Source organism: Terrapene carolina, unplaced genomic scaffold, assembly GCF_002925995.2.
Source record: "Terrapene carolina triunguis isolate 2854851 unplaced genomic scaffold, T_m_triunguis-2.0 Scaffold136, whole genome shotgun sequence".
NCBI classification, from domain to species: Eukaryota; Metazoa; Chordata; order Testudines; family Emydidae; genus Terrapene; species Terrapene triunguis.
This window is the reverse complement of record NW_020664487.1, coordinates 1,421,446-1,493,534: the sequence shown is the minus strand read 5'-3', so window position 1 is coordinate 1,493,534 and position 72,089 is coordinate 1,421,446. Positions and strand designations below refer to the sequence as shown.

The following is a 72,089-nucleotide window of genomic DNA, read 5'->3' as shown; positions in this document are numbered from 1 at the left end:
ATGGGGATGGGATGAACTTCCAGGTTGCAGAGGCGAATAATAAGAAGAAGGTGATGAGGACATACATAGACGTAAACATACGCATATACAATTCTACGGATGACTATTAAAGCGAGCTTCCACCTCTGACCATCCATCCCTCTGGCCTGGGAATCACAGAAACTTCACTGGATGCAACGGGTCCCCGATGGAAACTCTTCCTGGCCCTTCAGTGGTGCTCGCGGGGCCAAAGAGACATACAGGCATGGAAGCCTGTCTGTTTCCAGCCTGGACCTCCGGTCTTTCTGCTGTGTGTATTTGCAGAGGGGTCGGAAAGGGACGGCATCCCACATATAACATCATCTAGATGGACTGAAATAGCTGGGCAGAGGGAACATATACCACACTGGAATCTCAGTGTCTATTTTAAATACCTTTCTACCCGTGTGGGGGTTCGTCAAGACTTTAATATGGCATTTGTTTTTCGATAGGATCCTTGGTCACCAGAGGTGAGATCCTGCTCCTCCAAGAGTGGGGAGGGGAGTACATCAGAATTAATTCTGTTAAGGTCAGGGACGTTACTCCAGATTTACCCCAGTGTAACCGAGAGCAGGATCTGGCCCTAGATCTAGTGGTGACAGGCACTGGCCTCAATTTGCTTAAATTGGAATGACCTTTCCTGGTTAATTTCTTGCCAATATGTGGAACTCTAGTCTTCCCTCCCCTCGTCACCTAAAGCGAAAGAAGAGCTTGTTTGACTTGAAGCAGAAAACAGAGGAGATCGGGAAAGCCAAAAATAGCCAAACAGCGACACCCAGCACAGAGACCTGTGTAAATCACCCAGATGGGGAAATCCGCCTGGCTGTGGAGCTCTGCCTGGAGGGGAGGGGGGAAGACAAATGGAAAGGGCAGGGCTGGAGACCACGGCTGAGCTTTGAACACGGCCTCCAAACAGGGGCGACATAGACACCCTGCGTGTAACGAACTCACCTGCACGCTCAACCCGGATCTTTCCCTTCAATAAACGAACGGCTCAATGGGCTGCTTGGCTCAACGTGCCTGCCTCGAGAGGGCTTTTGCAGCGCCCCGAGCAATTCTGGGTGGTAGGAAAAGTGCCAGAGATTCCGCTTGGGCGATGAAGGAGAATCTGGGGGCACCACGCACGACTTTAGTTCCAAGTCAGATCAGCCACCCACCGCCTACCCCAAAAGATCAACCTGGAAATCACAGCCTCCCCTCCCCCATTCAAGTTGTAATATACTCCATGCCGGTGACTGGGAAGAGGGACACCTGGGGAAGCTCCCAGGTCATTCATATATATAAAATCAGGTCCTATTGTATATATACAATATGTGGAAATCTAATCTATATAGGTCCTAGCTATCTAGCTAGCTATGATACAATAAGTGGTTACCATCATACATCCCTATCTATAAGGATAGCAGCTTGGTCTGGTTAGGATTCTGACCTCTGTTCTCTGCTACTGATTTCTGCGTGGCTGTGGCCATATCACGTAGCTCTAGAGGCTTTAGGAAAAATACCAAATATTTCAAGAGGTAGGATATAATCGCAAGAGTTGGCAACACTAAATTCCTTGAAATCAAGGGGCTCTGCATAAGTCCCCCTGTATGGAGTCAACTGCGTGATTGGGGCCATACTGATCCACAGAGAGCTGTTCTGAGAATTAATTAGGGAATGCGTGTACTGCTCTTTGATTATGTTCAACTCTATAATAGTACTAAATGTTATCTAATACAAATAAACAGAATCATTATGTCATTGTATCATTGTAAAAATACACTTTTCATTCTTAAATGCCACACACTGAAAACAAACAAAAATACACCAGAAAAGAACCAGGAAATTTTCCAATTTCCCATAGCCTCCATTCTGTCTAAATAAGTTTCACAGGGAAAGCAGACCAATCAACAAACAACTCAATTTGTAAAGAAAACTATGTAGTGCCACCTAGTGGAAAACATCCAGCATTTCTTTCTAGTCCTCTGCAATAAATATGGCTGTAATTCACATTTATCAAAAACTTTAAAAAGACAAGTGAAGCATTTTATAAGGTTCAAAATAGCATTTTCTTTACTAAATAACACATGCTCTTTGTTGCCATAAACCTTGCCACCACAGGCTGTGATTATGTCAGACTTAAGATACTAAGTAGAATTAGGCCTGGTGAGTACTTTGAATGGGAGCCCTTCAAGGAAAACTCAGGGCACTGTAGCAAGTGATACTGGTGATTCCATAGATAGCACTTTGTCTAAGTTAGGCTCTGATTCTGCAAAGACTTATACAGGAGTTTAACTTTACACACAATAGAGTACTTAGATTGTAAGCTCTTTGGGGCAGGGATCAGTGCACTGGAACAATTTTTATAGTGGCGGTACTGAAAGTCATTGAACAAAACTGTAAACCCTGTATATGATGGAAACCACTTCAAGCCAGGGGGTGCTGCCACACCCCCAGCACCCCTAGTTCCAGCACCCATGGCAGGGATTCTCTTTTTGTTCTATGTTTTTACAGCACCTAGAACACGACTTGGACCTCCTAGAATACAACAATACTACAAATAATAATAATAGTTCCTAGTCCCTAAGAGAAGTACAGTAACACAACCAGCAGTGAGTTTTGGGGACTGTGCATGCTCTTCAAAATTTTCTAACCTGTGCAAAATTGTCAAAATAACTCAAGTTTCGCACTGACTCTTGTTTGGTCCAATAGTTCCATTTTCTTCTTCTGGACATGCCATGTACACAGCACAGTGGCCACTGCTGCTGACAAAATTGTAACTGACGGGTATGTAAGCTGGAAAGAGAGTGGAAATGCTTGGTCTTCCTTGCCTATTGCCTGGGTTGGATGTACGCTGATTTGATTTAAAATACAGCATGGTTATTGCAGGGTGCAGATTCTGATTGGGCGTATACCCATTGCCTAAGCATACATTTAATTAACGTTATTATATGCAAATATTTTTGAAGCCTTTACTCATAAGGAAAGGGTATGAGGAATCTTTATCTATCTCACCCACTGTCCTATACACAGAGAAATTGCTGCTGGTTGCAAAATTCTATTAAGCCTTATTGTTCAAAGGTTCTTTAAAATTACTCACTACCTATTGATTAAAGGTGTAGCCAATTGTTTGACTACACTGGAGGTTTGTTCTTAAAAATGTTCAAGAGACCAAATAACCAAACTTTGCCAAATGGATTATCTAAAGACAAATACGAAAAGGAGACATACACCCTCCTTCTGGGAAGCAATTCTTATCTTACAGCTTATTCCCTTTACACAGAATGTGTGCTTCAAAGTTCAGCATTTCAGCTAGTAGTCTTTATAGTATGATTTCACAAATTACAGAATCATTACGCATCATTAAAATCTGACTCACCAGTTTGTAACAGTTCCTTAATTTGTTGTTTTGTTTGGTCCTTTTCTTATCTCTGTTTTGGATACTACATTCCAAGCCAGCTGGGAGTAGAGATAGATCCCAACGGGTGCTGGGACACACGAGTCAGGTATCTTGGCTTTGACAGGCTTCCTATTTTCTAATGACAATGCTGACTTTGACTTTACAAAATGTTGTGGGATACTTGACATGGATGAACAGAATTGTTGGAAGAGCATAGTACATTCAGTTAACAAAACTTCCCCCCATACATACATATAAGGTATATTATATTAATAATATATGTGCTACTTAAACACGCCATTGAACATATACTATATGCCACTGGTTCTCAGCCAGGGGTATGTGTACACGTGGGGGTTCGCAGAGGTCTTCCAGGGGGTATATCAACTCATCTAGACACTTGCCTAGTTTTACTACAGACTACATAAAAACACTAGCAAGTCAGTGCAAACTAAAATTTCATACAAACGATTACTTGTTTATACTGCCCAAATGTAAGTACAGTATTTATATTCAAATTGATTTATTTTGTAATTATATGGGGAAAATGAAAAAGTCAGCAATTTTTCAGTCTTGGCGTGCTGTGACACTTTTGTATTTTTAAGTCTGATTTTGTAAGCAAGTAGGTTTTAAGTGAGGTGAAACTTGGGGGTACGCAAGACAAATCAGACTCCTGAAAGGGCTATGGTTGTCTGGAAAGGCTGAGAACCACTGCAATATGCAATATAGAGAAAAAAGACTTAGGGCCAGTTTCTTGTTTATGATCTGAATTCTGGCTGTAAATACACTGTGGAGAACACTCCTTGTGGAGGGGAACTTCATTGGTGTAAATCCAGCAATCCTATCCTGGCTGTATCTCTCTGGCTCACCCTGGAGAGCTACATTGATATTCTACTGGCATAAATTCTATGACTTTGTGCCAGTGGAGTAACATAGAGTTGCCCATAGACTGCTCTAAATGACACAGGGACCAGGTCAGCACAGGATAAAGGAGCCATGACTGGCTTCTGGATGGCACCAGCCACTTCTGCCGGTTTTGTCTTGTGTTTCTACAGTGCTGGCCCTACGGGCCATTCCTGGGGCTCCTAGATGCTATTGCAATACAAATAATTATAATAATTAATTCATAAATAACTGAATCAAGTGGACCTTAGATGCAGCAGAGAACTGAGCCCTTATTGGTTAGTATTTTAAGGCAAACCCAAATAAGTTCATTTTAAATGTGCGTTGATGGCGTGCATGGGCAAAACTCTATTTTTACAACATACAGCAAACAGTCAAACAGCTGGCAGATATTTGTGTTCAAGTGAGAACCAGATGCTTGTCTTTGGGCTCAGTCTTACCACCATTGAAATCAATAGGGGTTTTGCCTTTGGCTTCACAAGCTCAGACCTTCATTGGTTAACTTCCATTTGAATAAAAACCTCTAACTCCCTGACTGCGTAAAGAATCTAAAGTGAATATAGTAGAATTAAACAGATTTGCCAGACTTGGTTTTACGGAGTCTTTATTTCTAACCTACATTCATGTCAACCATTCACACTAACATATTCATGCCATCCTTGCTTTACGTCATCCCAGCTTATAGTAGATGCGAATATAACAGATGCATGAGGAAGCAAAGACTTATCCATTAAAAGCAATGTATATTTTTTCTAAAAATCTGATAACTTGACTTAGTTCTGTCTACAAGATGGTAAGTTGTTACAAATCAGGGGTAAAATGCAAGGTGCCAGTGCCCTCTACCCTCACTACAGTAAAAGATCTCTGAGCATTTCCATAATAAAAACTCATCTTTATAGGATTTTTTATTCTGACTGTAAAAATTTGCTTGGTGATTAAACATACGATTCATATCAATTGTCCATACTCTGGACTATGCTTTTCAAAAAATACATTACTAGTTACATTTTAAACAGTCATGTTATTAATATTTGAAAATCAGCCGTTGTGCATTCACAGTAACTTTGTTCATAATGCATATTTGTATTACCACTGCAATAGCTCACAGTTAAAGACTGATATGTTTTGAGATATCATGTCAAAGAACCATATAATACAGCCATTCTTCAGGCAAAAAATTCACTTTAAAAAGAGGCTAATAATTTATACAAGAAAATCTAAGTGATTTGAAGGAATTGATATGGAATATAAGAAAGAAAGAAAGAAAGAAAGAAAGAAAGAAAGAAAGAAAGAAACTTCTAAATATTCTAAGAGCTTGATGCTGGACCTTGATCCACCAGTGGCATACAGTTTATCAAAGTTTGATCCATCTATCCATTCATCCTGTGCTCATCACTGTGGTATATGAACACCTCAAAGTAGCACTGCTTGGCTGATTTCCATAGCCAGGAGGCTTCCCCATATGTTGTGTGGGAACCACTCCCCGAGGGATGACCTGTAAGTCACATGGAGTCTTTCAATCCTCTACCAGGAATGGAGTCTTCTCCTCCTCGATCACTCTGGGGAAAGTACTGACAATATGTAGTGCCTTCCAAATTCAACCCACTTGACCGATAGCTGGGGAGATTGAATGGGCAATGTGGCCTATGACAAAGGTTCCTAGCTGATAGCTCTGTAATATAACCAGGGCAGCAGTGCAGGACCAGAAACAAAGCCAGGGTGAACAGCATCATCCAAGGAGGGAAGACAAAAGCACATTATTGAAGAAACCACACCATAGAATCATAGAAATGTAGGTCTGGAAGGGACCTTGAGAGGTCATCAAGTCATCAAGGTAATCAAGAAGGGGGTACCAAAAAAAAAATTCTCCCCAAATCAAAACATTTCATTTTAACTGTTTATAGACGAAACATTATGATTTTTTTCAATTCAAACCAGCTTTTTGTTTTGAAATTTCCTTCCATTTCATTTTCAAAATGGTATAAAAAGCTTGAAATCCAAATGAAACATTTTGTTCATCCTGAAACATTTGCATGTGTGTGTGTGTGTGTGTTGTGTATGGTTGTGTGTATACTTTTTGGTTTGCTGAAATTTTTAAAAATGTTAATTTTAAGTTGACTTGAAATGATTTTTTTTATTATGATTTTTCAGAACAGTCAACAAAGTGAAAAAGCAGTTATTTGCACAGCTCTACCCACAACTTCCTCACCGTGTCCTACTGGGGACTAGCGCTGCTCAGAATACGTTTGATTAAATGTATTTTTGTTGAAAAATGCTGTCGTGTCAAAGCCAAAATGTTTCATGGAGATGTACCAATTTCAACAAAGTTATCAATGAGAAGGTTTCTGAGATCCAGGACCCTCAGTCTCTTCTGAGGGGCTATCGAGTAAGCTCTTAAATAGTTCAAGAGGGTTCTTTAAACTTTCCCCTTTTTATTCTTTTTATTGAGAGGAATTTACAGAAGAAAAAGTGATGTTGAGGACCTAACCTGAAACCAAACAGAGCAAAAAATACAAGCAAGAAAATTAAAGTTACAGCACAAATTCCATTCTTATACCGTCCCATTATTCCTAGGTATTGCAGGCAGTTGGCCTGATTCTGATCTTTCTTACATTGGTTTTACACCGGTCTACATCACTGGCATCAACGAAGTTACTTCTTATTTATGCCAATGTAAGATGATAATCAGATCCAATGTCTTCAACTATTAAGGGTGCCATGCAGCAGAAAATAGCTTCAACAGCTGCTGACCCATGGAAGCTCCACTAGGCTAATTGTTTTGTGTTTCTTCTAAGTAAATCCCCTCTTTTATGGCTGGTTGGCTGCAGAATGCCTGATTATGCATTCCACATTGCCTCCTTCTCTGGAGCACAATCTCTGGCTTCACCTGTTTGAGTGCAATTAATGTATGACACGTTGGGCTCTTGAGAATGACCTGGGACATGGTTAGGAGTCCTCTAGATGTCCTCTGATGTCCAGTCAGCTGAGAAAGACCTTAAAATTGGAAGTTTGGAGCGGGGCTTTTCCCTTACTGAAAAGAACATGATCCCTGGTTTAGTCAATAGACTGCTTTAGGTATCATTGAGATCAGTAGCAATACATGGGTTACATTTTTCATACAACTAAACAGTCCTTGACCAGATTTCCCATTGTATTAACCAGAATCTGTCTAGTGATAGGAATGATAGACTACAACATCTTGATCCCCATTTAGAACATTTTTTCGTGATTCTACTTCAGAGTCCTAGTGTCATAAAACAGCTGTGATATCACTCACTGATCGTCTCTAACAGAAGCTCCGTTTTCCTGTGCAAGACGGATTGGGATGATCCACCCTTGAACCTGTGACTATCCATTGCCCCTGTTCAATATGAAAAGGATATGCAATAAAAAAAGCAACAGAGGATGAAGAGGAGGTAACCGAAATCATCAACACAGAAAGACTTTGCTGACAGTTATTTCACTCGTTTCCAAACAATCTAGGCATTATCCATGCACTGCTCACTTCTGCACAGTCCACTCCATGCGGAAAATACTTCTTTGTGGCTGAACAGCTTGTAAAGTCTAGATTGCACATTAAAGTGCACATTGTTGTCCATTTTAAAGTGTAACTTCCTTTAATGGTAATGGTAATAATGCATATGCCTCTGAAGGAGAAATTATTATCATTTATTCATATCACAGTAGCCCACAGAGGGTCCAACTGAGATTGAAGTCCCATTGTGCTAGAAAGAGAGAGTCTCTGTCTTGAAGAACTTACAATCTAACTAGACAAGATGGGGACACAGTTTGCAGGAAGGGAAGGAAAATTGTCTCCATTTTACAGATGGGTAACTGAGGCACAGAGAGATCAAGTGACTTTCCCAAGGTCGCACCAGAAGTCTATGACAGAGGTGAGAAATGAATCTAGGGGCAGGTCTTCACTACAGGGGGGGGTCGATTTAAGATACGCAAATTCAGCTACGCGAATAGCGTAGCTGAATTCGACGTATCGCAGCCGACTTACCCCGCTGTAAGGACGGTGGCAAAATCGACCTCCGCGGCTTCCCGTCGACGGCGCTTACTCCCACCTCCGCTGGTGGAGTAAGAGCGTCGATTCGGGGATCGATTGTCACGTCCCGACGAGACGCGATAATTCGATCCCCGAGAGGTCGATTTCTACCCGACGATTCAGGCGGGTAGTGTAGACCTAGCCTAGATCTCCAATCTAGTGCCTTAACTACAACAATAGCCTTCCTCTCATCTGAAAAGCTTAAACCATCTCTATTTTTTGTAAAGCAAAGAGGTTTATAATGGCAACGTTCTTGTACCTTTCCTTAATAAAAAGTGTATATTAAAATCACTAAAAAGCTCTATTTAGCTATTGAAATAGTTCAACAATTCTTCCTTTCCTGTATCATCTTGTGTGCCAAATAACAAGGATGTTACAAAATATTGTGGCTTATTAATCTGTAGACATAGAGTAGATCCCAAAGACATATGCTGTTCCATTTCAAAGGGGACGGGCTCCTTCTGCTTGTATTTGCTTTCAGAAATATAAGAGTATAATGTACAGATATATGCTTTGGATCTTCCTTTAGCAGAACAGCAGCCAGCCAATACACATGTCCCACCAGGCACAATTGCTGTGGGTAACAGAAAGAGGAAAATGTGCATATAAAAATCATAAAAACAGTAAACCAGAACACTCAGTTGGAACCATAATGAATCAAACCTAATGAATTCTTGTATAGATGTTTGTCAGTCCCCGTGCTAACATGGCATTTATACTCCTTACCAAATCATGGCATTTGGGAACTGGGTATTTAAAACGTATACATGTATTTTATATTAACTAGAGTTGACATTTGTAGTGTGAAATGGCCTCGAGTATTAAAATTGTGATCTTCAGAGGAACATAATGCCCCAAATCACAAAATGGAAGGACTCCCATTAACTTCAGTTGGCATTGGATCAGGCCCAAGTTGACTTCTGCCTCTGTGACTCCTGTCTCCCTGTATGACACTGTCCCCGTTACAATAAGTGGAAGAGCTCAAGCTAGAGCCACCTGGATTTAAAAGGGAGGCTGGCTGGGTATTCTCCAGGATGGCCTCTAAATGTTGGAACTCTTTGTATCTTGGTTCAAAATAGCCACAGTCATTTGACCTTTAAGGCATGCTGCAGGGCACATCTGTTTCTCTAGTTGCCAACTCCTGTAATATGTTGCAAGTTTCACAATATTTGCTGTTTGCCTTAAAGTCCCAGCTCCTGGAGTCATGTGATTACCTGAACACTTTGGTTATCATGTTTAAAAAAAAAGTAAGTTTCTATCCCTCATGTTTGCAATGAAAAGCTAAAAAATGTAAATTTCATAGGCTCAAAAACCAGAAGACCAATAAAAAGAACTCTTTTTTAAAAAAACACATGATTTTTAAGCCATCCTTATGATTTTGGGGGGGCTTAGCTCATGATTTTTTAATGTGGGGTTGACAATGTTGATATTCTTGTGCATTTGGGGAAGACTGAGTGGTAGAGTGAGTGAATGGGGTAGTTGGGCTTTGGAACAGGGCAAGTATTTTTGTTGGATTTCATTGGCTGCCTGGTTCTTTGTTGTGCTATAGAGATTGAGTTGTTTGGGCTTTTTATGTTTATGTTCTTTTTATGACCTGCTGTGTTTTCACTTTTATGAAAGATATGTATCTCTGATCAAGATATCAGGTGGTAAAGCAGGACATAGATTTTGTAACATTTCAGTATAGTGCTATCCTTGTAACAGGATTTTTAGTATGCTATTACTAATCTACAGAATTAGGTAATTTAACATTGATTTTATATTTATTAATATTAAGGGTGTTACAGTGTTTTACAAGTGTGCTGAGGCAGTTTTGCAACTGGAATGAATATTCCAGTATGTAATAATTCCTTTAAATGCCAATGGTTAGTGCTGTGTCAGTTCAAAATCCACGTTTAATCCAAAACTCTTTCTCCACTCTGTCCCAAATGCCAGTAATTCTAGACAGTTACCAACCCTGACACCTGTTGAGTGAAGCCTCAGGAATTCATTACTCATGGTTTGATTTCCCTGGTGAACTGTTAGTGCGAGGTTTTGAACATTGTCTTACAAAGCGATACCTTTTAAATACTAACCGCTGATGGATTTTGCATGTACTCAAACAGAAGGACATTTTGTCATTTTTCCTTCTCCCCTGTGGTTTTGACTGGTATAAATATGTTCACAAGCATGCTATTGCATTGTTTATATCGTAAGATAAATCTAGTTGTACATAAAAAAATAAAGGAATAAGTAACATTTAAAATGCAGCGTACCTTCTCTGCAAGACCATCTGTTATAAGATTACCGTATCCTGGCTTCCATTTGAACTGAGGCCCATTATAACATCATAAGCACATATACTAGGATCCAGTTGTTTTTGCTATAAGCAGAAATTGTACAATGAGTGCATGGTGGCTGATACAAATTAAAGTCTACAACATTTCACTAACACTGTTGGAATGGAGCTGTGTGGTTTTTTTATTTTGCTTATTAACTGGATCGTTTGTGTCTTGTGACATTTTGCATTTTCTAGTTTTAAAGGACAGTTAAGATAGAGTCGGGTGATGTTAATGAGAGTTGCTATTTGACAGGGCCGCCCAGAGGATTCAGGGGGCCTGGGGCAAAGCAATTTCGGGGGCCCCTTCCATAAAAAAAGTTGCAATACTATAGAATACTATATTCTCATGGGGGCTCCTGCGGGGCCCGGGGCCTGGGGCAAATTGCCCCACTTGCCCCCCCCTCTGGGCAGCCCTGCTATTTGATAATGTGTACAGTACGTAGTGTTGCCTGTATACATCTGTAATAAGACACCTATTAGAAAATGCCTACATTTGCTCTAGAGTTCAGAACATTCAGAAAAGGAAAGGGCTGAATAAATGTTGAAAAGCTCAGGTGCAACACAGGTAATGTTTACTTACAGAGCAGGGGAAAATAAATCCCTCCAGTGCAAGAATGAAGTTCTTTGCCCTGTGTTATGCAGGAGGTCAGACTAGATGATCATAATGGACCCGTCTGTTCTTAAGATCTATTAAATTTATGAATATTAGCCCTCTAAATTGAACTTCTCTCCCCAGTTTGGTAAAAGCTTCCACCATAGCCAAGTTTTTAACAGTTTTAAATAATATAAACCAACATTTGGGTTTCAGAAGCTGCCTGACATTAGCTGGAACTACTTCTAAAGACAATTTGTAAGTCCATTTAATCAAGCTGACTATTAAGTGTTATTTACTAATTGAGGCTCTGTTTTTTTCTACAGTGTGTTCCATCATATGTGCATCTGAAAGGATTTAAGTTAAGTTGAAATACTGGAGGAGCTGATGAATTCAAATGAAAACAAATATAGATTGTAGTTTTATTGTCCGAATGACACTTTAAAAATGTACTTCATTAACATTTCATTGTGAAGGTGAACACATGTAGTGCACCTTGGCTACAATTTGGTCATGTTGTCTAAGTTCAGCAGGTTTGGGACATGGCCCCACAGAGAGGGATGACCTTCAAGGAAAACCTTGAGTGCTATAGAAAGTGGTCTTCCTGAGTCAGTAGATGGCATTCATTCCTCTGAGACAGTACTGAGAAAATACCCCAGCAGGTTGTTGGGCTACTCTGTGGTGGTAAAGGGGCCATCTTCTAAATGACATGTAAAGCTAAGACCCTAACCACTTTTGACCCTGAAAGATTCCATGGCATTTTGATCAAGAACAAGGAAGTTAACTCATGTGTCCTATATAAAGTCTAATGGAGGTAACTAAAATCTGCCCATCTAAATTCCCTCTGCAGTTTCAGCTAGATATATTATTCTTGTCCACTTATTGCCCTAAACTATTGCATAGTATCTCCTTGTGATGCTAAACCGTTGTTGCCATCTGCTCCAGAAGTGGCTATATTTTAGAACTCAGTGGTTTCTCTCTCAATAGGATCCTATTCAGGAAATTATATTAGCACATGCTTCAAATTAAACATATGCTTAAGTGCCCTTCCAGAATAGGGATGCTTTCCTGAATTGGGTCCCCCTGCATTCTCTCCAAAGGTCAGAACAACCAGAAAAGAAAAGTTCTGAATAAATATTGTTGAAAAGCTCAGGTGCAAAGAAAACGAAGAGACTAAAAGATTTTATAATGGAAAATAATAGAAGATGTTGTATGGAAAAGCTCAGAGTTAAGTTATTTTTCTTAACAGGAGGATTTTCACCACAAATCCTAAATCAAATATACCCCAGTATTATTGTCTTGCCTTTACTATTATATGTATTTTAATGTAAGTTCTGTCTCCCTCAGAGCCTAACCTTCCCTTCTGCTGATCCTGTCATGAAGTCAGGAGCTTGTGCTCATGACATTACTGTCTGTTGCCTTGAAAATGATTATGATTTATTTATTCAGGGCCAGATTCTGTCCCAGGCATTCTGGAGGAGTGAAGAGGATCTCACTGAGGTTGAAACCCTCAGGAGGAATTCTGGCTTAGTCAGCCAGCATTCCTGCTGGAGGCATGTGGGTTGCAAATTACTAGCTCTACCACCGTTGGAGAATGTGCGGCGAGCTCTCCACTCTGTGCTCAGACAGCTCTGTGACCCAGATGGACGAGTTCACATCTCCACCCTTATCTTGCCTCTTCTCACCTATCTTTAGATGGTTAGCTCCGATAGGGACACTGGATCAAGCCCTAGTGGAGGGACTGACAACAACCTTCATGCTTATTTATTGATCTGGTGGCATTCTTCCATTTTCTAAAGAAGTGACCTGGTGGCCCAGTCTTCCATCCCTGGCAGGTCTTAACTGATCTCATACCATCATCGGCAGAGAAAAGGAGAGGCCTTGTAGGATGGTGCATGCTCTGTTTTGAGATGTCCTCTTACCGTTTGGCTGTTCCCCTTCTTTCCTTTCCTTTGGGGCATGTAAGAAAAAAATATGGGCCAGCCCTTCAGCCGGTGTAAATTGGTGTAGTCCCATTGACAGCAATGGTATCAATGGCATCAATGGAGCTATGCTGATTTATCCCAGATGATGGGCTGAGCTTTTGTGTCTTCCCATTTTGAGAGTTAGTTGGAAGGCAGGAAATTTGGCCTAGAGTGCACCACTTGGACCACTATGTTTCTGGGCATCAATCTCTTTCTAGGTTTTGTCAAGTACTTGATATAAATGTGAGCAGGATGAATATAAAAAATGAGAGAAAACAATGGTGTTGTGTACATTTGTTTTAAAATATACTGTAGTACTAGTATAAAATCAATTTCTGATAAAAATAATAATTTACAGCATTTCTATAGCAACAATAATTAAACATATGAATCTTATTTACAGATGCACTAAGCTTAACATACATTCTTCTAATATGTAAAGAATACAATTTGATTCAAAAGTGTGCGGCTTGCCATGCAAATTCAAATGGATTCATACATTTTGTGATGTGACAGTGATTATTTTTATGACTAATAATAAAAAGCATTCAGTCTGCAGATAATACAGAATACACCCGCAGTACTTGTTCTTAATTACAGGCAAATTGCATTTTAGAAAAACTAGCCCCTCTGTATTATCCAGAAGAAGTCTGCAATAATGCTCTGTGACAACTATATCTTCAGCAGAACTGAACAGCCATTCTGCTGGAATGCTGCTTGGTAGAACTCCAAGTAACACCTTCCTGATCAATGCAAGATTTTCAGAGCCTGTTTGTATTCTGCTTCCTCCATTCCTCAATGTTCCTGGACCTGACAAAAAGTTACTTTGATAGATCTCAGTTCGCACATGCATAGAAGCTGAGGAACCATGGATCAAAGTTCCATTACAATTTCATCCAAGCAGCTCCAGAGATTTTCACGGACCAGGAAGGAATTCTTGATGGAGCACTTAACATCTCTTCCTTTGTTTTTCTGGGGGTGGAAGGGCTGTTTTTTTCCCCCAGGGTATGAACATTGAAGTCAGTGGGGCTAGCCTGATTTAAACCAACTGAGGATCAGGTTCAGTATTTCCATTTTTTGTTGGATTTATTCATAAAGATTTAGAATAAAATCTTGGATCAAAATTTTCAAATCTGGGTGCCTAAAATGAAGGTCCTAAATCCATATTTAGGTTCCCTAATAGAAGTGGCCTATTTTTCAGAGATGCTGAAAGCCTACAACTTCCATTGAAGTTGATGATCAGCAACTTTGAAAAGCAGGTCGCTTTTAAATATTGATTTAGGAGTCTCACTTTAAACACTTAGCTTTGAATATTGTTGGCCTTTGGCATCAAACCACTGGATATTGCAGCTCAATTTAGAGGGCACAATTTAAAGCATAGAGAAGGGATATACATCAATATATAATATTGTTCTAAAAATAATATTAGACCCCCTCACATCAATAAGGCATCCTTTGTTCTGATTTACTTTGGCTGAAGCATGAAGAACTAGCATTTGATATTTTTGCTGTCATAATTCTGATCTCATAGGCCCCAATCCTACAAAGATCTGAAGTTAGAGGGATTATTCACAGTAAGGTTAAGCACATATTTAAATCTTTGCAGAATCAGGTCCTAAATCTGGGACATTCATGATTTCTCCTCTTACAACCCTAACTCATACAAGAAGTCTCCATGAAATTGTACTGTGCTCATTGGAGTCAATGGAATTACTGGTAAGAGTCAGAGCTTCGTGCATGAATAAGGGTTGCAAGATTGATCTCCTTAGCCCAGAGTCCTTAAAAATGTGCATTGCGGACAGAACAATAGAATGCAGGTTGTATTATGGTTTACTGCTTTTGTTAACTATTCAAATTCTTTTCATAACTCCCACTTGGTTTCTGAAATATCCCATTCTGATGGCGATCACAAGGTAGCCTTTAACTGCTGGGGGGGGGGGGGGGGGGGGGGGAGAGTCACTCATTTTTGATGGCTCATTTTAATAACTTGAGTTGTGTCTTGTGACATGTTAAAGTAGCTCAGTTACAGGCATGCCTGAATCTCTTTGTAACTGTGGAATTTGGAGAGGGTGGAGGATGAGTCCTTAAAATAGATGGCTGGCTTCCAGTACGTCCTATATAATAATTTCATCAGTGGATTGTTGTCTTTTAATAAATCATTATTAGTCCACCACTGCAGGTATGTGTGCAATGCAACCTGTGAACACAGCAACCTCAGAAAGTTTTATAAATGTATATGGTGTTATCTCAATGAATATGCAAAGATCTATGCCAATCTGCCAGTTCTTGATTATTTTAAAAAAACTCTCAGAGATGGTTGCTCCTCTGGGCTTGCTGTCAAAATCCTCACACGACAATAAAACTAGCTCTTCTAGGAAACTTGCTAATCAAGTGAGCAGTTAAGAATGAGTAGTTATTTTATCCTGAATTGGAATGGATCCACATATCAGCAATAAGTAAAATAGAGTCCTTGGCAAAACCATTCAGCCTTCACATCACACTGTTTTCACACGTCAGGAATCACTGTATGAAAAACTTCTGGAGTGTATCTGAGAGTGGTTCCAGAGCACTGAATAGCTGGATACACCATCTTCTCCTGCACAGGAGAATGGCTTCAGATCTGCTCCAACCATCTTCCTTTAAACATTAGTTACAAAAATCCTCAATGTGTGGGAATTCAGTTTTTCAGGGCCTCTTCTGGGAAACACATTCATCCACATTTCTTTGGACTTTGAGTGCAGAATTTGGCCCCAAGATACATCCACGCAAGTCCATTTGAAGTCAATGGGAATTATGGATTCATAGCTTAGGGCAGAATTTGGCTCTTTGTGTTGATATTCTGAAAACAGGATGCCAGCTTAGGTTGGTTGCTTGTGCACGGTTGACGGCTTGCCTTGCAAATGTTCCATCTTGACTGTTGTGTTGTAACTTGCAGTTGTGTTACTACAAGTGATTGTGGCTTTGCAAATTTTTAATTCAGCTCTTGTGGAAGTTGAGTTAAACAATTCCCCCTTGAACATGGAAAAAGAGTAAAGAATTCCCACTCAAAGACTCCTTTTAAGCTGATATCCTTCATAGGCTGGATCAATAGAAAAGATTCTCACCAAGTGTTCTGGGCCTGATTCTAATCTCTTTCCTACTTATTTTACACCATTGATGTCACATAACTATTTCAATTAGTGTTTGTTCACTGATCAATATTCAAACACCATTAAAAAGACATTCGACCACAGTTATGTGTATGTGTGTATATATATGTATATATTTACATATACGTGTGCATGCATACATATATCTGCTTATATACAAAAAGACTCATCTACATATATGTGCATGGAGAGCATTTTAATCACAACACACTCCAGAATGTAACCCCGTACTTGGATATTGTCACTTGTCAGGTGGCTGCCACTTCTCATGCGTTTGGCTTTCAACTTCCTGTTTAAACCATAGTTATAGTCCAAGGTGACACACTCTGTGGTCTTACTGTTGAAATAATTCATGGTCAATGTACAGTACCTCTGAGACATCTTACCTAGAAATTAGGCAGCATTCAGAAATCTCAGGGGGCAATTCATCAAAGGGCCTTGTTAAAGACAAAGAATCTTGGCTTTGGATCAGGCCACAAAAGATGAGTGTGAGAGAAACAATAAAGATACACATTCAATCAATCAAAGACATAAAGTCTCTTAAATCAAAGCTCGGCTCTTCATTATATCTGGCATGATTCTTCATCTTTAAATTCCACACCCGCCCTTAGGTACAGACCACAGCACCACCGTAGCAAGAGCAAGGCTGTGCACAGTCTGTATATAAGGGCTGGTGCCTGCTGGGGAAACAGGGAGAGTTTGAGATGAGTTATTATAAGGAACTGCTGCTTGTGACTGAGGTGTTCTAGTTTAGGATTTCCTACTGTGAGAGCAACTTTCCCATTAGGCTTTAGCAGCTGTGAAAGGACCAGCAAACAGCCCTAGAAGGGGAAGAATATGTTTTGTGCTCTACCAGGTTGATGAATGGGTTGTCACTCCGAGGTCTCCTTCTGCACCGTAGCATTACATGACAGTTGCCTTTGTTATCTGGGAGAAATATGGCTGCTATCACTGGTGAAGCACATGGTGTGAGTGTCTGAGGGTTATTACTCCAGTAATGGGAGGACAAGGGTGATCATTATGTCAGAGCCTGCAGAACTTCAGCGCCATTGTGTTCAGACAAGACCTGTCACTTCCCCACGTGTCAGCGGAGGCAATCACCTCTGTTAATTTATGGCTGGGCCTGTAGCTGTCCCTAGAGAGATTTGGGGGCCAGTCCAAAGCCCATTCAAGTTAATGGGAGTCTTTCCATTGACTGGGATTTGGATCAGGTCCTTGATTCTCAGGTAAAAGAGACATTTTATATTTAAAGGGATATCTTTTTTTCCTCCCATACTGGCACTGAAATAACCATTTTCCTCTTGCCCAGCCCAGTGTACCTTGGTGAATTATGACGGGAAAGGGAGCAAGCTCCTTTTGCAGCTGCTGGCTGTCATCTCTCCCAGAAGCTCACTTCCCCATAGCCTATAGATGTGCAATACAATATCTCCCGCCTCTGCTAAATGTTTTGTTTAGGATCTACAGAGTCCTGGTTGTAGTTAAGACCAAATAGTTCCTAATGCAACAGCAGCAGTAAGGCCAATAAAAAGGTAGTTTGCAATGGTAACCTGAAGCCAAGACACGGCTAATTTGTTTCAAAAGGATGGGACAAGTTAATTCTCCAGATTTATACACCCTGAAAGCCCCAGCACCTGTTGCAGGACTTTTCGAGTCAGAGAAGATGACACTCCTGATGTCTTTAAATACTCTCAGCAATGACAAGAATCACTTGGTTGGAGAAAACAGTTGATAATGCAAACCTGGGTCTGGCATTTCAAAGCATGTCTTCCCTTAGGGACCCGATCCTGCTCCTTTTAGGCAGGCTAAATTTCCACTTGACCCGTTCCAATCCACGGGACTTTTCCCTGCCTAAGGGCAGTAAGATCTGATCATTAAATGGGTTTGCTTGCTCTCTCTTTCTGTGTTCTCCTACCCCTTTGTGATAACAACTAACTCAAGGTAATAATGGTATCTGATTTCGGATTCCCCTTCCAGCCCCAGAGATCCCTGTAGGTATGCGATCGGACCAGAATCTTAACATGATTTGCAAATCGGGTTTCCTTAACTGCTGCCAGTTTGTTCTCTGCCTGGCAATTTTGGCAGGAGAAAGAAATCTGCATTCACTAGCAATCTCTGGCTCGGAAGCTCCTGGTTCTTGTTTTGTTTGAGGAACAAAAGTGTAACTCTACATAAATGTCCGTCTTGCCACGTCTGCTCTGTTTTTCTGTAATTGGGGGACATGCACACACGTACCGCTGTAAAACTGCCTCGAACATTGCAAATTGCTGCTTAGTTTGCCATAAACGTGCGGGTTGACTCTGTGTGGCACATTTCCCTCCTCCGGGGCTGATGGCAACGCCTGGCCATGCCCAGTCCTCACCCCGAGATGTGTTATGGCTCCCCGGTCCTACGCAGAGCAAGGCAGGGATTAGGGGTAGGGGGAAAGGCAGGCTGTCCGGAGATGGGATTTACAGAGGGATTTGCAGCTCCCCTTCCTTAAAGCAGCAGCAGCTGCAGCGGGGGGCGGGAAGGTGGGCTTCCCAGGCCGTGCAACTTGATCCACTTTCTTGCATCTTTAAAGACATAACTCTGCGCGTCCGACCTTCAGCGGAGTCAAAGGTCCAAAGGGGTGTTCTCCAGCGAGCAGAATGTCACCGTTCGCAGCCAGCTGGTTAATGGGCAGAGCCGTTCGGAGTCAGCTCTAAACTGCCCCCAAAGCCCTGTCAACAATTCGGTCTCCTCTGCAGTACTGTCCACGGGGTGTCGGTTATTGTTATATTTTTTTATCAGAAACAGAAGTGTGGGTGGATAGATAGATAGATAGATAGATAGATAGATAGATAGATAGATAGATGTGGTGTCTGGCGATAGATAGATAGATAGATAGATAGATGTGATGTATGGGTATAGATAGATAGATAGATAGATAGATAGATAGATAGATAGAGGTGGTGTATGGGGATAGATAGATAGATAGATAGATAGATAGATAGATAGATAAGCAGGCAGCTAGGCAGAGTATATAAAGAGGCAAGTAAATAGATTGGATGGGAGAGGTGGATGGACAGAAGGAAGGATAGACAGATAAATCAGATCAACAAACAGTAGGTAGCTAGGCAGGCAGACATTAGGTGGAGAGACAGGCAGGCTGATGCATAGTATTATTTGATATTTTCTTAATCACGTTTCTTACGATAGTGCCTAAGGACTGGCCAGGAGCTGGCCCCCAATGTGCTAGGCACTTACAAACTCAGTAATATGCAGCCCTGCTGAACAGCAATGAGATCATTCTTTTAATATCTAAGTGTTAGTGAACAGGGATCATTACAATGGCAAAAGCAATAATAACCATCTGTGATAACCAGGCTATTATCCTAGGGGGGGAGAGGGTTGCTATTAAACTAAATATTCATCTTTCTAACCCGGATCCCCGTTATCCCCTCTCCTGCGCACGGAACTAAAAACAAACGGTAATAATCCGCGAAACACATTAACAGCAATCGGTTCCGCTCTGTTCTTCCCGAAAGGAATGCCTCGAATCTGGTGACACTCCTGCGCTCATTACCAGATGTTGCAGCTCTGGGCTCCCAGTCTCAGAGGGGGTCATTTATTGACATCTTCTGGCAGAAGTCAATAAGCTGTCATTCAGCCTTCAATAGCCCCGAACAGGTGTCTGCTCCTTTCGGCTGTCAATAGGGAAGTCTCTCAAGATTTGCCAATTGACAGCCCCCATGTCGCTACTTAGTGCTTCCATTGACAGGTGTTTCTTTCTACAACCAGACAACAGGTGCTTCCCTGTGTATCCTGCCAAGTGAGAGGGAACCACAGTGGAAAACAAAGCGCATTTGCTAGCGCTGATGACTGTAATTAAGGGCTGTAGAAATCCATATTGCGGAGGGAAGGGGGAAAAAATAAGCAGGAGAAATTCTAGCCAACAAATCATCCTGTGGCACACTGGTTTGAAAGGTGGGGACCGTTCAGCAGATAATATTCCCTGATTGTTGGATAGCTGCCTTTGAAAAGGCCGATCTAACAAAGGGATTTGGGGAGCGAGGGACTTTTGTCTTTTGAAAATGGCCAGGACGCAGCGACAGCGTGTTCCCAGCTTTCTGTGCGTGGCGTCAGAAATCACACTGTCGACAAGACTTTCCCATGGTCCTAGCAGAGCTAATGTCAGGCCAACGGTTTATAAAACCAGTGACCAGCGTGTCCCTAACAACGAGCTGGAATGGGGGGGGGACGACGACTCGATCCTGCGCCCCTTGGCTTTAAATGGAGCCGGATCGTTGGGACCAAACCACCTCTGGCTTAAGTTACCCGAGGGACCGTGATGGCCCCGATCCGGTTCCCACTGACGTCTATAGGAACCTATCAGTTGATTTCAGTGGGAGTTGAAGGGCCCCAGGAGAGAAAAGCTGTGTCAAGTCAACCACCGCGGCCTTAATTAGATTCCTCAAAGGCGCGGTATAAATCCAGACGGTGCCTGAGTGTAGGAGGGGACTCACAGAATTTTTTCTCTTACTAAAATCTGCTCATTAGGAAAAGTTCAACACAGTTGTGTGGTAGGGCGGTATTGCCATCCTGGTCCCAGTCAAGTCGATGGCAAATTTCCCATTGACTTTGGAACTAGGATTTCACTAATGAGTTTACCTGGGATTAAGAGTGAAGGTTTTGAAGTTAGCTGGAGGGCAATGAAAATATTCTTGTTTCATTACATGCAGCGTCGAACTGTCTTTCTCCAGAGATAACAAACACGGGTTTGGGAAAAGGAAACAGTGAAAAAGTCCGGAGACGTTTTCTAACCAATGGGGACATGTCTCGGGTGTGGTGTGAATCCAGACATTATCAATATTTGTCAGCCACCAGTTATTTGAATGGACCCAAGAGCATCTTGTAAAATGTATATCATTCCAGGTCGCCCCCTATAGAAAATAACCCCCTTTTCCTCTCCCAAAGAATCTAGATAGTCATTTACTACTGGGCTACTGATGCTGATTACTGAGAGACATTGATCCAAATTCTCAGCCGGCGGAGATCGGCCATTGAAGCAAGTGGAACTAGCTAATTTACACCAGGGGAGAATCTGGCTCCGTGGCTACTTTAAAAAGGGCTTGAAGTGTATTCTGGTGAATGTACAGCAAGCTCCTTCATGGTATATGGGAGGGGGTGTTGTTACCCCTCTGCTTTAGTGACAGCTCTTTGGCTGGGTGTGCGTGGGTACCGAATGCATGACGCCTCCCACGGGCCCAGCACCAATTATTATCCCCTCCGCTCCCTGAAATAACCCCCCCGCCGCCCTCCACGCTGCAAGGCACCGGCCGGCGTGGCTGGCTGGCTGGTGGGGGGGCCACACGGGGAATCCCCCAGGAATCCCCCCCAATAGATTCATAGATTCTAGGACTGGAAGGGACCTCGAGAGGTCATCGAGTCCAGTCCCCTGCCCTCATGGCAGGACCAAATACTGTCTAGATTCATAGATAGAATAGAATAGATTCACTAGGGTGTCTCTAGCCTGGATTTAGCTCTCCCTCCAATGCATTCGGCTCCCCCACTCTTTGTGTCTGAATTCCCCCTCCCTCTGGGTGGGTGCCCTCATGCCCACGGCTGTGTGCTGCTGCTGCCGCCAGTGTGGTGGGTCCCAAGCATCGGGCTGGACCGGCCGCCCCCCGCCGCTTCTTTCGCCGATTCCCGTGAGAGGCGGACCGGATCCAGAAGACCTCCCAGCTCAGGCAGGGCCGAGACACACATGGCCGTGCGAATTCGGAAGCGCGTGGCGTGCTTGTGAGTCGGCTCTTTGGGGTCAGCGGTATTTCGGGGGGTTTGGATCGGGGCATCCTTCTCCAGCTGGAGCCGAGATGGGGGCGAAGGAGGTCTGGTTTATCCCAGTGAGAAGCAGAAGGTAACTGGTTGGTGTGGATCACCTCCCACGGCTGATTTGATTGTGACTTCTGTTCTCAGTGCTCGAGATGGGCAAACAGAATCGCGTTAAACATAGGCTGGGAAACATTCCGGAGGAGAATAATGGCAGTTCATTGACGCAATAGCGAGTAATAGTAAGGTGCTTGTTGTGCAGCTGCTAATATTCTTGTACATTTTTAATCTGTCAGGCTGCGGTCTTGAGAAAACTGCCCCTGCAGGTTAATTCTTTTATCTTTTCAGGAATGCAATTCCAATGCTACTTTTATATTCCAATGCAGTTGCAATTTGTAGACCCTTGTTTAACACCGTTCCAATTTGAGATCAACATTATTATCTTTAGGGGGATCTATAGAATCATTTCTGGAGGAATTGAATTGTATTCCTAGTTTTCATTTCAAAGCAATTAATATGTTTAAGTCATAGTAAAATTGGAAAGTGTGACCAGGAAAGGTACAAATGCTTTGTTCTTAAAGTTACATTGTAACTAACTCCGATTCTGAACGTCTCAAGCCGTGATTATGCCGAAATGGACACATTTTAACTCTGATCTCTCTACAGGAATTTGAGATATGATATGTGGGTTTCAAAAATGTCAGAGCTGCTATTTTAACAGGAAAATTGGTTATTACCTGTGTCATTGTATTGCTACAGGGAAAGTGTAGTATAAGGAGTATATATGCCCGTAATGACATTTTGTGGGTGGAGAATAGGCCATTTACAGACTTCTTCTGTATGTATTTCATTTATTTTAGGCTGCTTTTGTTTGGAGGTTTAACAGTTATTTTGCCACCACTTACAAGCACAACAGTCGTGTTATCAAAAAGTTAACACGGCGCTGAAAAATCACCTTCCAGCGCTCTATGCCTGATCTGACTTTTCAAAAGGAACTTCTATTCTTTGCACCAGATTTACTGTTGCAAAATGGGATTCAAAACTGTCCATTCAGAAATGGGTCTCATTTACTTACCACTGCATCCTGTGCACATCCAGCTTGTTTATTTTTTTTAAAGCAGACCACGCAGGGAATGAATTGAGTTTGCATTGACTTGTGCTGCATGTGAACGGTGGGAATGAAAGTGTTTGGGCTTCCCTTTGCCCTTCCCAAGGGGAAATAAGACTTTGCAAAACTTTGGCGTTTCATTGTGTCGCTGCTAAGTGGTATCCCTGGAGGGTGGCACTCTGGGCCCCATTAAAATCGAAGATAAAGATCCCATTGGCCCCACTGGGGGCTGGGAGGGGTTGTGGAACTAATCCAAGCTTCAGTCTCCTGGCTTGTGACACCTGGTGTCTCTGTAAGTAGGAACTTCCACGACAGACAACGTTAACCTTGGTCAATGGGCCCCATCTCGCAGTCCTCAGTCGGGTAGTTGGTCAGGGCTTGCAGAACGGGCTGCAAGATACTGAGGGCTTGATCTTGCAGTCCTTACTCAGGCAAAACTCCCGCTGCAGTCGATGGGAGACTGGCCTGGGTCAAGATTTCGGATCGGGGCCTCTAGGACTAATTGAGTTGTATCAACTACATTAGCTGACTTAAAATCAGGGAGGTGGGAATAGAAGAAACTAAACGACTCTGCCTTACAAAACGGCTGGTCCTGTCCCTTCCCCAGGCGATGGGCCTTGATTCCAATTAATAAACACACCTGAAGCAACCCTTGGCGGGGGGGTGCGGGGTGGTGGGGGTTACACTTTCCTGGATCGACTGTGCAAAAATCCCTTTCAAGCGCTGCATAAACAACAGGCACGAGAACACTCCTCCCGGGGGGCATGCTTGCATTGCAAGGAGCTTTGTGTTTATTTTATTTGCATGAGCGTTTCTGAGCTGCTTCAAGCCGTAATATTCAGACCATACCTGTTGTTCCGAAGGACACAAAATCTGAAACAGACTGCAATGGAAAAACGCAGACTTTTTTCTAGGGGGGTAATTTTGTAGAGGGGTGTGTGTGTGTTATGTATGTAGGCATATATATCATGTGTGTGTATATATACACACATATTATACATACATATATCTGTATACAGTATATTATATATACAGACACCATACATACATGCACATATACTATTTATATTGTATTTTAATCTATCTATACTTCATATGAAATAATTTATGGATGTCGGTATATATACATCTGTGTATATATATATATGCATGTATATATATACATATGCATGTATATATATACTTACATATGCATATATACTATTTATATTTTATTTATTTATATAAAAATTTTATATATATATATATATATGTATGTATATATATGCATGCATATGGAATATATATATATAACCTTTGTGAGAGTTCGGTGTGAGGAATGTGGCGTGGTATAGATGTTCAGGTATAAATTATTACATATGAATTATATTACATATGAATTATATATACCTATACCACGCCACGTTCCTCACACCAAACTCTCACGAAGGCTGGGATCCTGCATTATTTCACACTGAAATACCCACTGATATCCGTGAGTGCAGGACTGGGTTTCTCTTTTTCTCTAGCTACACACAAACAAACACACACACGTATTCTCCCCCTCCCCCCCCCCTCGCTTTCCGACAGCAGCTTTGGCGCTTTGCAAGTACAGGAATGTCTTTTTATAGCTTGGTTTACGTCAAGCACTCTGCCAACAGGAGAATTTCAGCTCTAGAACATCGGTATGTCTTTTATATGCTTTTCTTTATTGAAACGGGAAGCTTTAAATCCGTGCTTAATAATGCATCAGGCCGTATCTGAGTATCAGCCATGGCTTCTGTGCATTGGCGTATTCCGCCAGGAGCATGCCCTTTTCACTACCGTGCCAGAGGAATAATGGCTCAGAAGTACGGCTTCAAACTTTCAGCATGTTTCCAGGCAGAGCCATTCCCAGCGTGCCAGGAAGGTATATTTCTCCGGTAAATGACAGGCGGGCGTTGCATACAGAGAAACGCGCTATTCTCAGGTTTCTTAAGGTTGCATCCCGTGTGCGCATTGTCATCAATCATTCAGTGTGGTCCCCGGAACTGCAGAGCCGCAGGGAGCGACAGCTCCCACATGTCTGCTGCCAAGGGGCAGCGGGACCAGGCCACGCACCGGAGTGGTGCTGTATGCCACGCACGCCCACGGGGGATGCCTGGACGCCTGCCTCTCCGGATGGGCACGCGCTGAATAACACTTGCACGGATCTGTGACACGGAAGGTGAGCGAGGAGCACTTTCCCCCGGGAGACGCACCAGTGGCGTATCTAAGTGCCCCTTGCGTTTTGCAAGCCACCCCCAATTCCGAAGTTAGCCCCCCCTTTCCCATTCAGCCCCCACCCCCCAGGCAGCTTGGCAGAGCATCGCCAGCCGGAGTGGAAGCTCTCCCTTGGGTCCCTAATGCACAGCCCGCCCGAGCATCGGGAAAGCCCCACGGGACCCCCACTCCGCCGCGGGTCTCTAGGAATCATTTGGGGCCGGTGCTTAAAATCCGAGCCGGCATCTTTAAGGGGGAGGAGGGGAATGAATCCCCCCCCTCCACCCCCCAACCCTATGGCAGCGACCCAATCCGCCGCCGCCTCTCCGGGGAGCCCATTTTGCCGTCCCCGTTATGAATTATTTGCAGCCTTTGCCCTTGGATAGGAATTAGCCCGCTGGTGCGTGAAGAGCCGCTGGCGCAGCCGGGCCTCTGGTGCGATCCGCACCCCTCCCCCCCCAGGGCCCATGGGTGCTGCTTCCCCTCCGCCCTTCGCCTCTTCCTCGCGGGGCCACGCAGGGCTCCCCCAGCCCCGCAGCCGGGAAGCGGCGGATGGAGGAGAGAGCCTCCTTTCGGCTCCAGGCGTGCACCGACCAGTGAGATCACCCGGGTTATAAATATCTCCGTGTGCCAGCGCTGCGCTCCGGATCTCCCTCGCGCGCTGCAGCCAGGGGAGCTATGCCTGCCCAGCGCAGCTAGCCCGTGCCGCGGCGCAGACCGAGCAGGAGCCTGGCTCGCAAGATGCGCTGGGCACCCTCCCGGCTGGAAGAATGAGCTTGTCCTTCCGCTGCCTCCTCTCCCTCAGCCACCTGATCCTCACCAGCGCCCTGGCGCAACTGCCCCCCGGAGCGCAACGCGGGCAGGCGGCCAGTGCCAGCAGCTCCAGCAACACCTCCTCCGCTGCATCACCTTCCTCCCCCTCCTCCTCCTCCGCCTCCTTGGGAGCCCAAGGAAGCGATCCGGAGAGAAGCAGCTTCCAGTGGAGCCCATCCGGGCGCAGGACGGGCAGCCTCTATTGCAGGGTGGGCATTGGCTTCCATCTGCAGATCCACCCGGATGGCAAAGTCAACGGCTCCCATGAAGCCAATCTCTTAAGTAAGTTCCGTTCTCTGCCCTGGGACGGCCACTGGGCCACGGGGGGACCGACAGCACCAGGGGAGCAAGGAAATCCTTCCCGGCGCCTGGGTCTTGGGTAGGATTCCCAATCCCTCCCCATGCGTGTAGCTGGATCTATCCCTCCCCATGCGTGTAGCTGGATCTATCCCTCCCCATGAGTGTAGCTGGATCTATCCCTCCCCGTGCGTGTAGCTGGATCTGTAGCGTGGTTTGGGCTGGCTGGGGGCAGAGGCCATGTTCTGCCTTTATGGCCTCCTAAAGATCAGCTAAACCCGAGCCCAGCAACTGGAGCGAGCAAAGGTAAACATGCCAGATTGTCTTCCCCGAGCTGGGGGTTCTTTTCTGTCCTCATGTGAGCCTTTTTTTTTTCCTACTCCGGGCTAGAGATTAAGCAAAACAACACAAATCTGCGTCAAATAAATGGTAATTAGAAGAAGTTGTAAACATACAACTATTTGATGGGACAAATACCAGCAGTGATGGTAATTTAAACCAGGTTGAACAGTGATGCGAGTACGCTAGAGAGAAGCTAAGTGCAATTATCTTGTGATGGCAGCAGTGCGTGTGTGTGTGTGTGTGCGCTTTCCTGTGAGGGAAAGTGTGTGTGTGTGTGTGCGCGCGCGCTTTCCTGTGAGGAAAAGAGTTATAAGAAAAGTTCAGAGAAAGGCCAGGCAATAGAGAGAAGCAAAAACGTGTATTTGGACTACGGGGGCAGAGCGTTCATAACGCTATTTGCATGCAATAAGGCTGGTATGTCACGTTGCAAAGTTGGGCAGAACTATTACTACTATTTAAAAAAACCCAATAGAATGGATTTCACCCTAATTTCTCATCCTCACCGAGTACATTGCCCCAGGCGGATACGCTCATTGACATGTACTGTGAGTAAAGGCACAGGATCTGGCCCTGCAACTAGCCTTGAACAAGTAAACCTGGGTTTCATGTCTCTGCTTAACGTTTTGACTTTACCTTTGCCACCGCCGTGTGTCTCCTTTCATTCATTTTGACTCGTTAATAATGGATTTGCTGCGCCGAGGCCGGATCCCATTCCCCCGGAAATCACTGAGATACACCTATGACTGTGCGAAGCGATGGGTCGGGCCCCAGCCTCTTTGCCTCTGTGGGGAAGAACTTACTCATGTAGCCAACCAGGAAGGTTTATTCTACTGTTGCTAGCTGAACTGTACATGTGTGTGTGTTTTATAAGTGCAAACTTTAATTCCATAGCTTCATCTAATCTATCTTCACACACACACACACACACACACACACAAACACACACTTATATATATGTATATTACATGGGTATAAATGAGATTCAATATAGATTAGGTGGCTATAAATATACATAGATTAGGTGTGTTGATATAAAATATTCTCAGGCCTGTGGTATGCAGGAGATCAGGCTCGTTGATCACACCGGTCCCGTCTGGCCTCGGAATCTGGTTATAATTTAGATAGACACTGCGGGACTAGATTATATGGGTGTGAATTTGGCTAGTTGCAGACTATATGAGTATCAAGAGCTAAAGACGACTGAGATGCAGGCCGTGGGAGCTGATGTAGGTTCTGTGGCCCTACATCAGCTCGAGACTAGATGGCTCTAGATGATGGATGTCCATGTCACTCGGATCGAGACTCGGTGGCTGTAGTGAAGGTTTGCACTGGTCACTAGCGCGCAGTCTGTATGGCCTGGTCCTTCGGGCCTCCTGCTCCCCGAGCGGGTTGCTGCCCCGAGGGGCAGGGAGTCGCAGAGAGCTCGGGGCAGTAGCTAGTGCAGCTACTCTGTGAGCGGCCGGGGCAGCGGGATACAAGGCGGAGAGCCGAGGAAATGCAGCGGGAGGACAGGACTGGGGGAGCCCGCCCGCTGCCTCTGTGAATAACGCAGCGTTACCGCGCGGTAATTTCAGAGCTCAGCCCCCTGCGGTGGGCTCCACATCGGAGAGCGCCCGGTGACCGCGGGCCCCTGGCTTTCAGCCGCGGAAGGATCGGGCCCGGGGCCCCAGGGTGGAGCGAGCCTGCGATCGCTGGGCAGGGACAGGGAGCCGCGGCGAGGTTGGGGCGGTTGAAGCGGACGCGGCCCCGGACAGGTGCAGCCCCTGTAGGAAGCCAGGGGCGCAGAGTCCTTCCGTCCGCCAGCGGCCTAGTGCAGCTTTGTTTGGGTTCAAGGCTCTTCCGAATGGAGCGGCGCCTCTGGCTGCTGGGCTGGAGCAGGGGGACGCCTGATGATGGGTGGCTGGGGGGGAAGGGAGCCCCGTCCCCTCCCCAGGAAAGCACCCAGTCACCCAGCTGTCTGCCTTGCGCTAGCTCAGCCTGTGACATCCCTCCAGTCCTCCCTCCGCCGGTGCCTCGCCCTATTGCCACTGGGCCCTTGTCTCAGCCCCCTATTCCCCCGCCCCCAACACACGGAGAGAGGCTCCTGGGCTCCTCGGAGCCTAGAGATCCCTATGAGGAGAGACCCCAGCGTTTTAGATCTAAGCCAGGGCTCTCCGCGGTCGAGGAGGAGGAGGAGGGAGCAGACCATGGGGAGAAAGGGTATATAATTGGAGTGAGTCCCGCAGAACAGCTGGAGAGTCACCCGGCCCCTTTACCAGCCTATTGAAATAAGGGGGCGTGCAGGAAGGTGTCAGCTGGCCCAGAATTTGACCCACAAAGAAGAAAACGGTCTAGGACTACCGGGCAGGATTTTCAAAATAGCTCAGTGTTGGCTTAACTCCTCCCACTGAAATCACTGGTGAAACTTCCCTTGATTTTAATGGGAGTAGAGTTAAGGCATGGTGGACCGCGTTTGAAAAGGCCACCCACGGGAGTTAATTTATTTCCTGAAAATGCAGCGTTTTCACCTATTGTCCAAGTCTGAATAATACTCGACTAAGCCTTGTTTTAAAATCTGTCACGCAATGGGGCTCCCATCACTTTTCCTGAGACTTTCCTACAGTCTAATACGTTTTATGGTCAGCATTTCATTTATTTATTTGCTGTTACTCATCCTAAATTTTTCAGTTTCTTGATTTCATTTTATGTCTCTCTCCAACTGATTGCCTATTTTGGATTCTTTCCCCTCAGCTGTAACAGTTTACCTTTTCCCAAGATGAATCTCTTTATGTCTCTTGGGATTCTTATCTCCCCTGTCTTTACTGGTGTTCACAGTTTCACTCAATTCATCTGTTATTTTCATAAACCCACTGTTTATTCCTTCATCCATATCATTAAAGAAGAAACTAGATAATATAGGATTTGGTAATACCTAACACATGTAGATAGTGCTTTGAAAATGTAAAGGACTATAGGGTATTCAAAATGTCCTTTTTTTAAAAAAAATGTGACTAGGTAAAATATTACCTTACTCAACAGATCTGCTCTCCTCCAGTATTCAAAATCGTAACTAATTATTACTCCACAAAAATAAGTGTGTACTACTTGTTAGCCTTGGACAGCCAATACAGCTAAACCAGCGGGAATTGTGTTCTACTTCTACAAGTGCATCAGCAACAGAATTGTGCTCTAGGTTCCAATCAGTTACATCTATGCAACCCCAGTGAAAGCAATGGTGTTACACACTTGTCACCAGAGGCAGAACTGGCAGACGACCTGGCTGCACAGGTATCACTGAAGGAAGAATTTTGCTGCCAGAACCTCTATTACAGATGATTGTGCACAAGAGGGAAAGAAACCAGTTTGATTTTTGGTTCCTGGGTTCCATCTGCAAGGCTGGTAGTAAGAGAAAACATCATTTTAATAATGACAGGTTTCAGAGTAGCAGCTGTGTTAGTCTGTATCCGCAAAAAGACCAGGAGTACTTGTGGCACCTTAGAGACTAACACATTTATTAGAGCATAAGCTTTCGTGGGCTACAGAGCTTATGCTCTAATAAATTTGTTAGTCTCTAAGGTGCCACAAGTACTTCTATCATTTTAATAGTAAACAGTACACATTTGATATGGAAATAATGAAGAGACAACAAACCTGGAACCCTTCAATATCATCTTTATAGTCACTTTTCAGAACAGAACCCCATTTCATCTAATGAATCCTCCGAGCAGCCATGTGATGAAGCAAATATTATTAGCCGCATGTTAGATCTGAGAAAATTGAGGTAGAAAGTTTAATAGCTGAGCAACTCCAGTTGATGTCAGTGGCAATTGTGAGTGCTCAGGACCTCTGAAAATGAAGCTACAAGCAAGAGATTTTCAAAAGCACTCTGCACTGGCTTAGCTCGGCTCCCATTGAAGGAAATGAAAACTGAACACTTTTGAACATCACATTACCCCAGATGACTCACCCATACCTAAGTCACAAGCCAGTGGCAGTCACTATTAGACTTTAGGAGTTCCTGACGTCTATTTCCATGCTCGAACCACTAGACCATACTGCCACTTAAAGTCCGAACAGATGCGTCATGTTTTGTCCTGTCTTTCATAACTTCCTACTTATAACTTTGTCATTCTTTCCTTTTTTATGTTTTGTATTGTTTGAGTGAAGCAACAAGATACTTTTGTTTAAACCTAAAACTCAGGAGAAATGCGAATACCCATCTCCTCCCGGAGGAGCTCCTGTCTTGCTGTTATTGGCTTTGACTACTGTTCAGGTCTTACTATACTATTACTGCGCAAAAGTCCTATTATTGGAAATCAAAATGTCAGAAAGAGCTGGTGGTGCTTTAAAAAGAACATTAAAAACATAGGGTGTGGTTCTGTATCACCTCTGGATGTGGAATGCTGGTTGACTCAAGTGGGAGTTCTGCTCAAAGAGCACTTACAGAATCTGGCCCATAGTAAATAATTTAGGCCCTGATCATGCAATCAGTTCTATTCAGGCACAGGGCTGCACCTGGGCATAGCTGATTGCCTCACATTCTATCCACATTCAGTGTAATTCTTCCTAAAAGAAAGGATAATTTTGTACTAATTAATAGCAGAACTGTACTAAAAACTGTGATAACATCTCATATTCTGTCCTTAACTCATCACATTTTTTTTATAGTTATTGCACCTTACAGAGGGCTCCATTTGGCCATTTTTGAGGCTCATTCACAAAACCTAGAAGGTTGTAGGCATGACCAGGAAAGCCAAACTTATACTAGATTCTGTCCCTTTAATCTTTTCCAGGCATTAGTGTGTGGATCTGCCACTGGGTGAAGTTATTAGGTCTCTGTTTCAACTCATAGAGTTTCCAGCTAATGCACCTCTTGAGGAGACAGTGTTGGGGATTCCAGAGGAGGTGGCTGGGGAAGTCAGGCATCTGAACCCATTGATTCTCAGAATCAGTGGGGAAAGACGCACTCAGCCAGCAAAGGAGTGATCTGTCCACTGTTCTCGCCAACCTTCCTGTCCTCCTGGGAACATAGGTACTCCAGGAGTCATGCTGCCATTGGCTGTCCTGCCTACAGTTGCGCAAAATCACCAAGAGGGGTGCAGGTGCAGAGTGGAAATTAATGCTGCCAGGCTCAGCGTTAATTCCATGTGGATAGCCACATGGATAACCAGCTGCTCTTTAGCACCCTCCTAAACATGTTTCTCTTCCTCCCCTTCTCTTGATTCACAGACCCACCAGCCTGGTGGCCAAGTTGCTTCCCCAGGCTCTTGTGTATGGCAGCGAGCATGTAGAAGTGTGAATCCTTCTCCTTCCTGTCATCACCCACTCTTCCTCTGCAATACCCTCCTCCTGCACAGGTGGAAAAGGGGAACCAGCATCAGTGTTTGACCCATACATACATATACAACCCTGGCAATACATCTTAGATTGATGCTTAGACAAATAGAATCTCTAATTTCCTTCACTGGACATAATATACCAACTGCGAATAGTATACTCTGAAGTTCAGCCTTGTTTGTTCTGTTGCTTCTTACTTAGACAGGATCATCTTTAAAATGATTTGATTAAGACATGGAACATGTTTTCTTGCCCTGTACCCACAAATAAGGCTAAGATTTTGTCGTGGTTATTTTTAGGAAAAGTCACGGACAAGTCACAGGCAATAAACAAAAATTCACAGAAGCCGTGACCTGTCTGTGACTTTTGCTGCTGTGGCTCCATGGTTTCCCCCACCACTGTGGTGGCTGGGAGCTGTGGGGTTCCCCCTCTGGCCATGGCCGCTGGAATCTTGGGGGGAGGAGGGGCCCTCCGCCAATGGTGGCTGGGAGCTGCAGGGTGGCCATATTTCCCAAAGAGAAAAGGGGACACCCCCAGTCGCTCGCCCGATGTATCCACTCCCCTGTGTGAGGGTGTTGCCCATGGCTGGAACCCTGAGGAGGGCCCCCTCAGGAGTCTGTCACCTGTCCCTGGAACCTTGCAGGGGGCCCCCTGTTGCCTGTCACTGCTGTTGCTTGTCGCTGGAACCCTGCCAGGGCCCCGCTGGCCGCCAGTTCCAGTCCTGCAGCCCCTGGGGCTGAAGCAGAGAATGTCATGGAGGTCTCTGGAAGTCACGGATTCATTGACTTCCATAACCTCTGTGACATAAACATAGCCTTACCCATAACTGAGGCTTCATCACACAAGCTGCAACATAGGAGAGCATCTGAGATACTCATGGCCAAAGGGATATTTTGAGTGACTGAAGCTCATCATCAGAATTCTTCATCAGGGAAGTTCCAAGATCCAGTGTGTTTTCCTGAAGCCTCCTAGGGAGATGTGAAAAGAGGGTCATGAATTTCAGAGGCATTACACAGACAGGGTTGTTCACACAAAAAGTAAAGGTCCATAGACTTGCCAAATAACTGCGAAGGATCCATGAGCAGAGGAGGGCCCCTGTGCAGAGATCACCCTGTTCTCAGGTGGAAGAGGGGCCGTAAGCTACTTCCACAGCCACATTCCCACCTTCTCAGTGACCCGGGGAAGGAGGGTTCAAAGTTCTACAAGTGGGGAAGGTCTGAGCCAAGGGAGTGAAGTCAAGAAAACTCAATAGACATGGGGTGTGAGGAAAAGTACTGCCATGCATTAAAAACTGGCCAAGAGACAAGAAATAGGGATTAGTTTTGAACATGGCAAAAGGTTAATAGAGGGGGCCCCAAGGATGTTGTTTAATATATTCATTAGGGAACTGGAAGAGGGGTGGACCAGCAGAGTGGCAAGTTTTTCAGCTGACCCTAAATTATTTGAGTATATCAAGATTAGAGAAGATTCTGAGGAACTTCAGCAGGACCGTATGCATCTAGATTAATGGGTCATATGAAAGATGGTGTTGACAAAGGCAAGAAAATGCACATTGCAAGGAATGGGTTGAGCATTTCTGGGTTCTGAATTCAGTGTAACCACTCCAGAAAAAAGACCTGGGTGTTATTGGGGGAAATAACCTCAGCTGAATGTGCAGCAGCATTCTAAAAAGGAAACAAAACATACAAATGGATGAAGAATGGGATAGAAAATAATACTGAAAATATTATAATGACATTTTATAAATTGATGTTCTGCCCTCACTTGGAATATTGTGTTCAGTTCTGGTCACACCATATTAAAAAAGGAGTACTGGAAACAGAAAGGGTTCAGAGAGAAACAACAAATGATCAGAGACTTTTTTATGAGGAGAGATTGAAAAGACTGATATCATTTAGTCTAGGGCGGAAATCAGAAGGACCTTAGTCTCAAAAGTTTTTCCCTATAGGTGGACCTTAGGGCTCCCCAGGGACACAGGGGTTCACTCCCATAGAGCAGTTTTTAGGATGAGGGACTAAGAGGCAGCATTATAGAGGTACACAGAATAACCTATGATCAGGTGCTCTTAACTATCTCTTTGGAGAATTCAAGAACAAGGCAATATTCAATGAAACAGAAAGGTGACAAATTTACAGTTGGTGAACAGAATGTGTTTTAAAAACAGCGACTAATTAATGGGTTGAGTTCATTGCCACAACACATCACTGAGGCCAAAAGTTTCAAAAGTGACAAGTGATATTGAGTGCCCAACTTGAGACACTTGAAAGAGGTCAGATTTTCAATAAATGCTGAACACTCACCCCCCTCTGAGGTGTCTCAAGGTGGGCACCCAAAACTTGAGGTACACAATATCACTAGTGACTTCTGAAAATCTCCACCTAAGAGTTTAGTAGGATTCAGGAGAAGGTAAGATGTTTATATGGATAATGAGCACATGCACAGTGACCGCCGATAGGTTAAATACATTTTTTAAATAAGCAAAATACCACATCAGGTATAAATCACCCACTAACTCATGAGATTTAGGAAGCAGATTCCCAAATGAGCAGGTAAATCCATAATTGTCCATTGATGGGTTGTTTCAACTTCATCGGAAGCACGTGGTATTGGCTAATGTCAGAGACAGAATATCAAACCACTGGTTTGATCTAACTCCTGTGTTCCTAGGCATTGGCTGGGCGGGACCAGGTGGCTTGAGGGGAAGTGCACTTTGTTAACCCACATACCCTGCACAAACACAAGGGGAAAGGGTTGCATTTACTTCCCAAACCTCTCCATGTAAGCGAAGCCCAAGAACAGATGTAGTAGAGGAGCCTCCTGCAAAGAGGCTCCAACAGAGCTGTGTGGCCAGGAAGTGGTGGGGCAGCACCGGGGACCCACGCCTGGATCCTCAAAAGTATTTAGGCTCCTAACTTCCATTGATATCAATAGAAATTAGGAGCCTAAATACCGTTGAGGATCTGAGGCCCAGACCCAAAGGCAGGCACATGGTCTCAGTGTCAATGCTGCCTGCAGATCATGAGGCTTGGGAGGTAGAACCGTTGCTTGTTCTATGCACCTTGCACAGAGTTTATTTCCCCTTTTAACCTTCTTCTGTGGGTTTTTGTCATGGGAAGTGGTGATCTGGTCCTGTCTCCAGTGTGTTTCATCATGGCTACAAATCTGCACTGGTTGTCACCTATGAGATTGGCAACTGCTTCCATTTCACTAGGCTACACGCTATCTCTGATCCACAGCACAGCTCCTACATAGAGTAAAAAAACGGACTGAAGGCAGCAGATGGCCTGTTATATTGGCTCAAAAACTGTCTGTTTCAAACAGCAGCGTGCAAATAACTTCTCATGTTAGGTTATCTGTGCCTTTTTGGGTCACATAAACCATAAAAGCTGAGAATATGCAGAGCTGGGAGGATGGAAGAACCCAAGTGAATCAACAATTCTGTGGTCTACTCTTCTAATGCAGAAGTTATGCTAAAGCTAGGAGAGCTGCAGTGTGACTGTGAGGTCAGAAGAGAAAATACAGGGCCCCCTTCTAGCCAGAAATATGCTTGTGTCTCTCCTATTGAAATCTGTGGAAGGATGTTCTAGTCCAGGGGTCAGCAACCTTTGGCATGTGGCTCGCCAGGGTAAGCACCGTGGGGGGCCGGGCCGGTTTGTTCACCTGCCACGTCCGCAGGTTAAGCCGATTGCGGCTCCCACTGGCCGCGGTTCGCCGCTCCAGGCCAATGGGGGATGCGGGAAGTGGCGGCCAGCACATCCCTCGGCCCACACTGCTTCCCGCAGCCCCCATTGGCTTGAGACTGCGAACCGCGGCCAGTGAGAGCCGCGATTGGCCAAACCTGTGGATGCTGTAGGTAAACAAACTGTTCTAGTCAGAGAGAGCATTGGACTGGGATTCAAGAGACCTGGGTTCAGTTCTTGGCATAACTACAGACTTCCTGTGTGAACTTGGGCAAATCACTTCAGCTACCATCTGCCCCAGTTTCCCTTCTGAAAAATGGGCATAATATTTCCCCAACTCATAGTGGGGTTGTGAAGATAAAATCCATTAATGATCATGAGGTGCTCAGATGCTACAGTAATGAGGCTATAGAAGTACTTAGATAGACACATCATATATCTGAAGTTGGAATTGGGCCCTTGCTATATAAGATATCTACATTTCTAGATCATACAGGTTGCAATTCTTAGGCTGAAAAAGGTTAAGGATGGGACAGGTACTGTCTGAACGTGCTTCTGATACAGAACTACTCTGTCCTTAAATCTGAATATCCTTGCTGATGTGGGTTCAATCAAATCTCAAAGGCCCGATCTTGTATTTTTCTTGTATACCAGAACTCCCCCTGAAATAAAAAAGAGATGTGTATGCTCAGGGATTGCAGGATCAGATGGGAAGATTTAGGATATTCCAAAATAGCTTTATAAAAGTGGGTCTATTTTATTCATTTTTCAAAGCATATTGTAACCCGAATATTTCCATGGGCAAAGTTCTCTCTTAATCAGAAAGGCGTAGCACAGGGGTTCTCAAACTGGGGGTCAGGACCCCTCAGGGGGTCACGAGGTTATTACATGGAGGGTCGTGAGCTGTCAACCTCCACCCCAAATCCCACTTTGCCTCCAGCATTTATAATGGTGTTAAATATATAAACAAGTGTTTTTAATTTATAAGGGGGGGTCGCACTTAGAGGCTTGCTGTGTGAAAGTGGTCACCAGTACAATAGTTTGAGAACCACTGGCGTAGCAGCAAGCATAGCACGTTCCTCACATATATTTATGTGCAACACTATACACTATTATGCAGTATTGCACCATTATGTAGTTTATATAATTTCTTCTGGCACAAATTATAGTGGGATCAACAGTGCTGCTGATCAATTCATTCAGTGGCTCTTTGCACAGGGAAACTATTGATTAGGCTTTTAGAGAATGACGATCTTATATAAAATGAATTGTCAAGCATGCCTGTATTTTGGGGGGTCAGATTCTGATTATTTATGCCAGTTTGAAACTGAAGTAACTTTATTGACTCAGTGGAGTCACTCCTGATTTACACCAGTGTAAGTGACATCAGAATAAGGCCCTCCGTGTAGTGGGTCAAATTCTGATTCAATTAATTGAATTAAGGATAGCAAGATTTGGCCCAGCTGAAGTGACCTTTGAAGGTAGAAGTTGTACGGGGGACTCTGGCCTCATATGCCTTTAAAGTGAAGTATCCTAGTCATTTTAAGCATACTTGACATAGTTGAATTAATATACAGTAAGGATCAAATTAATCCCTTAATTGATAAACAGAACTCCCATTGTCATTAGGTGTTGAAATCATGGATGCAGGCCAAATATGGTCTTAATTTTGCATCATATTGCATGAAAAACTCATAAGAATAATATATTTTCCTGGTATTTTTAATATTTTTTGTTCTTAAAAATTTGGCATAAAAATGTCAACTGACATCAAGAACTAATCTCCCGTTTTTTTCTCTGAGTTTTGGGAAGGGAAAAGGAAATCTGAAAAAACATACTTTTTTTTACCAGCTCAGTAAATGTCTTTATAGATTACATTTTTTCATGTGCGTGTATGAAAAATCTGTGTACAGCAAGCTGAAAAGTTACAGTCTCATAAATTTTCAACAGCCAAAATAAGATAGCCCCCCCAAATGAGGCTGTATGGATGTAGAACAGAAAAAAGGAAATATTACTGATGAAAATAAAGGGCCTGATTCTCCTCCAACTTACACCGCATTTACACAGTTGTATGTCCATTGACATCAATGATGTTATTCTTGATTTACACTAGAGTTAATAAGTGCAGAATTAGGTCCAAATTGTATATATACCCATTTGCTTTTATACATACATATGTATTTTGGTTTGTTAATATATAAACAGTTCAATTCACTTGCAGGGAAACCTGGGCTGTAGTTCCTTACTTGTGGAAAGTCCACCTGAAGAGGAGAATGGGGAGATCGCAGAAATGCATGGTGACTAAAACCTCCACTCTCCAGGGGACCCAGAGCTGGTTGTCCCAAGCAAATAGTGGATGGTGCTGGGCAGAGAGGGAACATGAATAGGATGCTCAGGACAACTGATCCAGTCCATTTCCAGGGCAGCTGGTCGGTACCTATGGAGACATGGCTCCAGGATTTCATAACCGGAAGAGGTGGGGCCTTTAAATCCCTGGGCCCTTTAAATCAAGATTTAAAGGGCCCGGGGCTCCAGCTGCCGTAGTGGCGGCTGGGAGCCCCGGTCCTTTAAATCACCCCTGGAGCTACCAGCTGCAGAGGCGGCCAGGAGCCCCGGGGCTCGGGGGAAATTTAAAGGCCGCCGCTACCTCCTCGGGCCCTTTAAATCACTGCTGGAATCCCCGGCTGCCGCTGCTACCTTGGGGCTCTGGCAGCAGGACTCCAGTGGTGATTTAAAGGCCCCGAGGCTCCCCGCAGTGGCCGGAGCCCCGGGCCCTTTAAATCACTGCCCGAGCCGCTTCCGCTAGCCAGGGGCTCTGGCAGTGGGGTTCTGGTGGCAATTTAAAGGGCCCGGGGCTCCGGCCATTGCCGGGAGCCCCAGGCCCTTTAAAATCGCTGGCCAGGGGAAGCCAGTCCTGGTATGGCACGGCGTACCAGCTCTTGCCGGTATGCCGTACTGGACCGTACCGGCTTACTTTCACCTCTGCATGACTCTGAATTAAAACTGCCTTCCCCTGCCAGATTCCAGCACCTTGCTTTGGACATAACTTCTCCATCTAAAATGAACTGGCCAGACCTGGCACAGAAGGAATCAAATTGCAACCTCCCGACCCAGCAGGAGTGACCCAAGTCCATTGTAATTAAAATAACAAAAAGCACCAATGCACAAAAATTGTTGTATGCTTATAAGTATTTTAAAGCAATCCCTTTTTTAAATCTGGAGCTGAGCAAACAAAAAAAGAGCACCAACAAATAATAATAAAAAAACCTTGCTGAGGTCAGTAGATCTACTTTTGACATTCTATAACAGTGAGCTTCTCTTTGCAGAGCACTTAGTCAGCCTAGAAAGCCACAAAGTCCTCGGAGGGCATCCTGACCTTTCTTGGTTTGGTCTGTGACATTGCATCCTCACAACACAGTGTCATCACCTATTCAGGCAAAGCAATGAAGCAAACATTGCAATGCCATGTCAAGTGCCTGCTTCATGGTTACTTTGTGGCTCTCTGGGATGCCATTCCAAATAATATCTCCTATAGTTCTCCACTCTCCAGATGCTTGAAGGGACAGTGAATGACCCCATCCATTACTCAGTATGCGTTACACTGTTTCAGTGTCTCAAGCAGCACTAGTAGCACTCTGTGGTAAGTACTCTGCTAATTCTGGCTAAGGTCAGTCTTGCAACTTTAATATGGGCTCCAGTGGTCTAATCCAACTCCCATTTAAATCTGCCATTGACTTCAGTGAGAGTTGGCAAGGGCTCTCCATGGGCTAGACACAATGCCCTGAACAACCACATGGTGCTCTAGAGCTATAGGGGAGGATTGCTTTTTGATGTCTTTAAAACCATTTCCCCACCTACTGTTTTGCAAAGGGGTGTTTAAATTATTCCATCTCAGTGAAAAGAGGATGCAGGGAAGGATTGTTTCAGGTTTGGGGTGTATACTTTACAGATGAGTCACAATCAAAACACCAGATCTGAACATCCCCAAAGTTTGCAGTATTCAACATTTGGATCCAAATTGTGAGTCCTGAGCACATAATTTATGTATTTATAAAGCGAGAGCTAGAGGTGTCATATTATTGTTGTTATTGTTTTAACCTCAGAAATAAAACAGAATTTACAATTAAACTGATTACTCTGTATACATCAGGTAATAAACTCACTCAGGGCCCAACCCTGCCCTTTAATGAAATTGCAGGGATCTCTACCCTGTACAGGAAAATCCCTGGCTGGGGTGGAAAGCTCAAAGCCTATTCCCTATCCTAGCACATTAAAAAATGTGAGGACCGTGGGAAGACTGCAGGAAGAGGGAGCTAGATCAGTCACAGATCTGGAGTTATTAATTTTCTTTGTATGACATCCTATGCTGCCTAACCATATTCATATCGCTGATTTCTGGGCGGTAGGAGGGGAATGGGCAGCAATCCCATAATTCCTTAGCAGAGGATTGGGTGACATGCACACAGAGTGGCATCAACATTGGGTGATGCACTCTGGGATGTCCTACCACAGCTAGGAGGAAAGAGAACAAGTTCACAGTCAGGGGAGTCTTATCCCAAGTGAAAAAGCAGTGTGCCAACCTGGTTACAGGATGCCAAACGTGCCAATCGAGGACAAACACTGTTATAGCTGCCATGGTTACTAGCCATGTGGACACAAATAATATTTAAAGCCAGTTATGTCAATACCTGGTTACAAACTCAAGGTATGTCTATACTGCAATCAGGTGGTGTGTTTACAGCTCATGTATAGATACCTGACCTTGCTTTGATATAGCTAGATTTAGCTAGATCAAAGCTAGCTTGAGTAACAATAACAGGGAAGCTATGGCAGTGCAGCCATTGGCTGCTCGAATGTGTACTCAGGGTCCTCAGTGGGTGGGTGCCACCACAGCTTTGCTGCTACTGTTACTTGTGCTAACTTCACTCTAGCTAGCTTGGGGATGTTTACATGTGCTGCAATCACATCTCTTGATTGCAGTGTAGATATACTCTGCCTCAGTTAAAAGTTCTAGTGGGTCACGACCTAAGGGCTGAGCCTTCCACCCCAGGAAGTAGTTCTAATAGTTTGTAAGCCTATTAGGAGTCCGAGGGTCAGTGCCCGCAATTCCGAGTGAAGTTGTTAGATCAGCGATGTTCTGAAGCTTTGCAAAGAAGTAGATCCATTTCTTGGCACAAACAAATCTGAATAGGCCTGAAACTTTACACTTGTCTGCCTGTCCAAAATTTCCCTGGAGACATCCAATTTTATGAATCGGATGAACAGAACACCAATCTGTACATCTCATTGTGTTGACCGAAACAGGAAACTAAAGTAAAAGTGGCCCAGATATTTCGGTCCTAAGTTCGCCCCCTACCCGTATCTATCACCGGGGGTTTGTATAAAAGACTTCACAAACAAGGTACAACAAGGTTTTATTTAAGGGGAGAATATGGCAAGGACCCCAAAAGCAAAATAAACAGGGCAAAATAACCAACAAGACAGGCTGTAACAATAGGGAACAGTACAAGTAGACTCACAAGATCACATTACCATCTCTAGCAGCCTTCTGCCTCTTAGTCTGGCACAGCACAGCAGGTCACCGGATCCCCTGGATGGAAATGGAGGCCTGAAGCAGGGATGATCGAGCTTCTTCAGGTGAACTGATGAGTCCTACCCTCCCTCTACCCTTTACCTGCGTCGTCGTGGGTGTAGTAAGCGAATCTCCTAGATGATGTAGTGAGTGTGTGCAAATGAGAAATTCCCTAATCAGAATAACCCATGTGGGGTGAATGGCCTACCCTTGATTGTCTGCTCTGCACTCTGCCACTCAGACGGGCAGCCCCGATCTGATCAGAACACCGCCTTATATAGACTTCCAGTTACTGGGCAGATTATATGATTGACAGCTATCTTGTTCCCGCCGAAACCAGAAAAGGGCGCCAAACTAGGGTGGGGAAGGAGCAAGAAGGCTCACAAGATGGACGCCTAGTTGTCCTTAAGAGGATCCAATATGGCCACCAGATTATTTTGCCTCTACAATTGGCTTCAATGGGATATGAGCACATGCTTAATGGCTTTGCTGAATTAGTGATGGGATTCCCTGTGTGCTCAGGTGCTTTGCTGAATTGGGGCCCAAGTCATCAAGCATGAGATTTCAGTAAATAAAGAATTGAGCCCAGCGTATCTCTCAGCATTCAAAGGCCCAAATATGGCCATAAACATTGATCCCTTACTCAAAGAAGGAATTCAGATACCCTGGTAACAGACAGAGTAGTTCCATGAAAGTCAATAGGGAAAAGGAAAAATAAATTTTATTCCCTTACGGCCAGATTCTGCTATTCTCAGTCAAACTAAATAGTGTATTATTCCACAAAAAGTCCCACTGAAATCAGTGGGAATGCTTGCTGAGTAGGATTCTACTCAATGTGAGTAAGTGTATTAAAATCTGACCCATGGGAAGCTTAAGAAGACATGGAATTTATTCCTTTAGCATAAATTATATTTGCTGTAACTTTATTTCCATAATGCAATATACCAGAGAGTAAGGAGGCCTGGTTTCATTTTGGATAAAATGGGGCAAAATTTAAAATGCTTTATTTTCCCTTCTTTTCCCCTTTGCCAAATCTAATCTGCCCTAGTTTTGCATATGTTAAAATTAGAGACATACCCAAATAGCGTGTCTTGAATGGACACAGTAATACACGCTAATGTTATCCAGCTAGATAAACCCTGCCAAAGGAAAAAAAATTTTTTTTTGAACTTGTGAATGCTTCTCCAGATCTGAAGTAGTTAAATTTCATCTGAATCAGAATGTGTCATCCAAAATTCAGATCAGCTCTACTCCTGTATTTCTGGTGCAAATCCTTTATAACAATAAAAGTGAGAGACTAAATTTGTGTGAACTGGCGGGAAATTTGGGTCTGAAATAAGGGACATCACTGAAAAACAGGGACAGTTGAGATGTATTTGGCCAAGAAGTCTCCTAACAGTATAAAAATAATTGCTGCAATGGCAGTGGCACAGTGTCAAGGAGCCATATGGTTGAAATTATTGGCTTTTGCTGATTTGTGTTATAGCCTACTTTGAACAGAGCATAGGATTTTTTTGTTTGTTTGTTTTGTTTTTTGGATGTGTTCATAGGAAAAGAGGTCTGTTAAGTTTAATAGAGAAATAGGTTATTGTATGGGCATTTAGCCCTGATCCTACAAAGACCTATGCATGTACTTAACAATATGTACATGAATAGTCCCAGTCACATCAGTGGACTACTCATACGTTAAAGGTTATGTACATTCGTAAGTTTTCGTGGGATCAGGGCCCAACAAAAGACATCCTCTGCATTTCTAAAGATCATGTGTCAGTCATCTGAAAGATGACTTAAGGTTTTAAGACATATATAAATAAATGCACATTTCCAATAAGCAAAGCAGTAAACAATCTAACGTGAAATTATTGCAAAAACCAAGGAAGATGAGAATCAGGGGTTTTCAAAAGGAAACTACAATTTCTTTTTGTCACAGTGATCTGAAAAGTATTGTGATTTATTTTGGGATTTCTGTCATCCTAGGTATTTTGGAAATATTTGCTGTGTCTCAGGGGATTGTAGGAATACGAGGAGTTTTGAGCAACAAATTTTTAGCGATGTCAAAAAAAGGAAAACTCCATGCAAGTGTAAGTAAAAATTGAATTACCAGTATATATTGTTTTTAACGGTATTGTGGCAACTTCACATATACACTGTAGCAAAAGCAGTTTTCCTGGGGCTCAATCCTGCTAAGTACCTACATACTGTCCTGAGTTTCCTCAATCTCCATGACTTCAATGAGGAGTGCCTTTCAGGATGGAGCCATAGGTAGGTAAAAAGACAGACAGCCAATTAGATGACAGGTAGATATAAAAACTTGAAGCTCCGGATAATATTTATTACATTTTTACCAAAGAAAGATTTTTTTTTTGCAATCAGATTTCTGTCTTCAAAACAATAAGTCTCTTTGTTCTCATTAGAGAAAGGAAATAGATTTTCACAGAAAGTTTTATCCATGTGTTTCCTTAAGAAAAAGATGAGGAGACACAGAACTGGGGTCTGATCCTGTGTTTATTGAAACAGATGGAAATTAAGATGCAGACTTGGCACTTGGGTTCAGTTTGCTCTGATGGCATATGATGGAATGGAGACATCCCAGTTGTAATAACATGTAATACCACTCAGAGAGAGAAAGAAAAGGAAAAAAGAGAAAATTCCAAGTCCCCAGTTCAAGCAGGTATCTCTATTCAGAAAAGCTAAGTCACTGAGAGGCCTGTATTTTAACCTGGAGTACGTGCTTGACCTTAAGCACACTCTTTAATTTATCCACATGCTTAGATGCTTTCTTTAACTGGGGCCAGCATGCACTAATCCCCTTACCATTAGCCCCTGATTTGGGGGTTGGTGATTGGGTGCAGAATACAGCACACAAGTGCGCATAGCCCTTCCTTCCACCACCTTTCCAAATTCCTCATACAGCCACGAAGTATTAAGTGGGCCCCTCTTGCCCCACTGAATATAATGGCAAAACTCCTACTGATTTCAATGGGAGCAGGAGTAGGTCAGCAGCCCACATGTGACCTTAATTTCCATCGACTTCAGGTGAAAACCATGAGAGTTGAGGGCACTCGGCACCTTACAGGATCATGCCCCAGTAATGTAAGCTGTGAGATTTCAACAAAATACAGGCTCCCAAAGTGGGAGCATTATTTCTATTTTTTAAATCAGAGTAACATTTGACTATTTAATTTCATGTTAAAAAATATTTTCCCCTTTTGTTTTTCTACATATTGGTTATACTGTGGGTTCCAATATGCTTTTCCAGATACCTATAGCTTTTTTTAAAATCAAGGATATTCTGTTCTTTTTGCTTTTGCTGTTATTGGGGACAAGGAAATGTTTGTTAATGTATAGAGAAATCATAACATTTACTATGCTGATGTAAAAATAACTCTTCCTAATATGTGTATATCCTAATGGGTAAGTCCCGAAAAAAGAAAATTTCTTTAACACAGAGGTGTCATACAAACAACCCGGGATCTGGATTCAGCCTAGATGATGCATTTATGTGACCCACATAGTACATCCAGAATCTGCAGAATCTAAGTTTTTATTTTAACAAAAAGCAAGTTGCTAGCTCTCAAGGTTGTGAAGAAAATCTCCCAAATAAGAAGCAAGTGTTACAGAACCAATTACACTGCCTGAATCTGCAGACAGCCTGAAACTTTTAGAGGTCTGAACCCCCCCAACCTCCCATTAATGTCCCTGGTTTGTTAACTCAAACCTAATGCGGGTCTAAGCATTTCATTGCTTATTTGGGGTTGGGAGCGTAACCTACAAGTGAAGAGTGGGGAAATGGGAGTTAGTGCAGGGAGGGAAATACAGAGGGAAGAAAGAAGGAGAGACACAAAGTCAGGGAAGAGGAAGAGAAGCATACAGAAGAAGATAGGGAAGGAAGAGACACTTAGAGCAGAAGTAGTGGTGATCTTAAAGGGAGCAGATTTTCCCTTTGAGTGATACTGACTTCAAGGATAAAGGTTCGAACAAATAATAAAGAACAATAATGACTACAAGTGTAGTTTTTTACCTAAAGGACACATTGCATGTATAAATCTCCCATCACAATCAGTGGGAAATTCATAGTGGATTGAAAGGAGTCTTCAAATTTTACCCCATTCAACTGACCATTATTTAAAAAAATGGAATTCATAGATTCCAAGGCCAGAAGGGATCCCTGTGATAATCTAGTCTGACCTCCTGTATAACCCAGGCCAGAGAACTTGCTCCAAATAATTCTTAGAAAAATATCCCATCTTGATTTAAAAATTGTCAGAGATGGAGAATCCACAACAACCCTTCGTAAATTGTTCCAATGGTTATTTACTCTCACTGTTAATTTACACCTTATTTTCAGTCTGAATTTGTCTGGCATCAGCTTCCAGCCGTTAGATCATGTTATACCTTTCTCTGCTAGATTGAAGAGCCCATTATTAAATATCTGTTCCCCATATAGGTACTTACAGACTATAGTCAAATCACCCCATAACCTTCTCTTTGTTAAACTAAATAGATTGAGCTCCTTGAGTCTATCACTATAAGATAGGTTTTTGAATCCTTTCATCCTCATGGCTCTTCTCAGAACCCTCCCTCTCCAATTTTTCAACATCCTTCTTGAATTGTGATCACCAGCACTGGACACGGGATTCCAGCAGCAGTCGCACCAGTGCCAAATACAGAGGTAAAATAACTTCTCAGCTCCTTCTCGAGCTTCCCCTGTTTATGCATCCAAGGATTGCATAATCCTTTTGGCTGCAGCGTTGCATTGGGAGCTCATGTTCAGCTGATTATCCACCATGATACCCAAATCTTTTTCAGAGTTACAGCTTCCCAAGATAGAGTCCCCCATCATATAAGTGTGGCCTACATTCTTTGTTCCTAGATGTATACCTTTACATTTAGCCATATTAAAATGTATATTATATGCTTGTGCCCAGTTTACCAAGCGATCCAGATCACTCTGCGCTGGTGATCTGTCCTCTTCATTATTTACCACTCCCCATATTTTTGTGTCATCTGCAAACTTTATCAGGGATGAGTTTATGTTTTCTCCCAGGTCACTGATAAAAATGTTAAATAGCATAGGACCAAGAACCAATCCCTGCGGGACCCCACTAGAAACACACCCGCTCAATCGAGTCCCCATTTATGATTATATTTTGAGACTGATCAGTTAGCCAGTTTTTAATCCATTTAATGTGTGCCATGTTAAGTTTATAGCCTTCTGTTTTTTTAATCAAAATGTCATGTCGTGCCAAGTCAAACGCCTTATAGAAATCTATGTGTATGACATCAACACTAGTACCTTTGTCAACCAAACTTGTAATCTCATCAGATTTGACCCTCTTCCCGAAAGGAGTCCGACACGTCTGCCGTAAGGAGACCAAATCCACTGGTTTCTAGCAAGGTAACAAGGTGGTGCTCACAGCAGCAGAGCTTCTTCATTTAAGCCTGATGGGGATATCGAGTGAAACATATGTTTTGTATCTGACTCTTTGTCAGTGTGTTCTCTGAACGGAATGAAAAGGCAATAAGATTAGTAACTGAATGCTGGGGGCTGATTCACCACTGGCTTCTGCAGACAATAGCAACAGGGTGCAGCCGTGCCTAGAGCTTGCCATTGCATTTTACAAAGGACTACAGTATATCATAGGTATTTATACGGTTCTCATCACGGTAGTGTTTGAGCACCTCACCATCGTCAATGTATTTATTCTCCCACTACCCCTGTGAGGTCAAGAAGTGTGATTATCCCCATTTTATAGATAGGGAGTTGAGGCACAAGGAGGCTAAATGACTTGTTCAAGGCTGCACAGGAAGTCTGTGGCAGAGGAGTGACTTAGACCCAGGTCTCCAAAGTCCTTCGTTAGTGCCATAATCCCTGGAGCATCCTTCTCCTCTGTTCTGCCACCTTTACTCCCACTGAGAAGTCCTTTACTGCATGGGGAGATGTATTGATTTCGGCAAGACTACAGAGCCAGGTATTACTTAACATAAGTAAGAGTGACCAAAGTGTGTCAGGCCAGCCAGGGTCTGCCCAGAGCTAGAATACCCTGGAGTTCTGCTAATCCAGGGTTCAGAATTTAAAGCTTGTCCTCCCCTAGTAGATGGCAATGGTATCACCTCTTGGCCTCACAAGGTGGGGCAAACCCTTGGTTGAGCGCCGTTGCCTCCAGGGGAATACCAATTGCATGCATGCCACACTCCATCATGAGGCAGAAATCAAGCCCTGGTTTATTTTGTTATTTATAAGATAGGCTGCCTAGCACCTACCAGGCATAAACATGATTATTCTCTCCTTTTATTTAATCATCATGCAATAGGAAAATTCAGCATGCCTAGGAAACATATGCTAAATAGAACCATTCCTCTCTATAAGGGGGATGGCCTTTTGCTTTAAGTAAAACACAGGTGCTTTGTAAAAAGAAGAGTCTTCAGAAAAGAAAGATAAAGGCACCTACAATTACCATAATAGGTTTTCCTTAACTGCAGCTTCAATGTTAAGAGGATGTGGAGAATAACACTTTTGTATAAATCTCAGGACAGTCAAGTAACCACTGGCTAGATTATGCTTAAGAATCTGTTCTTTTTAGTGGCATCCAATACCTTCATTATTCCGTTTTAAGTTTTGATTTATGTCCCGGCATTAGCAGAAATTAAATTAAACCCTTGTCAGCATATGGTTAATTGTCACTAAAAAAACCCCCACAGTGTTATAAATGGACACCAATTAGACAGGTCAGACTGAAAGGTTAGGACACATGAGTCCTCAGTCAGATGAAAGCAACAAATTTGTAGAAACTTGACCCAAATGTCTAAAGATTGCTGGGCTAAATAATGCAGATAATGCAAAAACAGCATCTGTTGTTCTTTCCTGTCTTGGCAGGATAAAGTTATTTCATGGCCTAATGAGTTTTAACCAGTACAAAGCAAATCCTGCGCCTGTCACTCACTGCACCTCTTTGATATAAAAGTCATTCTGATGACTCTGAGCGAACTGTAGATAAAAGTAATTCCTACAATTATTTGGGGTCCTTCTAAACCAATTCTCTGGGACCTGTTTTCTCTTATCTGAGCTTAGTGCTTTAAATTAGCCCTCTTGCTTTAGATGGCAACTTAATTAAATTATAAAGTGGTTCATTTTTAAGGAAACTGGATTCAGAAATAATATTAAAACTAGCAATTATCAGTTCCGTGCACAGATGGGTTCTTTCTAATTTTTAAGCCCTCAGTTAGATGTTTAAACATTATTATCATTAAATGGCTGAGCTCGAAAGAGGGTTTGGTATTAGCATAAATGCAGAAATATTTTCCTACAGGGTTTAAGGTAATTTTCCTTTGTTAAGAATTGTTCTAAATTAATAATTATGGGCTAAGTGCTGCAGTCCTCACTCAGGCAAATCTCCTATTGAATTTCATTTTAAAATATAATTGACTTTAGGATTTGTCCCTATAGTTCTATTTGTATTTCCAGTTTCCGAACACGTGCCAACATTCAGTGACCAAATGATATGTAGAGTTGAATAGAGTTGGTTGCGGTTTTTTAGATGGAAAGTGTTTTAGTTAAATATATTGCTTTTCAAAATTGAAAATTTCTGGTTTTGAAAATGCAAAATGTTTTATTTTTGAAATTTCAATTTTTGCAAAAGAGAATTGGGGGTGGGGCGAAATCATGAAAAATAATTATAATAAAAAAAAGAAAAACCAGTGAATTGCGAACCCTGCAAAATGAAAACAATGTCAACATTTTTCAGAAAATTGGGTTTTCCCTTTTTTGACCTGATTTAAAGTTGTAAGAAAATCTACTTGGATAAAGCCCCTCCTCAGCAACATTTTTGTTATTCTTTGTTGATGAGATCCTCATTGTACTCCCATAAATTTATTTATGGAATCTACTTAGAATCTAAACTTCAGTTCGTGAAACCTGACATATTAGGTAGTGATCTAAAAGTCATTTCCATTCAAAAGCCTTTCTGAAATGCATTGGTGGCCACAGACCAGTTCTTAGGAGGCAAGCATTACTATATATTAAAAAGAAAAAGGCCACTACAATTGGCAGTAGCTGGCACCCTTGTTAGCATCTCAGAAGAGAAGATTAAACTGACAAAGAGACTGAACACCAGCCCGTGCTTGAGACACATAGGAGAAAAAGAATGGTCTTGTGTTTAAGGTACTGGATTGGGATGTTGGAGACTTGGCTTCAGTTCCTGTCTCCTGTGTGAATTTGGGCAAGTCACTTACATTCTTTGTGCCTTGGTTTCTTCATCTGTAAAATGGGAATAATAATAACTCCCTAGCTCAGAATGGTAGTGTGAGCATACATTTGTTAATATTTGGAAGGTGCTTAGATATCATGGCCCAGGTCCTCAGCTGGTATAAATGGTCATAGCTCCATTGAGGATCTGCCCTTGTGATGCGGGCCATATAAGTACCTAGATAGATGGCAGTTTGGGCTAAGCTTGTGCTTGTGATGTGGACAGCATGTCAGCAGCAAAGCTGTTTACTGAGCAACTTCCAGGAGCACCAAAAAAATTAAGAAGCCTGACATATTCCTCCTGCCTCCTTGGCATTTCAGCTCCTTGCATTGCTGAACTGCAGTCCCATCAATGGCTTTTCAGTGTCACAAATGCTTTCGTGTTCAGATTTCAAAAATCAGTTCAAGTATATGGACTCCACATTGAATCTCTCTATTGACATGTGATGTTACACTGGAAATCACTGGGCAGCTGGCAAACAATTCAAATGCTGTATCTGACCCCGATGTTTTTATCAGAGGAAAGATAATCAGATTGGAAATATTTTAGTATGTGTTTGTTTGTATGTTCTCTTGCCATATTGGACATGGAGAGTGGGACTTTTAAAAGCACTCAGCATCACTCTGCCCCTACTGAAATCAAAGGGACATTTCCCAAAGGGGGAGAGAGTGCTAGGGAAAATAAGGGAGAAAAAGGAGGGAAAATTGAAACAAACCAAACCAAAATTGAAAAATCAAACGAATCATTCATTTTGAATGAAAAAGTGAAAAAAAAATTGTTTTGACACCATTTGTTTGGAATGGAAACATTTTTTTTAGCTGTGCCATCAACAAAATCAGAAGGTTCAGTGAAAAATTTCACTTGACATTTGTTTGAGACGTTTCACAGAAAAGAATTCCCATTTTTCCATTAGCCCTAGTCATCCCCTCTCAGGAGACATGCAAATAAAGCGGTGATGGGTGCCAGTATAGGAACCAGACAGACAGATTAGATGGGCATGCATGGGGATAGATAGAATCTTTTATGCCATAGGTGTTTCCAAAGTTTTTAAATCAAAGTTAGAGGCCCTTAGTGAAGTGACTATATATTATTGCTCAATGTGAAAGCTAGTATATACTCAGCAACAATAGCTTACCCAAAACCTTGAACAATGCTAGCTCTTTTTTTGAGAAAGAAAATGTTGGCAAGGGCACTGGGGTTATTCTTTACTCTTTTTTCCAAAAGGTGGCCAGGTGTTATCTGGGAATCCCAGTTGGCTTGGGAGTCCCAAAGAAATTCCAAAGGAATGACAGATGAGATTCCAAAAAAACCCAGACCCCCGAGATCTTTAATTTCCAACTGAACAGATTTCCAAAGGACAGATTTAATTATTCAGATTAATTATTCAGACAAAGGACAAAACTTCTAGCTATGCAGCCAGCCCCTAATACTGTACAGCATTGTCAATGTTGGGTATCTTCTCGAGCCCACGATCTTTTAGGCATGCTCTAATATATTTATTAAACTTCCCAGTTAACAAAGCTATTTTAAGCTTAATTTGCACACCTCTGTGTGTGTGTATTAGTAAGTAATAAGCATCCACCAAATATTCGCAACAACTCATAAAAAGAAAATTAAAATTCAGGTAGAGGCCTCCGTATTTCAACCTCAGGTTCTAAGGGTTCTGTCATCATTGATTGCAAAGGCAGCTGAGCAAATGTAATGTCCTAAAACACAAAGGGCTTGTTCTTTTAGTTTCTTCAGATCCTGGCAGGAAACAGAGGACCTGCTTCAGTGCCCTCATACAAGATTGCATCAATACTTTTAATTCCTTTGTCCTAGCCTGTATGGCCAGACTTATAGTAGAGAAAGAAAAAAAAGAAAGAAAGAAAGACTCTGACCTTCAGAACACATGTCTGGTGTACTGAATGTAGCCACCTCTTATACTCTCTTGGGGTCCATCACTCAAGTTAGGATAGCGTTAGAAATCCCAGTAATGTATGTCTCCAGCCTTGATCTCCCCTGCTAGGAAATAATAAAGCTGCAACAAAATTTGGATTGTGATAGTAGGCCAGAACTAAGTTGATGTCCAGAAAAAAATAACCAGGTGATAAAACAACCCAGGAAAATGTCTCCGAGTACCCAAACGCTCTGAGTGCAATAAATAAAATACTGTTTTATTAAAAATACTAATTAAAAGTACAGGTAAGTAAAGACTTGGGCCTGCAGTACAGTGATTTCCATCAGTGTTTTGTCTGCACTGTGCCTCTATGGTTTCAACTTGGATTTGATCCCAGAAAGAAAGAGGGCTAGATAGTATGGCCAGTATTACTCAGGTGGCTCTGCTTGCCTTTTCCCAACCCTGGGAGGACGATTCATGGATATGGAGGGCTGAGGATGGAGATTGGGTAGGCCGGGTGAATAGCAGCTGTGGAGGAGTGGTTAGGGCAATGTTGGGCATGCTGAGCATGGGAGACTATTGTCCCTTACTCCAGCCCTGTGGAGAAACGCTGGTGAGGATGATAGCCCCAGGCAGTGCTAACTTTTCTATGCCCCCACCCCTGGAACTCCCAGTGGCAGCTGTTGGCGGTGATTTGCGTCAAGAACTGTGCACAGATAGCCCGGACTTCCTGCATGGATCCCTGGAGCCTGCCAGCAGCGTTCATGGGCCACAGGGTCTTTTCTGTGGGGTGCAGGGCATGCGCCACCTTCTGAATATGCAAAGTGGGGAAGTGCAGAAATTTCCTCCTCTGAGACACCACTCCTAGCCCACCGATTTTACCATGACAATGGATAATCTGGGCCTCTCAAGTGAGTGCAGTTTGTCTCCCCCTAGAAACTAGCAGTGTGGAGGTCTCATGTCTCCACAGTGGCTTCCAGGTGCCTTGGAATGGACCCATGCTGCCTGGCTTCCCTTGCTGGTGGATGCACCCAGAAATCCCCATCCAGGGGTATACCAAGAGCAGAAGTGATTCTTCACAGCAGTTGGTGCTGTCCCAGAATGCATTGCGTTTTACTTGGATTTACCACTGGTATCCTCTGAGATTAACCAACACATGGCCCTCTGTCCCTCTTTTCTCCTGAAGTTCCCTGACCCCATAACTCTCTGGGTTGGGAGAGACCCATGCAAAGACAGCAACCTCCACAAAGAAATCTTTAGGGGACAACCCCTCCTCTTTGGGGATTTGTCTCTTTTCCATCTCAACGCTGTATCCTTCTCAGGGCAACAGACAACCCATGTAAATAAGGGTTCCAGGATTCAGTGTTTTAGACAGTGGCTAGGAATTTAGCTCAAGCCTTTATTTCTGGAAGAGGAATATTCATTTATGTATGGCACATCATACTGGATAACAAAAGGCAGAGAAAGCAAAAATGCATAATTAAAATAATTCTTTCTTCTTTCAAGCAAAGAGCTAAAGGAGATTAAAGTGAAGTTGTTATGGAAAAGATGCAATACAGGTCAAGGACGTTGCTGTTTGAATTCTAGAATTCAACTCCTTTAAACAAAATATGGGTTTAATAATGCGATATCAAGCAAATCTGACCATTTTCTAATTGATTATAAAACATTGTTTCTTTTTGCTTTCCACTGCATCAGACTTTTAAGTTAAAAAGCCCAGCATCCCTTTTAAAATAAATAGATTTGAATAATCTACTTTGAAATCAAACTTTGATGCACTTAGAAACCATTTTAGATGATCTCAGGACACCAATTAACACTCTCATCATCAGATTCCAGAAGTGGCAAATTCCTTGAGGGCTGCTGCTTAAGAATATTAATAAATAATAATCTTCAGACACACACCTTTAAGATTTGTAAGGCCCTATTCTCTCTTTTTGTCTTTATATGTACATCTCAGTATCCAGCCCTTCCATTAGGAAAAATGCACTTTGATATCCTGTGATTTCATCTAGGCGGAGATTTGCTTAGCTTACATTTCACAGCTGCCCTGATGTCTGACCATGGCAAAACGTCTACGTCTCACTTTTTATGGCTGATGAACTGACTGGCCTTATTCCTGCACTCTGTTCACACACACAAGAAAGGACCTGTTTCAGTGTTCTCATGAAAAATTGTTGAGACTAGGGTTGATATTTTCAAAGTTTACTAGGGGATTTAGCCACTCAACTTAATGGGAGTTGGTGATTGAATCCCCCCATCTGCTTTGAAAATCTCTGCCCAGCTCTAGAAGGCCCCGATTCTGCAAAGAAGCACATGCTTAACTTTTATGCCTTGGCCACATGCCCCCATAAGGGACTATTCCCAGTGTGTAAAATTAAGGACATGCATAAATCTTTGCAGGGTCTCAGCCCAAGAGAGAAACTCTCTTGGGACAACTGCCAATCCTAGGGGCTGATCCAAAGCCCACTGAAGTCAATGAAAGCCAGGGGTATTTAGGTGCCCAACTCTCATTGATTTCAGTGGGAGTGAGGAGCCTAAATATTTTTGAGGATTTGGTCCTTAGTGCCTCTGGCAAAAGATTAAGCACCTACAATTTCCTTTATATGTTTATTTTCTGGAAAGGAACAAAACCTGCCTTTACATCAACAACATGGGAGGTGAGCTGAGGCACTCTGAGATTGGCTTTTCAGGGGAGTAGTATTAGAATTATACACTAGAACAGATTAATTTCCATGGAAGCGTAACATTTTCCATACATCGTTTTCTTGTTATTAATTATAATTACCTTTTATATAGCTATATCTGGTATTGTATAAAGGTATCTGGCACCTTACAAACACAACCCCAATCCTGCCACTATGCAACGGGAATTGTGTGTCTCTGTGGATTCAGAGCCGTCTCTGGACCTTAATCTTGGATTGCGCAGGGTTAGTTTCTCAGTGGGATGTTCAGATTTACTCTGACAGTCTGGGGCCTGTTCCCTGGGCCCTGAAGTCCATGGAAGTCTCTCCGCTGGGAATTGGTGTGCAACAAATACAACTACTCTGTAAGGAAATATGCTCTTTGACTGAAAGGCATTTTTAAAGGTTATCAAGTGACAACAAAACACCCAAAGTTAAAACAACAATGTGATCAAGACTATGGGCAGTGAAGCAATGAAAATCTGCATGCAAATTGTCATTCTGGATTATTAAGCAGTGACGCAGCAGAAAGCAATTTTTGTGAGGGCAGGAAATTAGACACACTAAAGAGCAAAAACTAATATTCATTGACGGAGCTGCTGCAAAGGAGACCAGGAGGCATTTTTCCTTTTGGTGGAGGATAGCAGAGAAGCAGAATGGGAAGGTTACTCCTCAGGCAGATGATAGATACCTCCAGCCAAGATTTTTAATAATGAGTGCCTCAAGTTAATCTCCTAAACCTATATTTAGACACGTAAATGGCCTGATTTTCAAAAGTGCTGAGCACCCAAGCAGCATCAATCAGAGTTGTTGGGTGCACCTCACTTTTGAAAATCAGGCCACTCAACTAGGCAATTATATAAGAATTGAGGAGCCTAAATTATAGGCAGTTATTATTGACAGTGTTGGCCCTCCTTTCTTACCTGGTAAAACAAAAACCTTTCAATAGATTTCTATTTGTTTGTTTTCCTAGGCCAAATTTACAGAAGACTGCAAGTTCAGGGAGAGGTTTCAAGAAAACAGCTATAACACATATGCTTCGGCAGTTTACAGGACCGAAAAGACTGGTAGAGAATGGTATGTGGCTTTGAACAAGAGAGGCAAAGCCAAAAGAGGCTGCAGTCCCCGGGTGAAACCCCAGCACATCTCCACCCATTTCCTTCCAAGGTTCAAACAGTCTGAGCAGCCAGAACTGTCCTTCACCGTCACTGTTCCTGAAAAGAAAAAGTCACCTGCCTCCACCCCAGCAAAACCAAAGGTTTCATTGTCCGTGCCTCGGAAGAACCCCAACACTGTTAAATACAGGCTGAAGTTTCGCTTTGGATAGCGGTTAAACGGATGGCTAGAGAGGAACACTTTTCTCAGGAGCTGCTGCGTGCGTGTGTGAGTCCTTTGCTTACAATGGCAGATAGGGCCTTGATCGCACTTAGCCGCATTAGGAGGTCAGACAGGGAGATACCCATTTGTTTCAGTTTGACCCCAGCCAAATTGCTTTTTGATAGTCAAGAGTGTTAACTGAACTGGAATTCTTCATCTAGCCCTAGGGAGGAAAGCAGTGGTTCAGGTCAAATGAACATCCAGGCTTTTGTTTTTTGCCTTAAATAGCATTCTCATTTTCCTACTCTCCAAAGCATTGGGATGGGACTGTACATTTTGAAACAATGTCTGATGGATCCGTTTAATTTTTTTGCTTTCCAAAGAATACACTTTTGGGGTCGATAAACTATTTTATGAACTTCTGTTTACTTTGGTTGTCGGAAGCAACAAAAAGGTACCTCTACACTGAACATATTTTCTTACTTTCACTGTTTTAACGAATGACACTTTTTACAATCGTTTTCATATGAGAAATTTGTTCAGAGTCAAGTTATAATTTATAAGGATTTTGTTTTTCTGCATCTTCTCTTTTTGCTGCACTTTTTACTTCTGACTGTACCTCAAACTCGTATATCCAAATCTGTCTTTTTTTTAAAGTTTGATTCCTCTCCTCTTAGAAGTCAACTCTTTTTTAAAAAAAACCACAACAATCTGTACATTGTAATTTGTGCCGTGATGTTGAATCCTTTCTTTCTTTTTTATTTGGGAAGGATTTTCTTTTATCCAAAGGAGATAATGCATTTTAAGTTTATGGAGGGGAACGCTTCATTTATAAATGACCCTGATTCCAGTCCCCCACTCCTACTCTTTCTTGAACAGCTGGAAGAATAAGTCTTATTCTGTCCATCAAACTATCATTTCGAAGTCTGTGTTTAAAATACCTCTGTCATGACCCTGTGGCATTCCTGCTATTATAGGTCCACAGGGATGGAGCTGCTTTTCAGGGGAAACAAAGGGAGGCAAAAGCCATTCCATAGGTGTATCAGATAACAGCCATCAATGTCATGGCCTGTTATCAAATGCTGTCATCATTATACTCAGCAAGTAAATCCCTCTCCCGAGACTCCTACTCCAAAGGTAAATGATTCCTGTGAGTGCATCTGCCTTTTGTAACAAAACGATGGGCTGTGGATTTAAAGGCTGGTCATGTACTACAGGAATCAGTCCTATTCGAAGAACGTGTGAGTTGCTGTTGACATCCAACCAGTGGGCCAAATGGGGTGCAAGGGTGTAACTAAAAGCAGAATTAGGTTCTTTGGGTTGGATCCTAAACTGGTGTAAATCAGCCTCGTTCCCATGGACTTCAATGGAGCCACGTTGATTTATTCCAACTGATCATTTGGCTCATTATCACTCCAAATGGAACATAGTTCTGCAAATGTTTTAACTCATATGATTTATGCGATTTATTTATTTAATTGATTAATATACACTTCACACTGAAAAATGTTTTATTTGATCTTAAATATGGCAATGTGGCAATAAACAATATTATAGCTACTTGAACCTTTGAAAGTATTTTTTCTAGTTATGGTAGAGTGGTGTAGATTTTAAATGTCAATAATTATTCATTTATATTTTTTCTAGTAACTAATTATGCATATAAAAGTATTTTGGACATACACAACACAGCTAGATCTGTGTGTATGTACAAAAAATACTAGAGTTGAAACTGATCACCAATTAAGCCTTAATAGACTTTACAATCGCTTGCATTACTAGAACCAAAACTCTCATATTAACTGTACTAACATATTTTAGTTGCATATCAGTAATAACAAAGCCATGTGCTACTTTCAAATATTTTACCAAAAAATCAATAATCATACAAAATATTATTTCTCTTAAAAGCTTGGCTTTTCATCCATCATTGTTTTGAGTGAGTTCAAGGCCTTTTCCCAAACATTTCATTTAATACAGTTTAAATCTAAGCATACTACATAGTGTCTTTATTTTTAATAATGGGAATAAAGAGATTTTGCCTACATGCATACACTATAGATACCGCAAGAGATGGTGATGCCATAATAAAGTATAACTGTGTTTAATTTTAAAACATAGTTGTGTAATTTCTCTTTTCTTCTGTCAACTATCCTACAATGTTTTTATTGAATATGAAGAATGGATGTTGCTAAATTAGCTACTACACATGTTTCTATTAAAGGGTTTGGCAGGAGATAATATTGTTGACAGTAAAGAGTGAGGCAAAATGAGCATACATACTCCTTTTGTACTACATGCTCCACATATTTTACATGATGACAAAAGAACCCAATCACTTATCTTGTACACTTATTTTGACTTGATTAGCAACAGCAAAGTTAAAGCAGAACAACACAGATGTGTTATGCGGGCCCGTGCTCATTAATTTCAAATGCTAAAGCCAAACTAAAATTAAAAAATTCAAATTGCACTTCTTATCTACAGTTTACCAGCCATACACAATTACATATAATTAATGTTCAGTGAAGCATAGGGCTACCTAAATTAACTAATTGAATGAACACATATGCAGAAGCCATATATAATACAACACCTTCCTAATCCTCATTACCCAGGGGATCTACACATACAATACGTGGATGGTTATGTCTGATGTCAATAAGCAGAACTGTCTTTACCGGTAGAATAATAACAACCAAAATATAGTCAGGATTTGCTATGAAATGTAATTGTCTTCTATCACAAAACACAAATTAAAAAAATTACATTTAGGGAAGAATCTTTGCAGATAGCCCAGCCTGTACAACAAAGAACATTCTTCTCTTTTATCTATGTATTGCCCCTCATAACAAATCCAAAATCCAGCTGTAACTTTAGTGTCACATTTTAGTAACAGCAGCTACCAGAATAAACAGATCTCTGTGTCCCTGGCAAAAGAACACATTTAAAATTCTTTCAGAGATAGCCCATATCCTGCCACAAGAAGGGCCACCAATTTTACCAACTAGGTCCCCAATCCTGCAAGCACTCATGTGCATAACTTTACCCATGTGAGTAATCCAATGGAGATAATTATGATTTCTATGACTATAAGAACCTCAGTCAGGGCTGAGGGCACCGTGGTACAACCCCACCCGCACAAAGACAGTTCCTGCTCCAGGGAGCTCACATTCTAAGATAAACCATGCTGTTTCACTGTCAGACTGGCATCTCTTTTGCTTAATAAGATTTTGAGTCTGAACAAACTGACCACCACTTGTGGAACAAAACAAAACATAGATTTTGAAACCAAATGAAAATTGACTGTTTTGCCTGTTTCTACTCACAGTGAAATTTCCATCCCTTCATCAATCCATTGGATTGTTGCCAATGCTTGGATTCTATTTAAGAGAGCTTGATTTATAGGGACAACCTATTTATAGCAGAAAGGACAACTTTTATCCCTGTATTAGAGAGCTCATGTTAGACTATGATCCTGCAAACATTTAAGCACATGAATTACATTACTCACATGTGCAGTCCACTGAAATAAAGGCTCTGACCCTGCAGCCCATAGGAACTTGGGCATGACTCATCATCAAGGGAACTCTTTCAATGGTTTTAATAGGAGTTACCCTGGGACCTGAAGAAGTCCCGGATCAGTGGGACTACTCCCACGAGCAAGGGTTGTAAGATTGGACCCACTATCATCACGATATCTGCTTTGTTATTTTGCAAGCCATATAAACTGTTCTATTGGAATATCAGAAGGTGTCCGAATAAATTTTACTTTTAATTCAGTAGTCAATGTGGTTAATTCCACTAGACTAGACACCCCCCAGCACACAGAAGAAGGGATCTCTCTATATCCTACAGAGAGATTAGCAAACATGTAATCTCACAGTTATAGGTCCAGTTCAAATGTGTTTCTCATTAAATCTTTTGCTATTCCCTCTGTGGGAAGTGGAGAATTTCTCAGATTTCAGTGCAGTCAGGTGAAATTCTGCTGAGGAAGCAATACCAGGCTTCTTTTTTCTCCAGGGTACAATTAAACCAGTGCTTCCCTAGCAGTATTTTACCTTACTGTGGGGTTCTTTCTAGTGCATTTAAATTCCACAGAGTTCAGTGCCTTTTTACTGGATGACTGCTGTTGTTGATCCCATGGTTCTGTTAATCCGGAGCACACATGGGATTACAGGTGGGGTTTTACGAGATTATTAAAAAATGTTTAAACAAGAATTCTAAACCCCGCAAAATGTATCATGAATAAAATTGTTAGGGGCACAGGAAGGCTGTCCATATGGACCCAATGCCTTCACACCACCTCCATTCCCACGCCTGGAGCGTTTGGCTCTGTTGGAGGGCTGGGATGTGAGGGCTTCTCCCTGCTAAGAGCTGTGCCCAGAATCCCTCTCCAGGGAGGTTTCTTAACTTGGAAGGGGTTCTCTCTGCACTAAAGTTAATGTAGCTTCATGCAGAGAGGGTCACTCCAAGCAGAGGAACCCCTGCTGTCCAGGAGAGGGATTAGTACAATCTGTGGGAAATGATGCATAGTCTATTAGTAGCCCTACCCCCTCCCAATCCCTTTCCTTGTATGGATCTCAGAGCAAGGGATGTCCGAATACAGAATATGAAGTTTGGGTGCAGGTCTAAAAAAAAGTTTCCTTTGATATCAGTAGAAACATTTGTTTTATTTTTATTTTTTTGCTTTTGAGGCTTTAAAAAAATGATTTAAAAAATAATAAAATAGTGAGAAATTCCGAAACCAAATGTCTTTCCAAAATGACAAACCGAAACAGTTCGCTTTGGAAAGGCTGAAATGAACTGTTTTGACATTTACGAATTTCCCCCCATCCAAGTAATTGACTCTAATTCATGTCCACCTAAATCCACATTCTTCAGGGAAAAAAGGTTTTGCACGAAAATTTTGCCCAGCTCTACTCAGGACCCGAGGAAGGCTCTTGGCGGGGGGCAGTGGGGAATTGTGCCATGGGAGGCATCTGATACACCTTGCTCTGTGAGGGGGAAGCCGAGGCAGTACTTAAGATGTTCTGTGTGGCAGTATGCTGTATATTTTGTGAACGAATTCATGTTACCGTTTTGAAAAAAAACCAAGGACAGAGATTTCTCCCAGAAGCACATAAAATTCACCGAGCCAAGCAAGAATTCAGCAGCGTTCCCTGTCTGGCGCCTGGACTGAATTTGGTCCATATTCTTCACTACAGTAACTATTATTATGTGATGCTGAATAAACAGACGTTTGCATCAGCAGTGATGAAGTTAAGATCCAGGGCCAGATTTACTAAGTCCCTCAGCATTGCCCTGCTTGGTGGTCTAAGGTACAAATTTCTAGGGAATATATTACCTAGCTGTATTTGCATACCGGAGCCAGGTAGATGTTAGGAAATGGGGACATGTTAAAGCTTAATAGCTGACATTTCTGAAAGCCCCAGAGTGAGCGCTGGCTGCCAAACTGAACAGTGAACTAAATAAAAGTGGACTTTAAGCGGTGGGAAGCAGGTCGGTCCCTCTGCACCAATGTCAGCCTCAAACGATGGTCTTACACAGTCTATCACCAGCTTCATCTGTTGCAGCTCTGGCCTGTACAAGGACTTTCTCACTACCCAACACAGTGCTGGAGACAAAAAAGTCAACTCTTTTCCCTCTGGGTACTCTAGTAAGTCCAGTTGGCTGGGGTAATGAGATTGAACGCACTCGTGTGCCCCTGTTCCCTCACTGCTCAGCTTTATCCACCAGACACAGAATGGTGAGTGAGTTCTCCCTCTGTGCTGCATTACCTGTACGTGGGATCCGACGGGGATGGGGGAAACTTAAAGGAGAAAAGCCCTCTATTCCTAGCATACACAGACCAAATCCATTGCCTTAATTCTCAGGCACAAAGGATCTGTAGAGAGCAGCAGAGGCAACTCTGAGGGAAGCCCATCTCCACAACATTCTGAACACACTCCACCTATGTCGAGGGGCAACCTTGAGCTATGCAAATGTATGCTGGCCCTGGAGATCCTAGAGTGATGGAAAGGAAAGGAGGAACAGGAGAACCCTGCCATTGGGGCTGGTGATAGCCCTGGGACATTTGGTGCTCAAGAGGTACATGAGAATCCCCCCCTCCTCCCCAGAGACTGGGAAAATGACCAACAAGTTGCTGGACTAAGCCAAACAGTTCTCCATGCCCTCACCCTATCCCTGCTCCTTAGCCCCACAGATTCCATCCCTTCCCCCCATCTCCTCCTCATCCTCTCTCCTCTCCACCACCAGACATCAGCCCCCACTGTCGACAGACAGCTCCCCTGACTCAAGGTGGATTTGTAACTGTAGTAAAGTGGTCATGATAGGGTTAACTAGGTTCTCCAGAGTATTATGGCCTTGAGCCACCCTCCACCCCTCCTCTGCTTCTTGTTTTGTGGGTGGGAGTTTTCCCTCCCCACTCTGTTATGATGCTGTTGAATAAAACAGCAAGTTCCCAGCCTACCGTTCAGTGCACTGAGTGGCCCTTTGATAACGGTAACCATCTGCACAACACTCACCTACCCTCTGGGCTGCTGCCGCCAGGTGCCTGGCTGTATTTCCAGATTATTTTTTACCCCTTCTTTGGCTGTGGAAAGCAAAGAATTCCCTAGGGACCGGAGCCACTGATGACTTTGCCCACAGAATGCAGAAGATGAATGCTACCATTTCCCATAGTGCTGAGCTTTCCCCTTTCCCCCCCTGTCCCTTGTACCACTTTGTCAATTTATTTTCAAGGGAGGAGCAGTTTTTTCTCTAAAGGACCTTAGACAAAATCTTTTGGCAGAGTCCAGCTGCCAGTCTGAGCTTGGCACCAACTTGTATTTTTCCTTTCAGATAAGTGGTCAGGAGGGGCTGGAAAGTTGTGAGCGGGGGCTGAGTGTCACTATTTAAGACAGAGAACAGTCATAGCCAGGCTTAGGAGATGGTTCTTCAGCTCCGCCTTTAAGTTTCAAAATGGAAGCTTCTCTCTCCCTAGTCACCTTGAGAACTGTCTTTCAGGGCCAGCTAGGCAGTGGGCAGAGAGGTGATGTCATATGCTCGTTACCACATGGTGCCAAAAATCAGGCAGAAGGGTTCTGAAATGGGCCTTTTCATCCTGCCCACTCTTACCACTCCCCAGCAGAAGGCGAAGTGGCAACATCCAGGTCAGAAGTGAGATGTCAGTGGCAGGGAATTGGAAGAGGAAGAAGGAACATGCTTGCAGCAGGATATTTCCAGCACTGAGATTGATGTCATTGATGAGTTCATGAGCAAGCGGGACCTGTACCGTACTGGTGCCACATGAACAATCTGTAGATGACCGGGACAGGCAATAGGAGGAACTGTGGATGAGGATGACTGTGGTGGGTGGGCACAGGAGAGGACACCAACATGAAGTGGAAGTTGCCACAAGAAACAACAAAGGGAATTCTGCATGAAATTGCACTGGTGGAGTGGGGCCATGTGCGGAAGAAAAATGGGTAGCGCAGCTACTTCCAGGATTATGGGTATGAGAGTCCATTATTTCTATCAAAGTCACAATGGATGAAGGAGGCCTGGCAACCTCTCCAATGCAGAAGAGGCCAGACTGTAAGTCAGAATCACAGTAAATACTGCACCAGAGAACACAGTGGATGTGTGTAAACACCACAGTTTAGTATTGCTGTGCACAGTCACTTGAATCAGGTTTTACTAACAGGCACAAAGATGTCACTTGTCCCATGTGCTGTTTGAAGTTCTTGAAAATCAGCACCCACTTCAATCATATGCTAGTTCAGTTATCAGGCCCACCCACTACCCTGCCCCTCTGAATTCTCCCCTGGCTTTTCCAGGACAGAGGTGTGAAAAGAAGTTTACACTCTCTGTGATACCACATGGCACTAGAGCTCAGGTTGAAGGGTCCACAGCTCCCAACAAGCTCCATGGGTCTGGTCCAGCTCCACAGGGTCCATGCTGTTCAGATAGATTAATAATATTTTTCTCATACTTAGGACAAAGCACTAGAAGAACAAAACCCATCTCCTGATGGACCCCCAAGAGCAGTAGTGCTGAAAGAACAAGTAAAACAGAGAGCCCTAAGAAGGAATGTGGGAAAGGTGGATCAATTTAAAACAAAGTGATTGAAATCATTAATTTTAATCATTATGTAAATTGATTTCAATATTCTTTTGCAGTTGTACTTTGCAGCTATTTCCCTAAAGAAAGATTGAGTCTCATTGGTTGGTAACCATTAAAACATGTTGATTTACAACTAAATATAGCCTTTGTGCTAAATTTGGTATTTCTTTTTGCTAACCAGGAGGATACACTATATCTATACACATTTATTTAAGCAATTATGTAGCTTAACTTGCATTTATTCAGATTCTTAATTTTTACATTTATGTTAGAAAATGGTGACTGGCGCTGTTCTAGATGAGGATTAACTCTTTTACTTGTGGCTTGTGTCAAGCTCTATTTGGATAAAACTTTAAATTCAATAAAAATGCAAAAAGCTAATATTTTTAATTTTTTTCACTAGTTAAATGAACAACCTTAAATATTTTGTACCTAAGGAGAAAAAGCATATAAAAATGTATCAAAACATGTTTTGCATTTAAAACTAACTGAATTACTATAAAAAAAGACATATTATCTGTAGTTAGCGAATTGAACTGATTGTTCCTGGTCATGATGCCCTTCAAGATTTTAGAATTAGTAGATCTCATCCTCTTACACCTAGTTTTTATTCATAAACTGGAAGAGGAAAACAAGCCTTTTTGCTTTTGCAACTCTCTATTGCTTTCTTAACTTTGAATCTACTAGTCATTGAACTGAACTAGTTGAATAAATTGAAATGGAGAAAATATTCTCTCTGCACCTAAAGAAGAGCTGACTGCTGTCAATGGCTGGTTTAGTACTTCAATAAACTCTGGTTCCAGTTGCTTTGCCAGTGGCTTCCACCACTTTAGTGATTTGGCTTTCTTTAAAATTTGGCAGCAAATTTCTAATTTTAATTTAAATTTAAATTTAATGTAATATATTTATAAAATTAACTTGAATTATTTTAATGGAACATAGCAAATTTAGTCCTTAACACAGATTGCCATAATTTCACATTTAATTTTAAATAGTTTTTTTTAAAATAAACCTGTATTGAATTTAAATAAAAAATCTGAGTTTTTAATAAAAAAATATATATTTTTATCCACCCTGAAGGCAGGGACTGCAACTAACTTTGGACTGTCTCTTCCAGCCTCCTCAGCACTGGACCACCCATTGCCCAGAGTGCAGGATGCAAACTTGCCACAAGAACACCAGCATCCTCCCAGGAGACCTTTACACAGCAGTCCTGCAGGCTCCCCTCAAGAAAGACCTGAAACTCCTGTGCCACCATATAAGGCTAAGAGAGCCTCTGTCTCCTGCATCTGTATCAGATGAGGGCAACTGGGACTAAGTACCACCCAGGAAGAGCGAATTCATGGAGATCCTAGTTACTCCAGATGAGTCCATAGTGCAGAAATTGCATAGATGTTCATATAGTTGCTGGAGTGCATGGATAGTCCAATAGTGTGACCAGTGTGAGCTGTGCTGATCTGAGTGAAGTGAGGCTATTTCTGCCCTACATGAGAAGCAGGACAGCCAGACTGCAGTTCTGACTAGAAGAGCAGATGCAGTCATGCTAGTGACTACCCTGTAGCCATCACTACGCAGTCACAGGTGAAAACAAAGTTCCTTGAACAAGATGAAGACCAGCCAGCCTTCCTCTCAGGAAGAAAGTCCTTTAGATGAGTTGAGATGAGTTTCTGGCAGTTCAGGGGATGAGGTGGGATGCAAAGTGGGATGGGAAATGAGAGGGAGATTTGAGCGGAACTGATCTGAACTGTATGTGTCTTTTTTCCAAGTCTCTTTCTAGGAACTCAAAAAGGGGAAAAGTGAACATCATAGTTCATGTCCCTCATTATTTTGTCCACCAGTTAGGTCTAATATCCAGCACACCAATTTTGGTCTATTAACTTCCACATCTTCTTCTTTACCAAGCATAATTTCAACAGTCCTTAGATTATATCAACGTGGCCTTTTGGGGTTAGACTACTCCAGCTTCTTTGTCTAGCTCTTCTGTACTTGTTACAACATTCCACGTCGTAAACCACTTGCCCTATTTTCATGGTTATATTGTAACATCTTGTGAACGTCTGCATACTTTTCACGTTTTAGCTCACAATAAGGGTACAATTTGTAGCCCCAATAGTCACAATAGTGGGGATCCATTTCCCCCTCATTGCCCGGGGAGGGGGAAGAAGGGATTTTGCATGAAGTTCTCAGGCTTTCATTTACCTTTATAAGCTTTGCCATCTGAATGGTAAATTTCAGAGTAGAATGGTAATTATTTAAGTCTGAATGGTGTCTTCCTGCTAATAGGATCCCTAAGCTAAGCACTTTACATGCTGTCTGCAAACTGTGGGCCAGATTGTGCCTTTGAGGCACAAGCCCATGCTCGTGGTGGTGTGGAGTAGCTCTGCCTTGCCCAGAGCTCCAGGAGACATGGTGCCTCAAGCAGACAGAATCCCCCCTTCCCGCCCCGGCTTTCCCCTGTGTGTCTAGCCAGCTCTGCTGGCCTATGAGAGGGGACAGGAGGCAAGGCCCTGGCCACAAGTGCTAGGATGGAGCTCAGGAAAGTGCAGGGACTGCACTATGCCTTGCTCAACGTGTGGTGGGAGTTCAAAGGGGGAAATCCCACTCCTCTATCCTTGCACACCCAAGCAAGAATAAGCACACTCTGGCCCGGTGTATTGGAATACAAACATCTCCGGGGTGGAACATGGCAGCACTGGTAAGAGAACACAGCAATGCTACCTAGCAGTGTAGCACGTGAAGAATTCTTTAACTAATGGAAACCAAATGGGGGAATTTCATTGGGCAGAATGTACTGGAATTGCCCAAACTGGAATCAGGACATACGTTTGCAAACGTCACTGGTAGGCGTCACCTCAACTTTATGGAGCTTCCAAAAAAAAAATTATATTTATGGCTGCATGGTGCCTTAGTGCCTCCTTAGATGATGGCACATCTACCCCCAGGAAAAGGGCTTTTCTGGGTTAAGTCACATTTATATAATAAGGAAACAGATGTAAGTGCTCAATTTAAATAGCAGTGTACAATGGAAGAGGTGTTAACAGATCTGGCAGGTGTTAGGACTAACGCTACTTTATAGTTCCTCTTGTGCAATGTTTCTGTGGAATATATGAGCAGAAAGAGGACTGGGATGTACAGAGAGGGAAGGTTGATGGTGAGAGAAGGGCTGGAGCTTAGGATTGGGAAGTCCTGAGTACAAGCACCAAAACACTGGCATTTCATGGACTCCGCCAGTGTTGATGTACCAATGCCTTAGTGAGGCACAGTCTCAACACTGAGGCCTTCCAGACTCCCTGTGCCAAGGCATTGGTGCACCAAGGGCACTATGGTGCTGGTGCTTTGGCTACTCCCAAGCCCCTATCCCAACATCTCAGCCCCGATAACCACCAAAAGCTCGCTTAGCCACCATCTCAGCTTCCCCACCCCTGAAGAATCCATTCCTAGTCATAAAGTGGGGACCTGGCAGACTTGTGTGAAAGCTGTTCTGGGGCAGGAAATGGATGAGGTCTGTTAAATCTAGAAGAGGCTGCAGCTCCACTCTGATGATCGACCTGTGGTTTGTGAGAAGAGAACAGATGTCTGATGAACCACGGGAGGCTTATCAAATGTGATCTCCAGCTTGACAAACTACAGGAGATTCATCAGACCAGAGATCCTCATTGATGAGCTTCCTTCAGTCTACGGGACTTCAGCTTTTAAGTGAGGAACCACAGTTGGTTAATCAGACCAAACCTCTATCTACTCCACTTCTGACATTCCTGTCCAACTCCATCCACCATCCCTACACCCTGGGGAGGGGGGGAGGAGGAGGAGGACAGGGCCACATGGGCCTTTGTGGAGGTAGATCTAGGGTTCCAGATTGTATTTTCCAGCTCAAGACTATGCCCTACCTCATTCCCATTTAGATACAAATTTTCCAGCTAGGCTGCATATAGCTAGTGGCCTAGGTCAAGTTCCACACAAGTACTTAGGCATCTAAACCTCAGTTTTGGCTTCACTGGAATCCACAAAACTCCCACTGAACCCTAAACTCACTTGGTGCCTAAGTATTCAGGGTACATGTTCTCTTGGTGCCTCAGTTTCTGCCTGTGGGCATGCAAACTGCAGCCCCCACCAGGCGTCCAGGTGCCTTTCTGGCTCCCACCAAAGACCCACGAACCAGAGCATTCTGTCACCTAAGTCCTGTGCAGGGCCCAAGCTGGTAGGTGGCCTCTGAGCGTGCCTGCCAGATCAGGCCCCATTCAAAATCTGGCCACTACAGCAGGAGGTGGTGGTGCTAGTGTCCTCCTTATGACTTTTAGCCCAGCGGTTAAAGCACGTACTTGCAATGAGGGATACTCATTGCCAGAGTGGGAGAAAGGATCTGAACTGTCCTCAGAGAGTGCTCTAACTACTCAGCTATGGGATTTTGCAATGTAAGGTGCCCTTTATCTCTCCCATTGAAGCTGTTCTACTGTGGCTAAATAACAAAACAGTGATTGGAGCAGGAGAACTGGACCTTATGGTCCCCCTCACTGTAGTATCTATCTTAAATAACTCAAATATTTACAGATTTATCATCATGTTGTCCTTGTGAGGTAGGCAAGTATTGGTATCCCCTGTTGGGAAATCAGCAGCTAAGGCACACAGGAATTAAGCCCCAGATCCTCAAAGGGAACTCCCCTTTAAATCAATGGGAGTTAGGTGTCTAAATACCTTTGGGGATCTCAGCCTGGGACCTGCCCAAAGTCACATAGTAAATCTGTGCAGAGCTAGGAATTTAACTCTAATCTCCTGAAACCCAAGTCCAGTGCCTTTGCCCCCAGACCATCCTCCTTCCCATTGCCTCAATGTGCAAATAGAAATAGTAATATTTACTGGGTCTGTGATTGGGTAGTCATGTCCCTTAAGAAGACACCTGTTTGTGTGGTGTTAGTTCATTGGTTTTGTTTTAGGGGGAGGGAGGAGGTGTGTGCCCTCTTCCCTCAGGGGTTAGTTTATAGGTTTGGTTGGTTACAGCCCCCACCCACACCTGAGAAGCAAGTATTATTATCAAGGGCCAGCAATAGCTGCAGCAGATTAGCCTGTTAAGGCAACAGGAAATTGTATAAATGGGATATGGAGTAAAACAGAAAGTCAGTAAGGAGAGGGGGATTAATCAATAAGTGCTGACTTAGCTAGTCAAGCTGAGAATACTGATAGTTTTTGGGATGTATGTTTGTTGGCTGGGTGTTTATGGTTCTACCTGCCCCCTGCTAAGTTATGGAAGGTTCCACTCAGTAAAGGACCTTTACTTTTCTTTACCTGACACGCACCAGTGTAATAAGCCAGCTGGTCTGTTCAAAGTGGAAGGAAGAAATGCTGTGATGTTATTTTAAACTCCACCCAAAAACTGTTGCAAGGACTGGAGCTTCCACCATTCCCCTAGGGAGCTGTGTCTCCCTTGAATTTACAGGTATTGCATCCCTTATAGTTCAAAAACCCAATAATGTTGTGAGATGATATCAAGTTTAAATATCAGTTACAGAACTGATAGTCACACACTGGGATTATGAAACTGAGTGTTTATTTCTCAGCAAAAAGCTACATCTCTTTGCAAAGAGGAAAATGTTTTGAGTTTAGCATCCAGGGAAAGTGTTTATTGGGAGAAAAAAACCCACAGGTACTAGGGCAATGTAGCAAATAGTATCTTGTTTCGCTCTGAAGTCTGATAGCAGCTTTAGCCTACATTTTAAGGAAGAATATAGCACTCATCACATACAGTATTCTAGTCACTGCCGCTTGTATAAAGGGTAACTCGGGATAAGGCTGAAGACTTTATTTGCCTGATACTTTATTTTATGTTCAAGAGATTCAGAATTAGTATAAATGGCTTTTAACTGTGTAAAGAAATGTCTCTGTAGCTGAGCTGGGATCTGTGTTCTGGCATCATCTGCAGCTCTCCTCTCTCCCTATGGAAGTCTGTAGCAGAAGGAAACCTCAGGGCACATACAGCAGGGAAGGTATCTCTTCTTATGATTGAGATCCTGGGTGTTATTGGAGGGGGATCGTCTCCCTCAGAGTGGAAGAGCTAATGGTGCAGGACTAATGTTGACTCTGGCCAGCAGAATGGAGTTAAAGGTATTAATGTGCCCCTGCATAAGGAAAATGGTTATCATTTAAAAAATCTCAACCTCCTCTTCTAATGTAGAAAAATGCCAAGTACCTGTGGTGCCCATGTTAGACCTTGGGTCTACAGGCTTGACTGGGAATCCAACCCTGGTCTCTCATGTGTTAATAATACAGACTGCCTACTATAAACACCCCAAAGAAAGTCACGTACTTTTTAATTTCTTATTTTTCATGTTAAATTACTTCTGGGCACGCTGGGAAGAGTTATAGTAAACTTTCAACAGATTTATCTGGGAAAAGCAGAATAGTGTTGACTTTACTACTAATGCTAGATGATTCCCAGTTCTAAGCTTGATGTAAATTTTGTTGCCTTATGAACTAATCTTACTTCTGGTCCTCTGAGAACCACACCTTAAGTGCTGTAATTAAAGACTGGGTTATTATGACTGGGAGTCTGTGAGCTCAAGGAAAATCTTGAGCAAGTGGCTACATTCCACTATTAATTTGAAAACAGCCTCTTTAATCCCTTTCTAAATCAGGATCATGTAGATAGGGTAGAGACCCTAGGGGGAAAAGGAAACTATTTTGGTGATTGATCTTTCACTAGTTTGAGAACTTAGAAGTTTGTTTGAAGCTTTGCAAGAGGATCCCTGAAATGGTGGTAAAATCTCAGGAATGAAGTAATTGTGTTTACATGTATGAACCCCTGGCTAGTCAGCAGTTTGCAGTTCAACGTTTTCATGGACTTGCAAGCAATGAAGTTAGTTTTTAACACACCAGTATTGTTTGCTTTTTTTAAAAAATACAAGAGATTTTATTTTTCTTATCAAACTTAGTTTATTTATAGCTGTAAAGGTGATTCTGTTATGTTCTATTAAGGATTTCTTAAGAAATCCTTAAGTAGTGCACATATCACATTATCCACAGGAGGTCCTGCCAGCTGTTCTCTGAATGCACAACAAATAGTCTGACAATTGCCAGGAAAACACTTATTAACTGTCATGTGTGTTGCTGCTTCTTCTCGGTGTTCTAGTTACAAATGTCTCAACAGATGAGGAACGTTGTGGGGGCTGGGAAGGAGTGTAGGGTAATAATGTGCAAAGCAGAAAAAGAAAAGTTTCAGGGCTTGATGTCAAGTTTGGTTCTATACAAATGGTTGGGGTATTACTGTTAATTTTATGAAACCAACCTTTTTAGGATTGGTGTATTAAATATTTTGAGCTGTTTTGAGGAATTATTGAATTAAAATGACAGAAGAAAAGACACAAGGCGCAGACTTTAAATCCCAAAGTATAAACTACTGTGGTTTTTGTGTATTTATTTGGGTGAAACATCTAATTATTAGTTGTATTCTAGCAATCAAGAGGCCCCAACTGTGATCAGGACACCGCTGCGGTAGGTGCTGTACATATACAAGGCACGAGACCGTTCCTATCCTAAAAAACTTACTGTCTAAATAGAGGTTACTACTTTCTTCCACCCTGTGTCTTATCCCCATTTTACTGATGGGAACTGAGGCACAGATTAAGAGACTTGGCCAAGGTCTCGGAGGAAGTCTGTGGCAGAGCCAGGATATAGGATTGCCATCTCTGAAGTCCAAAAAACCCAGGACATCTGGGATGATCCTGACATTAACTACATTAAAATATAAAGCTGTATTTGGCCACCGATTTGAAGCAAGTAAGGGCTTGTGGTGGTGGTTTTTAGCCCGGAAAGTAGAATAACATTTTTGTTAGCATGATGGTAAAGCAAAACTGATCAGATTTTGTGCATGAGCAGCTAATTATGATCATTTTTACTGCAGGCACTATTGCAAAGGGATCCAGTCCAAACCTACAGAAGTACATGTGTTTGGGTTTAGCCCATCAGTTGTGAACTCATTATGGGCCTAGGGTGAACTATGCAGTTGGAAAGGTCACAAGAACTGATGTGAAACGGAGCTGGAATTCTTCAGAGCTTTTTTTCTTCAAACAGATGTATAAAACAAACCCTTTCTTGGGCATTCCTGTGTCCATACTTTCTGGACAAATGTTCTACTTTTAAAAAGTTCAGTTGAAGCATAAGTAATGTTTTACTTCAACTTACAGCAGGTATATTTTCATACCAAAAGATTGGAATGCTGAAGAGTAGGGTCTATATCATTAACTAGCATTTGACTTGTATTTTCCTTGCCACCAAACTTTCTACTTGTAAATCTAAAAACTCTGCTAATCGCATGAAGTCTGCAAGAACCTCTTTCCACAGTGTTATGAAACC

At 42.8% G+C, this 72,089-nt stretch overlaps 1 protein-coding gene across 1 annotated transcript; it reads left to right on the top strand.

Annotated features, from left to right (window-relative positions):
- Nucleotides 1-26,264: 26,264 nt before the first annotated feature.
- Nucleotides 26,265-55,650, top strand: FGF5 (fibroblast growth factor 5). Its single transcript, XM_024212440.1, has 3 exons — nucleotides 26,265-26,589; nucleotides 43,492-43,595; nucleotides 55,297-55,650. Exons 1-3 carry the CDS (start codon nucleotides 26,265-26,267, stop codon nucleotides 55,648-55,650), a joined length of 783 nt encoding a protein of 260 aa, XP_024068208.1.
- Nucleotides 55,651-72,089: the final 16,439 nt, after the last annotated feature.

Bases quoted from the DNA above. Each gene is read 5' to 3' on its own strand.
- FGF5 (XM_024212440.1), top strand. From the start codon at position 26,265: ATGAGCTTGTCCTTCCGCTGCCTCCTCTCCCTCAGCCACCTGATCCTC. The intron at 26,590-43,491 runs GTAAGTTCCGTT...CTGTCATCCTAG, and splicing joins CCATGAAGCCAATCTCTTAA to GTATTTTGGAAATATTTGCT. The intron at 43,596-55,296 runs GTAAGTAAAAAT...TTGTTTTCCTAG, and splicing joins AAGGAAAACTCCATGCAAGT to GCCAAATTTACAGAAGACTG.